The sequence below is a fragment of the Primulina huaijiensis genome, chromosome 17 (genome assembly GCF_012295235.1).
Source record: "Primulina huaijiensis isolate GDHJ02 chromosome 17, ASM1229523v2, whole genome shotgun sequence".
Taxonomy (NCBI): domain Eukaryota; kingdom Viridiplantae; phylum Streptophyta; class Magnoliopsida; order Lamiales; family Gesneriaceae; genus Primulina; species Primulina huaijiensis.
In genome coordinates, this window is record NC_133322.1 from 2,824,191 (window position 1) to 2,892,223 (window position 68,033).

General features: G+C 33.5%; 10 protein-coding genes, 2 long non-coding RNA genes and 1 pseudogene across 24 annotated transcripts; 7 read left to right on the forward strand and 6 right to left on the reverse strand.

Annotated features, from left to right (window-relative positions):
* Positions 1-191: 191 nt before the first annotated feature.
* Positions 192-4,414, reverse strand: LOC140963527 (uncharacterized). The gene is made up of 5 exons (XM_073422885.1): positions 4,089-4,414; positions 1,925-2,855; positions 1,706-1,801; positions 1,080-1,216; positions 192-756 (listed from the first exon to the last, which is right to left on the reverse strand). Exons 1-5 carry the CDS (start codon positions 4,313-4,315, stop codon positions 597-599), a joined length of 1,551 nt encoding a protein of 516 aa, XP_073278986.1. The 5' UTR covers positions 4,316-4,414; the 3' UTR covers positions 192-596.
* Positions 4,415-11,438: 7,024 nt separating this feature from the next.
* Positions 11,439-14,504, forward strand: LOC140963133 (wax ester synthase/diacylglycerol acyltransferase 11-like). The gene is made up of 6 exons (XM_073422380.1): positions 11,439-12,179; positions 13,161-13,233; positions 13,335-13,402; positions 13,499-13,711; positions 13,837-13,974; positions 14,065-14,504. The coding sequence occupies exons 1-6, from the start codon at positions 11,451-11,453 to the stop codon at positions 14,209-14,211; spliced, it is 1,368 nt and encodes a 455-aa protein (XP_073278481.1). The 5' UTR covers positions 11,439-11,450; the 3' UTR covers positions 14,212-14,504.
* A 1,002-nt stretch (positions 14,505-15,506) lies between these two features.
* On the reverse strand, positions 15,507-18,936 carry LOC140963100 (RNA pseudouridine synthase 4, mitochondrial). The gene is made up of 10 exons (XM_073422332.1): positions 18,525-18,936; positions 18,395-18,445; positions 18,025-18,171; positions 17,858-17,905; positions 17,697-17,777; positions 17,101-17,218; positions 16,916-17,010; positions 16,583-16,694; positions 16,170-16,216; positions 15,507-16,091 (listed from the first exon to the last, which is right to left on the reverse strand). Exons 1-10 carry the CDS (start codon positions 18,867-18,869, stop codon positions 15,729-15,731), a joined length of 1,407 nt encoding a protein of 468 aa, XP_073278433.1. The 5' UTR covers positions 18,870-18,936; the 3' UTR covers positions 15,507-15,728.
* A 3,860-nt stretch (positions 18,937-22,796) lies between these two features.
* On the forward strand, positions 22,797-23,288 carry LOC140963270 (zinc finger protein 4-like). Its single transcript, XM_073422556.1, has one exon. The coding sequence runs from the start codon at positions 22,797-22,799 to the stop codon at positions 23,286-23,288; it is 492 nt and encodes a 163-aa protein (XP_073278657.1).
* Positions 23,289-29,150: 5,862 nt separating this feature from the next.
* LOC140963088 (pathogenesis-related homeodomain protein) lies at positions 29,151-36,440 on the reverse strand. Of its 3 annotated transcripts, none has more exons than XM_073422317.1 (10): positions 36,086-36,440; positions 35,796-35,870; positions 34,744-35,686; positions 34,180-34,345; positions 33,045-33,168; positions 32,829-32,941; positions 32,190-32,744; positions 30,927-31,223; positions 30,062-30,151; positions 29,151-29,945 (listed from the first exon to the last, which is right to left on the reverse strand). In XM_073422317.1, exons 3-10 carry the CDS (start codon positions 35,421-35,423, stop codon positions 29,733-29,735), a joined length of 2,238 nt encoding a protein of 745 aa, XP_073278418.1. In that variant the 5' UTR covers positions 35,424-35,686; positions 35,796-35,870; positions 36,086-36,440; the 3' UTR covers positions 29,151-29,732. The 3 variants fall into 3 exon arrangements, with proteins under 3 accessions (XP_073278418.1, XP_073278419.1, XP_073278417.1); XM_073422318.1 differs by having other exon boundaries at positions 35,796-35,886; XM_073422316.1 differs by having other exon boundaries at positions 34,744-35,870.
* Positions 36,441-37,609: 1,169 nt separating this feature from the next.
* On the forward strand, positions 37,610-41,968 carry LOC140963479 (uncharacterized). The gene is made up of 6 exons (XM_073422821.1): positions 37,610-37,883; positions 38,390-38,595; positions 39,209-39,491; positions 40,647-40,754; positions 41,012-41,259; positions 41,727-41,968. The coding sequence occupies exons 1-6, from the start codon at positions 37,668-37,670 to the stop codon at positions 41,845-41,847; spliced, it is 1,182 nt and encodes a 393-aa protein (XP_073278922.1). The 5' UTR covers positions 37,610-37,667; the 3' UTR covers positions 41,848-41,968.
* A 390-nt stretch (positions 41,969-42,358) lies between these two features.
* Positions 42,359-43,464, reverse strand: LOC140962491 (uncharacterized). Its single transcript, XR_012172554.1, has 3 exons — positions 43,336-43,464; positions 42,767-42,829; positions 42,359-42,662 (listed from the first exon to the last, which is right to left on the reverse strand). It is a non-coding gene; the product is annotated as an uncharacterized lncRNA (long non-coding RNA).
* A 1,284-nt stretch (positions 43,465-44,748) lies between these two features.
* On the forward strand, positions 44,749-45,699 carry LOC140963589 (uncharacterized). The gene is made up of 2 exons (XM_073422970.1): positions 44,749-45,097; positions 45,470-45,699. The coding sequence occupies exons 1-2, from the start codon at positions 44,807-44,809 to the stop codon at positions 45,587-45,589; spliced, it is 411 nt and encodes a 136-aa protein (XP_073279071.1). The 5' UTR covers positions 44,749-44,806; the 3' UTR covers positions 45,590-45,699.
* Positions 45,700-46,319: 620 nt separating this feature from the next.
* On the reverse strand, positions 46,320-48,190 carry LOC140963588 (probable E3 ubiquitin-protein ligase RHY1A). Its single transcript, XM_073422968.1, has 3 exons — positions 47,920-48,190; positions 47,223-47,413; positions 46,320-47,026 (listed from the first exon to the last, which is right to left on the reverse strand). The coding sequence occupies exons 1-3, from the start codon at positions 48,142-48,144 to the stop codon at positions 46,528-46,530; spliced, it is 915 nt and encodes a 304-aa protein (XP_073279069.1). The 5' UTR covers positions 48,145-48,190; the 3' UTR covers positions 46,320-46,527.
* A 2,263-nt stretch (positions 48,191-50,453) lies between these two features.
* LOC140963666 (uncharacterized) lies at positions 50,454-51,548 on the reverse strand. The gene is made up of 2 exons (XR_012172721.1): positions 51,429-51,548; positions 50,454-50,810 (listed from the first exon to the last, which is right to left on the reverse strand). It is a non-coding gene; the product is annotated as an uncharacterized lncRNA (long non-coding RNA).
* A 2,407-nt stretch (positions 51,549-53,955) lies between these two features.
* Positions 53,956-55,482, forward strand: LOC140963272 (probable amino acid permease 7; annotated as a pseudogene).
* A 3,751-nt stretch (positions 55,483-59,233) lies between these two features.
* LOC140962481 (zinc finger protein ZAT6-like) lies at positions 59,234-60,254 on the forward strand. Its single transcript, XM_073421414.1, has one exon. It carries the CDS (start codon positions 59,316-59,318, stop codon positions 60,111-60,113), a length of 798 nt encoding a protein of 265 aa, XP_073277515.1. The 5' UTR covers positions 59,234-59,315; the 3' UTR covers positions 60,114-60,254.
* Positions 60,255-64,188: 3,934 nt separating this feature from the next.
* On the forward strand, positions 64,189-66,927 carry LOC140962472 (uncharacterized). Of its 11 annotated transcripts, none has more exons than XM_073421395.1 (6): positions 64,189-64,309; positions 64,414-64,537; positions 65,038-65,094; positions 65,243-65,931; positions 66,259-66,341; positions 66,419-66,927. In XM_073421395.1, the coding sequence occupies exons 4-6, from the start codon at positions 65,836-65,838 to the stop codon at positions 66,678-66,680; spliced, it is 441 nt and encodes a 146-aa protein (XP_073277496.1). In that variant the 5' UTR covers positions 64,189-64,309; positions 64,414-64,537; positions 65,038-65,094; positions 65,243-65,835; the 3' UTR covers positions 66,681-66,927. The 11 variants fall into 11 exon arrangements, with proteins under 11 accessions (XP_073277496.1, XP_073277503.1, XP_073277498.1 ...); XM_073421402.1 differs by having other exon boundaries at positions 65,844-65,931; XM_073421397.1 differs by having other exon boundaries at positions 64,446-64,537.
* The last annotated feature ends 1,106 nt before the right edge of the window (positions 66,928-68,033 follow it).

Below are 68,033 nucleotides of genomic sequence, written 5' to 3' on the forward strand. Positions count from 1 at the left end.
AAAAAAAAAAAAAACCGTGACTTTTGCGTGAAGGATGAGTTTGCCATAGCTGAGTAATACCATTGTGTTTTAATAAAACATCGAGGTATTATTCGAAATGTAAGACAGTCACGTATTATTCGAAATGTAACATAGACTGATCCGAATGATGAATGGCTGACAATTGGCATGGGAATTGCGTGAGACATATATAATGTTTGCAAATGCTTTTAAAAAATGAATATGGATTTTTTCTTTAAAAATTTGCCATAACATTAGACCAGGATATAAATTCTAGACAATTACATGATATGGCAATTATGAGTGCCAGTGATATCCTGATGACATCATCAATTTATGGCCATGTTTCTTGAACTGTCACAACAGTATTAGATTAACAGGACAACATTCAGTAAAAACCCTCAAAAGTAGAGGTGGCCTACAGGAGAAAATCAAGAATTTGCAAAGAATTAACATAATTGGTACACTCATGTTATATATATGTATGTATATTTTTTTAAAAATTCTTTATAGTTCCAAAAGAATTTGTATGAACCTTGACTTTCCGAAGCACTAAGAAACCTGCACAAATGTTTCGAAATGCTCTTTACTTGCAGTCATTCCCTCTTACCCTCTTCTTCTTCATCCACATCAGAAGAATCCCCATCTTTTCTGTCTAAGCTGACTAAACCGATACTGCCTTGAGGAGTTTCTTTGACAAGGGATTCAATTTCTTCTTCATCATTCCCTTCTTCCTTATTGCCCGAGTATGCGTAACTGGCAGAAGTCATGTTGTGTTTATGAGTAATGAGTCACATTGTTTGCCAAATATAATAAGTAGAAAGGGAGGTCCTACAACTGTACACACCCGAAATTAATCAACTAATTAATTTCTTCGCAGATAAAATCCGAAATTGCCCAACATTATCAACTGTGTAATTTAGAATTCGAAAGGAATGTTGCATGTACGTAGGGTAGATCAGTAGAAGACTTCAAAAACTCCAAAGTAAGATAAATTTGCAATGTGGGTCATATTCTCTCTTGTTATATATTCCAGTGAAAAGAAAAGGGCTGCATTAAATAAAAAATTTAAAATTTACCGCTGGGAGCTTTGTGATGGAGCCCAGAGGAAACAGATAACACAAAGCAACGCAAATGCAAGAATGTCCCAGAAAGCAGTGATAATCCAGGCACTAGCCCACTTCTCGTTGAAGGGGTCTGTTGCCTTGAAGTAAACCTGCAGGAAGTAGAGTCAATAGGTAATCAAATGTTAGTCTCCAATCTCCAGGAATATATGCAATCAAAACAAAGTTGTGAAAAAGTAAAAAATAACAAAATTTGGAAATTTTTTTCAGACGTACTAATGGACGTTTCTCAGTAAGTGATGTCTGGAAATCAAAATACAAGTTATACAACCTAATGTTCAATTTAAGTTGGAGATAAAAGAATTTTCATTTCTGTTTTAATTCTACATCCTACTCCAGTTTTCCTTGATTGTATTATCCACATCAAGGACAACAGGTCTGGAGGCAGGATAACCCCTGCTAAAGATTGCAACAACATTTTTTGTTTGATATTCATATTCAATATCCAGGTTTCTGCAAATTCCGAAGAAAAATGTTTTCCTACCAGTACATAAATTTTTATCATCACAATGATATCTAACATGAAAAAGAAACTTAATTATGAGCGGATTGGAAAAGAATAAGCTGAAATAAGAACATACCTCATATCCAATCCACACAACAGACAAAACAATTGTAACTGCTAGAGCATTTGAAAATTTCCTGTATATCTCCAATTTAATTGAACTTCTTTTAGCCTGAAAACACGGAAGTATGGTAAAAAATATGGTAGGTGCAGCATAGTAGAGAAGATAACAAAGAAATCCGGATGGCGGATACACAACTCAATCACAAAATGAAGGTGTTAAATGTAATGATACCTGCAGTTGATCTAGTGTTTTGGAAAGAGAAGTGAATATCCACAAAATTAAGAAGGCATCCAATATTGCAACAGGAAGGACAAGAAAGACTCTGGCTCGTCCTGCTTTGTCATTTATTGTACCCACATACTCAGCAATATTAAGCATTTCTGATGCCAAGAAATAAGTTATACCAAGGAGAAGCACCTTTGGTGTAAGACCGCCAAGCGTGGGCCGGACAACACCATATCCCATTGCAACAGAAAGAATCAGAAGGCGTGAAATAGTTCTTCTAATGGCTCCAATTGTCACAACCCAGGTTGTGATCCCCATAGGCCTTGTACCGGTGTTGTTGAAATATGCATAGTCAAAATACCAAAAAGTCGTCTCCAACAGTCCAAGAGCGACAACAGAAGTTATGCAATGTTGCAGCACTAAAACATCTATCCAGTATTTCACATACTGGAAAAACCAGATGATGCTGAGGATTGCATATGCGACAGCCATACATACATAGAAACCCATTAAAGGAGCCATCCGACCAGGTAAGTAGCCATCAGGGTTTTTCCACTCCGTCTTCCCAGTCACCCTCATTCCCTTCAGGTTTGAATCGCATGTAATAAAAAATAGGTTGTACATGCCAGTCTTTTTAATGTTGATTTCCTTGTTATTTTTCACATGGGCAGATAACGAGTTTCCTCTAAAATAAACATTGAACACAACCGGCCAGTTATTGTCAGTTGCTGACAGTGTCCTTATAACTTCTCCTTCTTTGCAATCTTCCAGTTTGGCAAGATCAGGGGTGCAACAAATAGATCTCTGCCCCCCGTAAGCAGATCCGCCGATTTTATCGCGGTCAGCTGCCTCAAAAATTACTATTTGAACCAACTTATTACCATCTGCCATTTGCCTGTCAGCAGTTATGTCCCTCCAGAATGTGATATTCTCAAACCTAAATCAGTTTAAAATTAAAAATGTAATCGCACAAATATCAAAACGAAGATTTAGTAAGAAAGCCATGGTTGTGGCACTTTGCTTTTGCTTTGAAAGACAAAAAAAATCAAATTATTTAACGCCTGGAACATCCTATAAAGATGGATATTTTTCACAAAAGTACCAATTAACTGTATTTTGAGTTTGGCGTGCAAGCGCAAACACACACAGACATATAACAAATGACAAAAGAAAAAAAAAGAAATATTTGAGGCATGTATTGAGGAATTTTGTATTTTCCTTTCACAATAGGAAAAAGGGAAACAGAAACTAAGTAGTGAAGTTTCAGGATTCCTTGGATGTCCATACATAGATACCTCAACAATTAATAACACGTGAACAAAGGAAAAACCAATGGAACCATGCTTGTGTGTCCATAAACAACATGCAACTACAAAAGATGAACAAAAAACCGAGTTTCGTTTCGTAACTCTTCCAGGTGAATGTTCTCAAGATATGAATCCATTAATTTCAGACAAAATGGTATGGAGTTCCCATATCCATGGCTTCATCCAACCATGACAAAGCAATAGAATCTTTAAATCTTTATTTCTATGGGTAATCGGTAAAAGGATCTCTATTTCTGAATCCAAAATCGAGACATCATAAAAGAACAGCAAGATACTGAACTGTCATTCACAGCTCTGGAATCCACTACCAGCAGGTGGCACTCAAAATCAATTGAGAGGGCAGGCAAGGGATATCAAGTCAAAAAAAAGTGGGCTATTAAGTCAGTGGGAGTCCCGAGGTCGAACACATGTCATTTTTGAACCGGCAAAACAATATTCAGTAACAAAAACGGCAATTTCAGATTCCATCATCTCCGGGAAGCATGTGACGTCTTATCAATCACAATGAAATTCAAGACAAAGAACTTTTCCTCAAGTTCCCAATTTTAAGCCCCGACTAGCAAGAACCAGACTTAAACTCCGCTTAATGACAGTAAGCATTCCGTTTCAATTGACTCCGTGGATTTAGAAAATGTATACACAGTTTACCAGTATGCATCAAGTAGTGACTGATTAGAAACTAATAGGAAAATCCACCCGCTTCCTTTCTCTAATAACATAAAAACCCCCACTAAAACTCATGCATCTCAACAATGCACACAATTTTCAAGTGGATCTAAGCAACCACCATCAGGTTCATGGTTTACACGCATGCACACACAAATGAGAGAGGAAACGTATACCTGATATAAGAGCGACCCCGCTGGTCAGTTGAAACGCGGGAGGCGGCGACGCCCTCGCTTCCGCCTGAGAGTAGATAGGCATTACCGACTTCTCGGAATGGATCTCGATCATAGATGTGAAGAGATGCTTCAGCTGATCCAGCAGCTAATACTAGCACCAACACTATAACAGGGAGCAGAGAATTGAGAATGGCGCCTTGATTTGAAAAGCTGCTCGCGGCAGCCATGCGGCCGGTGATCGGAGAATTTGGTGGCGTGGTATAGACTGTGGTACGCTATCAACCAGACGCGCTTCCCCGATTTTTGGTGAGACTTTCTATTGAATGTTTTTGCGTATTTTATCCTTATATATATTATTTATTCCCACCAAATTCGAACCCACTACAAATCTTATTCATTAATAATAACTAGTTACTATGCGTGATTCGTGTGTGTAATTTTTTTTATTATTATCGATGGACTAAAGTGAAATTTGAAAAATTATGGAGAGACTAAATTGATATTTGAATTGTTGAAATAAAAATAAAAGTGTGTGTTGAAATTAACAAAAAACAAAAAACAAAGTGTAATATTAATATCATATAACGGTAAAATAAGAAAAAAAGTTGGTGTCCTATGTAAGTAGTTATTATTATATACTCACACTTAATATAATAGTATATATGATAAAAAAAAATAAATAGAATAAACTGAAAATCAGTCGATGATAGTTTAGAAACTCAGTCCACACCAATTTACATGAATTAAAAATAGTTGACATAAATTGAAAATCAGTCAACTCAGTTTATTCAGTCAACATAAGTCGAAATGAACTAAAATTAAATCAATCTACGTAAACTAAATTTCAGATAAACAAGTTTACATAAATTAAAATTTAATCGAAGCCAAATCCACATGAACTAAAAATTAATCGAAATCAATCCACATAAATTGAAAATAAATTTATATACATGAACGGAAAATCAACCTAACCAAAATGGGTGTGGACATGATTTCATGTTGTATTCTAAACTTATTTTTAGCTTCTTCTCGTATCAGATTTGAGATCTTAGTATCATATAGTTTATAAGTTAATAACAAGATGTTAGTGTCTTAAAAGTCATCTAATGTTCATCGTTGATTTGATATTTTTTTTATACGGAGTCAAATGTTTATTTCCGATATTTAGGTCAATGTTGGTAGTTGGATAATATGTTTTTATGCATTGACAAATCACAATGAACGAAACTAATAATATTTGATTAATAATATTTTATTTTAAAATAATGTTTTTGATTAGTAGCCATATTTCTTATATAATACTATCTATATATAGGCAAAAACTTGTGTGAGGCGGTCTCACGGATTGTATTTTTGTGAGACGGATCTCTTATTTGGGTCATCCATGAAAAAGTATTATTTTTTATGCTAAAAGTATTACTTTATTTTATTGTGAATATCGATAGGGTTGACCCGTCTCACAGATAAAAATTCGTGAGACCGTCTCACAAGAGACCTACTACATGGTCCATTTGTAATGTTCTTGAAAACATGTTACTTTCAATTTATAACAACTCAAACTGACATGAAAATTCCATAACAAGATAATTATTTAAAATAATGCAAGTCTTGTTATGCAAGAACATAGATATATCAAACACATGATTCAAGCCATACATGGCCCATTTGTAATGTTGTTGAAAGCCTTTGACGAGTTTTTGTAACGAGAATATGAGATCAATACTTACTCTGACGAGCTTTTTTTTTATGACTATCATGTACAAGAAGCTTCATTGACGTCCTTTGTAGACGCATCCGGCTTAGCGACTTCCAATGGCTCTGGTTTAATGACGAATTCCTTGGAATATTCTGCAGACAATCTTAGCTCACTGAGTTCCGTTGAAGGATTTGGCAGGAGCATAGCCCCTAGGCCAATCTCGTTTTCAGGTATGAAATTGAATTTTTGGTAAATGAACATATCATCATATAAAGAGTACTTCTCTTTTTCATTTGGGAAGCTAACGCTGTTGTTCACGATCTCTAGATCTTTTTTGATATGGCATAGCTGATTGAAAAACATTTCCATTGGTGATGGTGCAAACTGGGGAAGCTTGTTTCTCTTCTTCTTCTTCTTAACACTACAAGCATTCCAAAAGGAGAGTTTTTCAATTTCCTCTCGCACTAATTTCTTGGCAGCTGTAGATCACAAAACAAAAACTTTCAGAGATCACTTGGAAAATAATTTTAAAATGCATTTTTATGATTTTTAAAAAAAATTAATATGAGCCACCTTATTTCGCCAAGATTTTCAACATTATAACTCGATTAAGCAGTTCTATGAGTGAAGCCAGAGTTTGACGAATGGAATCTTTTTATAAGTAGGACTTTTCTATGACATCTAAACGTCATAAGATTGAAATAAAAAAATATATTATTGAAATTTTTTGTTGACTGGCCATTTCTTATGATAATAGTACAGATCGAGTAATCTTATTAATTAATATTCTATAAATTGGAGCATTCAAAAATTTATTTGTGAAAGAATATTTTTTACCATTTTCATTTATTTTGTCATGGATGTCATTCTCAAAGGGTGTAGACGGAGATTTCAAGCTTAACCCAGTATGAAAATGATCTTCAATCTCAACTGAACTCTGCCCATCTCCACTAGCGACAACCTTTCCTTTTCCCTTTGATGTTGGTTCTTGTTGATCAAGTACTCTAACATGGTCCGATATATTCGCTCCGAATACAAAGAGACTACTCGGATCCACTTTCCTATCCGGATTGTTTTCTTTGATCAACAAGGACGTCGAAGGTTTTATGTCGCATGATATTGGATTTGTTGGATGATCAGTAGTTTCAGTAACCACGGCCGCTTGTTTCGAAGTATCGGTAACACCCGATTTGCTCGAATTCGATTTGCATGAGTTGCATACTACAGGTTTTGTGGGGTTCATGCTTCTCCAAGTCGAGAAACCTGTTTTCATTCATTCGTTTGCAAACTAGTTAATCTAGGCCAGAAATGTGCTTAAACAAAGAGAACGTATCCAGCTATAAGTTAACTTCAACTTGACATGCATGCATAACAACTATTCGAAACCATTACATTAACCATAAATTATCCCTAAAAATTATAAATTAAAGTCCAATTTTATACTTAAAAGACATCATGAATTTACAGATCAAACCGATAAGAGTAGACTTAATAACATGCAAATCCATACAGACAATTTTTTTCCCGCCGACGAAAAATTAACAAAACAAACTCACATGCAAATCCACATTTCGAGCAAGACCCCTGTCTTCTCATGATTTCTGATTTCTGAGGACTAAAACATTAAAAAGAAAAAAGTAAGAAATGCCACCAAAAATCTGTTTGCTAAAATCGGAAGAAATTAGGGTTTTGTATGCATGTTAAACCAGATGAAACCATAAATAAAATATTTGTTTATTTTAATTTGCAGCCATTTTGTAAAAACAAGAGCAGCAAGAAAATAAGAACAAACCTGAGAGAATACAATGTGCAGCTAGTTCTTTGAGAGTTTTGAACTGAACAGAATTAGATGGAAAATATATTAAAGTGAATTTATTTGCTTTGTTTTGTTGTGCTTAGTTGTTTAACGTTGTATTTCCCTATTAATATGTAATAATATTCATGCAATATTAGTATGAATACATTTGGATTTTTTAGTTTGGTAAGCTAAATACATGCTTAATTATATCGTTAAGAAAACGAGCGTATTCTTTTAGATTAATTAAACTCATGTGGTGTACTAAAAATGAAAATTTTCCAAATTCATGATAAATATTATATTTCATAAATTAATATATATGAAAATCCGGGTATATATGCATGATGTATATGTTAATTATAATATTTTTTTAATTAAAATCGAGAAATCAGTTTGAACAAGTGTTTTCACTCCCAAATAATTTTTTTTAATTAAGATGATTAGAACCTTATGGTTAGTATTAGCGGAAATTCACACTTTTAATATCCAAAGTTGTTTTAAGAATAAATGCGTGTCCGAACAATTATTGTATAAAAATGTATTTAGATTTGATGAGATGTTTGATTATTCTAAAAACATGAAAATTAAAAAATTAAAAAATCTCTCAATTGTTCTTTAAAAATTAAGGCAAATTAAAACTTGTGTGAGACGGTCTCACGAGTCACGGGTCGTATTTTGTGAGACGGATCTCTTATTTGGGTCATCCATGAAAAAGTATTACTTTTTATTCTAAGAGTATTACTTTTTATTGTGAATATCGGTAAGGTTGATTCGTGAGACCGTCTCACAATAGACATACTCTAAAAATTATACTTTAATAACAATTTTTTAAAAAAATATTTTTTTCAAAAACATTTTATACAAATCTTATCTAAATACATACTTTAAGTTTTTTTTACTTATAAAAAACTAAAAATGTTTTCAAAATATTCTGTCTAAACGGGACAGCTGCAAAATAATTTATTATGCTTAATTAATATGTAGGTATAAAAACATCGAACGATATATTTTGTGAAAAGAATATGCGTTACGTACGTCCCATCTTCCGCCTATTCTTTCTATACATTTGCTTTTCCTCGTGTGGTAATTTGGAATCATTTTATCCAAGTGGAACTACGGAAACTGATTTGCAAGAGAACTGGATTTGAGGCTATGTTTCTTTGAGATGTAAGCCGAGCTCCACCGAGAACGGGCTATAAAATTCGGGTCAAGATCTTCGGAAGTTTTTAATCATTTTGAATCTCGATAAAACGTCAATTTTAAAGCTCTGATGAACACAAACTTAACATACAATGTACATAACCATTAAAAAAAATCGTTTTTTAGTACATTATAAATAAATTGAAACAGTTTCTTGATTAATTCAAGCAAATCCAAAACAAAAAATAGGATATTGAATCATTGTCTCGTTAGATCTCATATAACCTTCTCAAGTTCTATCTGACATCAATTAGTATATTCCTAGTTGAATAATGTTTAGTGATTATATTTATTCACTTATAATATTTTAAGATTAAATATAAAATCATAAAAAATAATAATTTAATTTATAAAAAAAAAATCATTTGACATCAATCAGTACTCATCAAACATTTTTTCCTTCCGATAATAGGTCAAGTCATTTTCGACTACAACAGTGTGTTCTTTTAACTCTTCGGTAGCGTTTGATTTGCTTGATTAGGTGGATTTATTTTTTTTCAAACCCACCTAATCACTCGTTTGGTACGTTTTTTATTTAATCAAGTCAATCCCTCCTATGAATGATTAGGTTATATTAGGTAGGTTAAAATAATACATCCTCACCTCCTAGAATTATTTATCCCACTCTTAATCCATCATATTTTTCCAATTTTACCCTTCTCTTAAATTCAAGCTCACCACCACTTCCTTCCACCGACCGCCCGCCGACAACCTCCGTCGCCACCGCCGACAACCTCCGTCGCCACAGCCGGCCACCGCCACTGCTGCCGCCGACCACCGTCAGCCGCCGACCACCACCTACCACCACCGTCGTCGCCGACGACCGACGACCGACCACCGCTTCCGGCCGAGCACCGCCGCCGGAGTGGAAGAAAAAAAAAAGAGAAAAGGGCAATTTTATCCTTTCATCAAAAAATTCAAAATTATCCTACACTTAAAAATCTTACCAAACAAAATACTATTTTACACCATATATTACATTTCTACTACAATCATTTACTTTATCATTTACATACTAATCATTAGTTTATTTTATCCTTCAAACCAAACGCTGCCTTCTAGTTTTAGACTGGATGAGAAAAAAATAATAAACTCTCTTTTATTTTTTATAATTTTCTTCGAATTATAATTATAATATTTGTTCGTATGAAATTTTTTGTTTGGATGAATTAGTTAATATTAGTTTAAGGTCTCGTTATCTTTGAGCCAGCTATTTTAAATGTGTGAGTCAATTTCTGTATGGGCTTCGACCAAATAATATTCTATTTAAAATTATAATCTCAAACTCAAATGTGTTAATAATATTATAATATTTTTTAAAAAAAATTTATTAATATAATCGGAAATGTATTATATATCCGATCATTTTCCGTATCGGGACAGAAAATATCTCGAAAATTTGGGTCTGGATCGGGATTTTTGGATATTTGACCAGCCTTCAAATGTTCTATCCAGAATAGTCAAAATTGAAGACTGAGTTAGTTCCTTGTACGTGTTCTCTTCTCGTAACCACCACACGAGTCAAAACAACGTCTTTTTACAAATAGCTCTAAAAATAATTTCAATTTAAGATAATTTAAATTTTTTTTATTTTTTACTTATTAAAGAATTATGTTTATCGTTGAAAGGAAATTAGTCCACTGCTATTCTTCAGATTATTTTTTCTCCGAGTAAATATTCTTGATATTTATTTTTCTTTTTACTTGCAAACAAACGACACATAACACGTTCCCACGATGTAATTAATTTTTTAAATAATATTTGACATTAATTATTTTAGACAATGTATTGAACAATAGTCAATTTTCGATTATTCGTACCAACATTTTCTCAGGCGAGTCTGTCACACATGATTTGCGCAATTCAGTTTACTTGATTAATATGATTTGCAGACTATTGCGTTAGCCGAAAAATTTATCGCCCATCAAAGATAGATGTTGCGGGTTCTATCATCATTAAAAAAATATTATATATATAATATTTGTGACTATTGTATTTTTCGAGGATGTTAAGCGTATTTGTACAAAATATATTTATTTTTATTTTTTTGGGAAAAAACATAATAGGAGAAGATTTGGACAAGTAATAATAATATAATAATATCGTGTCAATGCATTTATTGGTTATCATGCTATATTTATTTTTTAAAATTAAAATACTATTTTAATAAAGTAGTTATTTAATAAGATTCTTACGGGCCCTTTTACTTTTAATAAAGTTGTTGGCTGGTTGGTTGATTGGTTAATTTAATAGATATTTGAATTATTTTCATTGACTTTGTAGTGAATATTTAATTTGCTTTATAGCTTCTAAAGTTTCAATTATTTATATATTAATGCTCATTTAATTGTTTGTCCATTAATTTTTCATCGAGCAGCTTTTCTTTGACATTATATATTCGTGCGATTAATTAATCATATAAAAAATAATGTATTTTATTGGTCAAATTGAAGATCTGTTCGATAAAATTAATGTGTGATATCGTATTATAAGTGTTTTTGTATTTATTATTTTTTAAATTTTAAATACACAAATGATTGAATAATAAATCTTAAAAATATTAATGATTGAATAATCGATTAAACAATTAGCTACCTGTGATAAAAAAATACAGTAAGGTAAATTTTATTTATTTATATATTAATTCCAAANTTCAATTCAATAAAAAATGGAGGCTTCAGAGTTGGAGAGAGATCAACCACTAACACCAGCTGGACGCCTCTTCCTCCAGCCGCTAATGGATCAAGTCATTAGCTGTGCCATCGCCGCCGTTGATCCATTGGATATCGAAGCCATTAAAAATGAGATACGAAACTCTGTCATGCTCAAACACCCACGATTCTGCAGCCTCATGGTGAGAGATTCCAGCGGTCGCGAGTACTGGCGGCGGACGGAGGTAGACATCGATCGCCACCTCATCATCCGTCACCAACCGCTAACCGATGTCCCCGAAAGTGATGCAGTCAACGATTACATGGCGGATCTCTCCTTTTCGTCGCCACTTTCCATGGATAAACCCCTGTGGGAACTCCACCTCCTCATGGCGCACAGGACCACGGTGTTTCGTGTGCACCACGCGCTCGGCGATGGGATTTCGCTCATGTCTATGTTGTTGTGTAGTTGTCGGCGTATCGACGATCCGGAGAAACTCCCGGCAATCGGCGGAGTCGGGGCTTCATCCTCGCCGAGAAGGCAGTGGGGGCTTCTGACTTTGCTTAAGGTAGTGTGGTATACTATTATATATGTCTTGGAGTTTAGCTTAAGGACGCTGTGGCTGAAGGACAAGAGAACAGTTTTGAGCGGCGGCGCCGGGGTAGAGCTATGGCCGCGGAAGTTGGCGACGGCGTCGTTTAGTCTGGAGGACATGAAGACAGTCAAACGAGCTGTTACTGACGCGGTAACTTATCATTGACCGTTAATTATTATTCCACAAAACCTCGCGGAGATAGTCTTTACTAGAGATATATTTTATTTTAGTCATTTATTAAAAAAAATATATTATTATTTATTTTAAAAATGAAAAAGTTTGATCATTTATAGACTGTTTCATAAGAAAACTTCTATGTTATTATTATTAATTTTTCGTTAATTACTCTAAATCTTATAATGATAAATTATAAAGTAATTTTCAATTTAATCACGTCTTTTTTATTCTCTATTATCTTCAAACGAAAAATATAAATATTAAATGAATTAGTAGGTCTATTGTGAGATTAATCGGTTCTGTCCATATTTACAATAACATAAAAAGTCCGATGAAACGATCTTATGGGTTAATTTTATAATACAGATATTAAAAATATTATTTTTATGAACAAGATTATATCATATGTTGATGAGTATTTTTTACAAGATTATATGTCGATGATGAGTTAGTTAGTAGCATAGATATAATTATCATTATTAACAAGTTTAGTAATGGGTCTGTCTGTCCATATATATATATATATATATATATATGTGTGTGTGTGTGTGTGTGTGTGTGTGTGTGTGTGGGTTTAGTAATTTATTAGTACTGAAAAAGTTGAGACAAGAAAAAGGTTGGGATTTTACCTTTTGTGTATCATTCAATTAAAGTGAGAACCGGAGATTTGCTGTCCTCACTGGTTCGTTTCCCCTCTGTGGTGGTTCGACACGTTACGTTTATTTCGGCGGTTAGTCAAAAAGTACTAAAACTAGATTCTTCTGCCCTCCAAAACAGAGACAAATTATCCCATGTATGTATTAAATTTTAGTATATGAAATACATGAATTAATTATAATCTAGCAATATCTATCTAATTTCGTTCTTCAGTTATCATTTTGTTGTGTTTTTTCCTATACAATCAGAGTATGTTTCTTGAATTTAACATGATGAAATCTACTTGTATATATGCAGACGATTAACGATGTTCTTTTCGGGATAATAACGTCTGGGTTTTCAAAATACTTGGACATCAGATCACCAGAAGGTATATATAGAGAGATTCACATTTCTTTTCTTTTTTTTTTTTTTTTTTTTTTTTTTTTTGGTTTCGTCCTTAACACGAATTCTTGGTTCCGGGTTAACTAGCTCTACGAGAGGGACTTCGAATCACAGGACTTGCCATGGTGAATTTAAGACCAAATTCAGGATTACAGGTGCTCTACATTACTTTTTTTTATTAACTCCCTCTCCGTCGAGCTTGCAAAATTAATATGAATTTTTCTTCAACTAGTTAACGTATTATTCATCAGGATTTGTCGAAATTGATGGAAGGTAACTCTAAGACTCGATGGGGTAACAAATTCGGGATGCTTCTGTTACCAGTTCACTATCATAGAGATTGTTCGGATCCGCTCCAGTTTGTGAAGAGAGCCAAAGCAATGATTGACAAGAAAAAGCTATCCCTCGAGGGCCCTTGCTCGTACAAAATCGGGGACATCATCATGTCTCTTTTCGGAGCAAAGGTTTAATTAAATATATGATATTTATTCTTGTCTACACCAAATCTAGTCTTGTTCCACTTTCATTAGTTTTTTTTGTTTCCCAACAGCTCTGGAACTAATTAAATGTATTTCTTGGTGGGTTTTAGCTGGCCAGTATCCTCAATTATCGAATCGTTTGTAACACAACATTTACGATGTCGAACTTAGTTGGGCCGAGTGAGAAGATTTCCATTGTCAGCAACCCTATAAAGTACATAAGGGTGACTTCAAGCAGCCTGTCTCATGTAAACTTTTTTCATTCCTGTATTGCTTTCGAAATCTATGACGCGAAAATGGTTTTTCAACTCGTTCGATCTTATCGCGTGTTTATGCAGGCCGTAACCATGCACATGATTAGTTACGCAGGCACGGCTGACATGCAAATCTTGGCGGCCAAAGATGTGATACCGGACCCTAAGGTTCTGGCCAAATGTTTGGAAGATGCCTTGGTGGAAATGAAAGCTGCTGCTGTCAAAACTTGAAGGGACTGTTTCGATATAGCAGAAATTTATTCGGAGCTTGAATATTCATCGTTTCGCTCTAACACGATGTACAACAATTCTCTTTTTCCCAAGAGGTGATATATGAAGGAAGCCACGACAATGAAATACCATGTGCCCATGGAATATCCCACTTAATCGCGTCAAAACGAACATCAACTAGAATTTTCGATCACAGGATGAGCAAGGGATAATTGTTTGCCTCGATATTATTTGCCATATATATTGATGTAATGACATATTTCAAATTGTTGGCCATCATATATATATATATATATATATATATATATATCATTTACATTGACAGAACAGGTAAGCAAATATCATGCATCATATATATAGATATAGGCTCGATGTTAAGCTGTACTTGAATTAATGAGTTTGATTTGAAAAAGAATTAGAGTTATGTATTACAAATGTCATCTATCTGGAGTGAATTTAAAATCCATTACAATTAGTCAGTTACGTCATATTGAAATGGCAAAACTTGATAGGAATTGATTTTCAAATCCACTTGAATTTTGTTAAATCAAAGAATTTGAAATTAAATTGAGTTTGGATTGAAGGATTTGAGTGGATTTGATTTGAATTAAATGTAACTCGAAATTTTCTATATTCGAAAATATATTTCAAATGTAACTCGAAATTTTCTATATTCGAAAATATATTAAATACGTAAATCACTTGTTTATTATGACCCAAATCAAACCACAAATTAAACTGCTAAATTATATATGTTCTTCTCCAATAATTAATTCCACCAACCTGCAATTGCCGCTTTTACTTTAAATTAATTTTGTTTTCTTTCCCCAAATTAACGAACAATTTAATTTTACAAATGCTCAAATTTGTTGTTTAATCAAGTCAGTTCTGATACTTTACTTTTCAAACATAAAAATGTATTTAATGAAATGAATATTAAATATCCTAATAAATCAGCCAAATCTCAACAGCTTATGTTTATTTTAGTACAACTATTTAATGTTTATATATATAAATCAGTTTTAAATTTATTGTAATAGAGGAGGATACGAATATTAGGCACGAGCCATAATTGGTAACGATAACGCTCCACTCAATCAAGAATTTAAATACCATGTTGAAAATGATTTGACTATGTTAAAATCACGTGTTCCATGCATCCGTAATATAGATTATGATCAGTTGAATATGAGCTATCTTGAAGACACATTGACATTTCATGCCCAAATATTTATGACAGCCCATGAGAATGTTTTGTCAGAATTTAGGGCTGGTATGAATCATTACAACCCATATGTTATATTCAGTTTTGAAACTTTAGAAACCTGAAAATGATTAAATTTCCGCAAACTAATGTTACATAATATCTTAATGGAAAAACAAATGCCAGTCTACCAAAAATATCATCTCACTCAAAATCAAAGTTCCTGACAGTCAATTGCTCTATCATTAAACTGATTGTCAATGATTTGTAATGAATGGTTTCCATTTAGCTTATTTTGCGTACCGGTAGAGCATCACCTGTTGATCAACAAGTCCCAATTTCTTTGCATATGAGGAGGCAAAGGAGCATCAATCTTAATACTGTCAACTCGTTCGGCATCAAAACCCGAGATCATGTTGCCATTTTCCAAAACCAGAGAGATATTGGGTAAAACCATCTCCTTGCAATGAAGATGAAGAGGCAGTGTTTTATTTGACAAGCTTCCTTTCTCCAATTTGAGGTTAAAAGGAACTTGTTTCTGCTCGGATATGTTTTCATCCCACTGGCAATCTGAAGTAGAAGCAAGAATGTGTTTCAATTTTTTATGAGCTTGCCATCCATACTTGTAATCTCCGACAATTGGTGTTCCCAATACTTCAGCACAGTGAACACGAAGCTGTTTACAGAAGAGCAAGTCACGTCAAACAGAACCACAAAAAAATTTTAGTCCTAAAAGAACCACCATTGTCCAGACCTGATGTTTTCTTCCAGTATGGGGGTACAACTCTAACCATGTGTAGCCTGTAAAGTTTGCAACTACATTCAGAACAGGTTATATAACACTCACTGAAGCAATCAAATGGTGATGACACACGTTGTGTCAAAAAAATTATGGATTCAATACCATGAATCTCCAGATTCAATCCTTATCTTCTCCCTTTATTTTATTTGGTGTGTCTTTTATTTTAGCTTGTAGCACGACAAATAGATGAGGATCTTTGCAAATAACTAAAGCATAGCAGTTCAGCATTCTAGACAATTGAATCAAAAAAAAAAAAAATTGGAGATTTTATGTATATCTAAGGCTGTCAGAAGTAAAACTAGTGCACATTTCAACACCCATCGAGTGAATAGAGAAGCAAAATCAAACAATCAATAGAAACTCACCTGAGGATGAAGATGTTACCACTTGATATTCTGTCACAGCATGCTGTGCTGACAAGGTATGGGTGTTGTCAATCACAGTAATTCTCTCAGATCTGCCATTGTCTACCACAACCTGAGTATCATGAGAAAACAAGAGACAACAAATCTGAACACCGTAATGGGACATAGAAAAAACTGAAACATAAAAAAGTACACACATCAATGAGCCTTGGAAACACCACAAATACACAATACTGTGGGCCAGCAGAATTCGTTCTTTTCTTATTCTTTTGTTTCTTGCGTTCATTTCAGGAGATGGGATTTGGGAGGTGAAATTGTACAGAGAAAATACACCTTCCCCAGAGGAGTTGAAATTAGTCCTTCTTGGCGTCGAGGAGATCCAATAACAAGAGCACAATACTTCTTCTGCAAGGTTCTTTCGCGGTTAACTACCTTAAATACACAGCATATTAGGTAAGGAGCTTAATCTCAACAAAAAGGCTGCAATTTGACAATCATGGAAAGAATTACGAAATTACATGTGTCATTTGATGCTCCAACAGTTTTCTCCCGGAAGATTGAATGCAGAACGCTAGCACTCAATTTCGTCCTTCCCATCACTAATATGCCACTGCAGTCTCTATCAAGTCTGTGCACCTAAAAGAACAAACTTATCCACAACAATATAAACAAAAACAAGCCGTTCATTGTAAGACTTTTAAGAACGATTGGAAAAAAGAGATAGAGAAGGGAAAAGATTAAAATTTCTTTTACTATCAAGAGGGAGATTGAGTCATTGGCTCACTAGTACTAATGAGACAATACAAATAAGTACACGCAATGCACATCAAAATGGAGTAGCTCCAAAATATCACCAAGACTCCGCCTACACATTAATATGTACAAAGTTGAGATCATTGCATCATCAGCAATGCTTCTTACCCACACCGATTATGCTAGAAAGAAAAAACAATAGTGTATGTTTAACATATAAGAGTTCATTGTGAAACAAATTTCACAGTTTATCGCCGAATGCATGGTGTGCAAAAGAAGCAAAGAACCATTTTTTTCCAATAGTCCCATTAAAAGCAGGCAAGAAGACTAACCCATACCAAAACAAAATATTAAATCTAACCAGGCGAGGAGACTCTTCATAGTCATATCTCAAGTACTTGGAAGCCAATACGTCTAAACTTCGGTTTATCCCAAGGCCACTCTGAATAGAGCGATATACATTGTCAACAAAGCCTCAATTAATGCAATCACAAACAATAGTAAACACCTAAAGTCTGCTACCTGCACGGGCATTCCTGGTGGTTTATTAATGATTATTATAGCACGATCCTGAAGAAAAAAGCAATGGAGTGAGGGAAGAAAGAAAGTAGCAACAGGAAGGGAAATATATAGAACCCAAGCTAAATAGTATATACACAGTAAGTACATTCCAATACATAAATTCATACCTTATACAACTCAAGGCCACGTACAAATTTCGAATCTTCCTCGTCATGAGAGCTCTGTTTTTCTTCTATCCTTGTAGGATATTTTCCATCAACAGATTTAGGAAGGAATATTCTATCACCAATTCCCATAAACTCTTTAGCTCCTATCTTTAGAAACCAGAAAATATTAACGATAATGAAACAGCGATTGATGATAATCCACACAAATTATTCAAATTCATTGTGAAATATATAATCATACAATATAAATTTGGTTCTAAGTTATATCATGTAATTGAAAACACAATTTCAAAACTTTGACAATAATATAAATGTGAATTCTGGAATTATCTGTAATTTGTCAGTGAAGCCTAGAAGTAATTAAAATTACCCTTTTTGGCCGGTTTGTTTCAATTTTATCATTAGAAGATTCTCTCCGGACCTGGGAATTAAGATATAAGAAAGAATGGATCATGAAATGGTTGTAAGATGAATAAGTATACAAAGACTGAAATAAGAACCTGTCTCAAGCGAAAGAGCTTCTGAACAAGAGACCTCGGGAGATGCGGGTAGCATATGAGGATCCATTTGAGTGCCGTCGTGGTGGGGGAGGCGTCAGACTCCTTTTTCTGGGAGATTAGTTTTCCGATTGCAGAACCATCGGCGAAGGGAGTGAACGGGGGTAGAATTAGCCATTTTCTATCACTCTCTTCTCTAGAATTTTCACCATGAGCAGCGACAGCAGTGTTACTGAAGTATTGATGCTGATAAATTACCGCTGCTAACGTTCCTCTCAAGCCAGCCGCGTCGGTGTTCGGCCTCAGGCGACGGAAGATTACGCTATGGATAACACGTACCGCCACCATTTAGGGTTCAAGAATTGGTTCTGAAGTAGTGAGATTTCTAGAGTTTGGCGCGTGAGTTCATTTTGTAAAAAAAAGTCAAATTTGAAAATTAAAAAATATAGAAATATGTTTTGTACAAAATGTTCATATAAATGTCTAATTTGAAAATATTGAAAGATATTTTGTACAAAATATTAATATAAACATCTAATTTGAAAATAAAATCATACTTCATGTCTAAAAATAAATCGAAAATAACACTTTCGGAGTTCCAGTACAACATAAAATGACACGATTTCTAGTTGGCTCGGAGGATAACCTGCCCTAAGCCTAACAAAATCAGCTATCTCTTCGATCAAGACTCCGGGCGTTTGCCCGTTCCCTTTCCATTGCCTAATGTGGTACAAAATCCCGGTGATCTCCCTTTTTCACGCTGCCTGAGTAGCCTTGGATGTACCTGTAAGTCAGCTCTACATTTTGTCATTTCATTTCAAACAATAGGCTAGTTTGTGTCAGAAATCTACTCTATCTTTCTATAAATAAAAATAGATACCTTGCGCTAACGTGAATTTCGTTATTGCAAGCGTACGCGACCCTGTCCATATCATCGATGAACAAAGCTCACTCGGGTCGCGTCTTTCTACTCTGATGAAATGTTCTCAAGATGAAATTTGTGACGTCGACCATAGTCTGCAGGCTGTATTCAGCACCGATTTTCGTGTTAAATCGAGCCCCAACAGGTGTGTTTCCGACGGTGTTAGATTTTTTTGGTTAAAAAATGGTGTCTCACTGTGTGTTGTGTGATATGATTGAGGACCATGTATTCTTTAGTAAATTTTAATTTATGTATATGTCGTTTTTCAATTGTAGAGAAATATGTAAAAAAAAAAAAATCGTGAGACTAATCGATCATGTTTTGAACTTAAAAGTTGTTTGTTCTGCGATACATTGAGATCATTAGTAGATGATACTTCCATTGAATGTCTCACAAAGATCATCTTGATGTCCAACAAAACCACTCGATGAGAGTTAATTTTCCTTCTATCCAACACTTTCTTGCACCATCATATCGTATTGTGATTTTCTAGTTTGATTTACTTAGATAACATGATTTGCATGATATTGAGTTAGTCAACAAGTTTACTCAGTGTCCATCAAAAGACATCGTTATAAAAAAATATATAAAAAAAATTGAACCCAATGCTTCGATATATATCATCAAAAAAGTATTTTTTTCTTGAAGGGATCATGGTCAAGAATTTTGTGTCTTGTTTGTTCCAATTTCGTGAGGAGAATATTTAAAGCACTATCATCACATTTGATAATGTCGTGAGTTTAACATTCTTTACACCGTCGAATACTAAGCGACTCCCATAAACATCACATTTATTTATAAAAATGCTTAATCTAACTCTTTAAAACTATAAAGTAAACATCATATTAAGGAATTTATAAAAATTTAATTAATAGCACAATATAAAAATAGTGGATAAAATGTTGTTTTATTTCATATCTCTAACGTGGCTGTCATTTTAATGCAACTTCTCGTGTTCTTAGTTACTCATATTTTTTTTCAAATTGGAGAGAAAATATCACAAATGGAATATTAAAAGTAATACAGAATAATTTATAAATTCACGAAGTTATATAATCCATTAGGTAAACTTTTTGGGATGTTTTTCTCTTGAAATTATAACCTAACATTAATGTTCTCGTTGAGAGTCGACGTAACATGAGAAATGACTTGGGAAAAAGTTATCATCGGATCAGTGTCGATAATTGTGTCAAAAAATTATATTATATGTCGAATTAAGGTGTATGATATATGTACTGAATACAAAAATATGTGTGAAAGCTGTCTTAGAGTATGTTGTCTTCTCACTATTTTTTTAAAGAGGTGCAAAAAATATGCGTGAGGGTAAAATACTAGGAAGTTAACATTCGAGAGGTTAATTTTTCTCTCTCACAGAAAAAAGACAAAAACTTGTGTGAGACGGTTTCACGAGTCATATTTTGTGAGACAGATCTCTGACTTGGGTCATCCATGAAAAAATATTATTTTTTTTTGCTAAAAATATTACTTTTGATTTATGATATATGTACTGAATACAAAAATATGTGTGAAAGCTGTATAGAGTATGTTGTCTTCTCACTATTTTTTTAAAGAGGTGCAAAAAATATGCATGAAGGTAAAATACCAGGAAGTTAACATTCGAGAGGTTAATTTTTCTCTCTCACATAATAAAGATAAAAAATTGTGTGAGACGATCTCACAGGTCGTATTTTGTGAGACAGATCTCTGACTTGGGTCATCCATGAAAAAAATATTACTTTTTTTACTAATAATATTACTTTTTATTGTGAATATCGGTAGGATTGACCCGTCTCACAGATAAAGATTCATGAGTAGACCTACTCCAAAAGAAAATGCCAAGTATCAAACTCTAGTGGTTAACATGAGAACTCGTGGCGGGCGTGTTTGCCACAAATTTATTTTAACACCAAGACACCCGACCCCATGCAGGACGCATTTGCAATTCTGTACACTACTTATCATGATACCCAAAGAAAACCGTGTTCCTACTTTTTACGAAAATTGTTATTAATTTGTTCATTTATATTAATATAAAAATAACATCGTCAAAATATAATTTATTAATGTAAATTTTGAAACGAAAATTAAAATTTATGAGATGATTACGTCCGAAGAAGCTACTCAAATTTTCAGTTTTAATTTCAAATTTTATTTAATTGAATTTATATATATATAATCGATTGGACATACACACAATCCATGCATAAAGACACTAGAATATGTAATTGCTAAGTCTCGACCCCGACCACTTTCCCCACATGTCTTTTATATGAATCCATAAACCAAATTTTACAAATACGCGATGATATATTTGTGCGACCACTCGGCCCGATAATTATGATCATCGCTTAAATTATAATATATATATACTCCACTTTTTTGAATTCTAGCATATAACATAAGACACATTATGTCAGATCTAAGTGATTCCATGTCGAATACGCATTACATTTAAATTATTCAATGATAATTAATGAACTGCAAAACATATATAGTCATCACATGTACCTGTACGAGTCACAGTTAGATTGTCGGTAACAGTATATCAATGAATATAATGTATGTATCTGTTTGAAATGGTATATTAATTTGCGTAGATCATATTCGTAAAACGAGTACGAATCAGAAGAGAATGAACTAAACACAACCCATGCTTACATTAAGATTGATTGATAAAATGAAATGGGAATCTTGGCACGATCATAATTCAGATGAGACGATAATAAAAGGTTAGCAAGTAGGAATAAATAATGGTAGGCATGCAATACAAACAAACTGGGAGGCATTGATATGACCACAAATGGAAATTGTCGTTAGATTGGCTACTTTTGATTGCTTTCTACTGCTCAAAATTTAGATGACACCCAATGGTGGGAGCTAAGATTCTTTTTCACATGTAAGTGGCAAAATTAGTTCTTTTTTTTTTGGGAAAAACTATTCCATGCCAGTCTTGGTTCCTACAATAAATTTTCTAACTAGTTAAAAGTTGAGATTCATTCAATAAATATGGAGGTGAGGGAAGAACAAGCCACAATAAAAGATGATGCGAAATTATTATCCCTTTGTCTATCAAAAATTTTTTTTATTAAAAAATATATATATTTCAATATCAAATATTATTAAATATTTTCAAGAACATGTTTTGTCCTCCCCATAACTTTTTTTAGATGTAGATCTATATTTTTATCTTGAGGGCCAATTGATCACGGGACATGCCACACAATATATTTCATCCCTCGAGTAAAAGAAGGGTTGAACTAATTAAGTCTCTTCGTCCATCGACTTGTGCTTAAAAGTCTTCCGAAGAGTTTCGATCGAAATTAGCTTCTAGGAAAAAAGAAGAAGAAGAAGAGATGCAGAGTGGAGAAAGTAGTGATCAAAGGACACAGCAACAAGATGAAGTGGAGTGGTTGAATTTGAGGTTGGGAAGGAATCCATCCCAAGAAGAACCGTCACAATCGAGGCCTAATACATCCGGGAAGTTCTACTCTTGCAACTTCTGTATACGTAAGTTCTACAGCTCACAGGCATTGGGGGGGCACCAGAATGCACACAAAAGGGAAAGAGGTGCAGTGAGGCTCCATAATTCCATAATCAGATCGCTGGGCGTGCGAGCTCACTCCCTCGTGCACAAACCAGGCAGAGATGGAACGGGAACCGGAACTGGAACTATAGCAAGATTCGAAGAGGGGGATCAGAGCCTTGGGACAGCATGGCAGATAAACCAAATGGAGGAAGCAGCAGATACGGTGTGGCCCGGAAGTTTCCGATTGGATTTGCAACAACTGCAACTGGAGGAACAGCCGTCGAGTCCAAAATCATTGGACCTGAATCTCAAACTCTAACCAGCTAGTTCATCTAGAGTCCTTTGTTGTATCATACTTCTTTTTGCTTTCGTAATCTACCAATCTGTTGAAAAATTCCAAGTCGGAGCACACGAGTACGTGACACAGTAAGTGACCTGAGAACTTTACTTTATCTGGTTGTAATCTCCAAGCACACGATTGAATTATACTGTTGCTATCGGCCAATAGAGCACCATTATAAATATATGACTTTAATTTGTAAGTTTAATTTTTTATTCTTTCATTTGTTTTGCTATCCTAAGATTTTTTAAGTCATTTTTTTATGTTAGTTTAATATAGTCATTAATAGTGTACTTAACTCAATCATATTATTTTGATTTTATTTTAAGTTTAATTTAATTTTTTAATTTTATATATTTCCGTCAAATTCATGAAAAATCCCTATCATAATGTTATACATTTTAAAAAATTGCTAATATTACTAACATATATTTTACTATTATAAATATATGATTTTTATTTGTAAACTTACTTTTTTACGATTTTGTTTGTTTTACAATTTGTCATGTTCATGAGATTCTTTAAGCTATTTTCTACGTTAGTTAAATATGATTATTGATAGAGTACTTAGCTCAATCATGCTATTTATTATTTTAATTTTACTTTTGAATTTTAAATTTAATTACTTTAATTTATACATTGACATCAAATTCATAGAAAATCACTATCACAATGTTATACATTAAAAAAATTGTTAATATTATGAACATTAAGGTAATAATGGGAAGCCGAATGGACATGAGTGTGATTGAATAAAATTAAATTATTAATAAATATCAAGGTAATATAAAACATCTTTTCCCATTTAGTATAGAGATATTTTTAGACTACTTATATATGAACATAGATATATGATTGAGAGAAAACGTTTGTATGTAAGTGATTTCAATGCAAACATTTAAGCTATTTAGTCAATTTTCGATATATGATTCTAAATAAATATTATTAAATAATATATTATCTATCAATCTATTAAATATATTACTTTCATTTGTGAGCTTACTATTTTACCATTTTTTTGTTTTAGAATTTGTCATGTTCATGATGTTATTTACGTTATTTTTTATGTTAGTTTAATAGGGTCATTAATAGTGTATTTAACTCAATCAAATTAATTATTATTTTAATTTACTTTTAAATTTAATTTAATTTATACATTGCCCTCAAATTCATGAAAAATCTTTACCATATTAATGATAGGTAATAATGGGAAGACGAAGAGAGATTAGTCGGACTAAATAAAAATAAATTATTAATGAATATTACAATCATATAAAACTTCTTTCTACCATTTAAAATAAAGATATTGTCATATCTTTATATGTCATTAGAGATATGTAATTGAAAGAAATGTTTGTATGTAAATAATTTCAAACACTGTTTTTAAACTATTTAGTCAATTTTTTATATATGCTACTAAATAAACATTACGAAATAATATGATCTATTTGATCATTTTGTGTTCTTGCAATGAGAGGAGTTCTTTACCATAGCGTTAACATGTTTAATTGTTATATGTCATTTGTATTGCTCCAAAGGTGAAATCGCTCACCTTAGGCGCCCCTCACCCCCGGCCCGACATGAATGTGAGAGAAGGTAAATCATGGTGACTCAGCCAACCAACATCAGCTAGACCTTATGCTACGCCGCACACAAGGAGCTCCCCCACATTGGAGGGAATTTAACTCCCACGTACACTGCCGCTTGCGAGACTCGATCCCTGGTTATTGCTCCAAGATTCACTGTTGCTGACCAACTGAGCTAAGTCCATGCGGGCTATATGTCATTTGTATTGATCATATTATGTTTGGATTGCTTATGTGATTTGTGATGACATTGAATTCAATATGGTAGTGCTATGTTTGAAAATTGAACATAATGCAAAAACTAATATATGAAATAGCAGAATCGCAATACCTTGTAGTCCATGTATTTTTTCCTCGATAACTGATGAGTTTCAAGATTCTGGCCGACCATGGCTTCTTCTTGGGCCACCCTGGTAAGAATTCTGCGCATAACAACACGTTAAGTTAGTGACTGAGGATTTGAAATTCTAAAATCATTGGGGGGAAAGATGCAATAATCGGACACTAACCTGAGAAACGTTTTAATCGTTGGATTACCCAACTCAAAATGTAGAAACTATAGAACATCTCTCTCCATACCCACTCTCTGTAAATAGCTTAAATTTAGATCCCTATAGTGCAACAGTTTTTACTCTAAACGAGGAATCGGAAACACACAACCAACGTCTTTTTTTGTGTATATGTTAATGTTATATAGCAAAAATCTTCATCATGTGGAGGCTGAATTCTTAAAACTTACTGCCATTTTCATGAACTGTTATAAAGAATTTGCAAGAAGCACTGCACAAAAAACATGAGTGAATTACGTGCTTACGCTGCAATAAACATGCAAGATACACCAAGAATTTGAAGTTTATTTCTGTTCATGTCAACGGAAAATCGATGTAGGCTACGGGGAGATAAAAGGGTGTCTGAAACAAATTTATATTCTTCCGCGACCTCCACCAACCAATCAATTAAAACTTCTCGCATAACTGACATAATATCCTTTTGACCTTTTCCATATAGTTCCACAAGGGCCTCTTGATCACTTTCACCTGATAAGTCATCAGGCAACAGCATTACATTTCAAGAACAAATAATTACTCATATGAAGAAGAAAAACACCTTGACATCGTATTTTTGTCTTCAATTTTATTATTAAAAAAGATGTTTCTTTCTAGATTTCAATGGTATTTCTCGGCGTAGGGAATATTTTTTTTGCGACAACCACGAATTCTGCTGGATTTCTCTCGCGGCCTCACCCCAATCATGATCATGGTAAAGTATTAAACAGACAAATTTTCCCAAAGATCGTAAATGTTGATATAAAAGTGAAGCATGGCCAATGAAAATTCCCTTTTTTTTTTTTTTTTTTTTTTTTTTTTTTTTTTTTTTTTNTTTTGATAATAATTAAAGTTTGTTTTTGAAAATATATCATTCTGTTGTATTTTCGTATACCTTTGAAACATATTTTTTTAAAAAAGTGAAATTTTGATTTGGTTTTGCTTTATGTGACACTACAAAAACACGTTCGTTTAACGACTATTTTTTAATTTGAATTTTTTCAACCACCGTGGTCAAATTACGATGGGTATTTTGACAATCGCTATTTCAAAACCATCGCTAAATTAAATTTACTTACGGTTTTCACAAAACTGTGGCGCTAAAAATAGCGACGTAATTATAAAGTTCGTCGCTGAATTAGCGACTATTTCGAAACTGTCGCCTTAAATAAATTAGCGAGGGTTTTTTTCCAAAAATTCCGTCACTAATTGCGTCAAAATTTTTGAATTTAATTTCGTTGCTAATTCATATCAGAGACGGTTTTTTCCAGTGATTTTCGCCTTTCTCTCTGGTAGGACCGATTTTTTGTATTTTTTTCTCAAATCTCTTGATTTCTAACTACTATAACATGTTTCTTTGTTTAATTTTACAGATCTGATCTTAGGATTGGGTTTTCGAAGTCACGCTTCAAACATGTTTTTATATATATATGTTCATTATTATATATATTCATATGTTTGAAAAATATACAGATCTTACATGTATTATATGTATTTGTATCTGTAGTATAATTTTTTATCATTTGTGTTAAATGTGTAGACGCGATATAAATATTTCATGTCATTTACATATTTTATTGTTAAGGTGCATGTGAAATTGTATAACTCTATGTTAGATTATCTCATCTATGTATTATTTACTTGTATGTTAGATGTTGTATATAGATAAATGAACTTCGTAAACTGGTTTTATCCCCTACTTCATGTATCAAGATAAATTACTAATCTTATGTGTATTATTATTAGTGATTTTTTTAAAAGGTAAATAATGTATGTTATAAATTTTATTTAAAATATTAACAATAAAATTTAGTTTCAAATCAACAATTCTATTATCAATTTATTGTAGGATAATTTTAACGACAGTTTTTTCGTTACACGTCAACGACGGTTGACTTAGTAACGGCGGTAAAAACCGTCCGTTGCAACTTTTTTTTTTTTTTTTTTTGTAGTGTGAAGATATTTTTAACTGATGGAATGACTATATGATACATAATTATAATTTTTTAGTTACAAAATTATAAATTTTTTGAAAACAATAAAAAAAATAAACTTTGAGTTACGAGAATGAAAAATATAAATTATATTATATAATATAGATAAATATAGAAGTGTAACTCATCGATCATCACCCTCACATAAATTACTATTACCGAAACATCTCACATATGCAAAAGCAAATTATATATATTTATGTTATAACTGTAAACTGTGAATCGGTCAAACTAACCTTTCATATATGTGTAATATATTATACATTACATTGATATTTTTGTAAATATATTTATGTATTATAGACATATATGGTAAAATATCATTGCCGCTTTAAATAGAATTATAGTTTTTTAATTGTTGACCATATCAAAGCGGTTAATACATAATGAACAATGATGATTAAAGAATTTAATAATTAATAACCATTTTTCCCGTTTTAGCCGCAAAAAAATAAGTTTGAATTTTACATATAATATAAACTTAAATAATAATAATTATTAAACGATATAAATGTATACAAACTATAAAGAAATAGAAGAGTTTGTGTAAAATATTAGACATTACTTTGATATTTTTGTAAATATATTTATATGCTAAGGAGATAGATGGTAAAACATCATTGCTCATTTAAATAAAATTATGGTTTTTCAATTATTGACTAAGTCAAACCAGCTGATACATAATGAGCAATGATGGTTAACGAATGAAAAATATCGTTATACTTAAGTAATTATATTTTATTCTAATTCAAATGTAATAATTTTTTAATGTCTAATATATATAGAATTCATCAGTAATATACATGATTTTACTTTTCAAATGATAATAAGAAAAATCTTAAAATANAGATGAATATATAATTGTTAGAAAAAAGTTAGGTATTTATAACATATATGCATAATTCAAGTCAATTAAGTTAAAATTTGTAACGTCTATCTATCATTCAACTCAACTAATTTGCATATAAGTTAGAATATGGATTCACGGTCCCACACAGTAGCGGAGCCACATGTATAGATACCCAGGCTTTAGCTCAGGTGGTCCAATTTTTTTTTAAAAAATTTATATGTAAATTTTGTANGTAAAAACGAATTCAAATTTTCTGTTAATAGCTTCAAACCTTCACAAATGTAATTCCGAAAAAATGAGATAGTGATTATGATAAGACATTAATTTAGAGTTGNACCCAGGCTTTAGCTCAGGTGGTCCAATTTTTTTTTAAAAAATTTATATGTAAATTTTGTATAATTTTGGATTAATATGATATTAGACAGGGTAGATCAATTTAAAATATTAAAAGACTATAGAGTTTAAAATTCTAACTCGGGTAGAGCCATATTCTTGGCTCCGCCACTGGACTTGCACATGCTTTCATGCTAGTATCTAAAAAATTATAAATGATTGAAAAATTTTTCAACTGTGAACGAACATAATCACCCCTCACATATTTATTTATTCTCATTATCAAATGACACATAACGCTCACATTTTGTTTATTAATTAATAATTAATATTAGTCATATTTTATTATTATGATTCCGTATTTTTTACTCTCTTTGCTTTTCTTTCATTGTAATATTTAATCATGACATAACATTCTAATTGATTTAAAAATATTTTATTTCAATCTATATTATTTTATATATGTTTTGTTATTATCATTTGCTAATAATTCAAATTTTTTAAATTAAATTTTTAATTCATATTATATATGATAAGCAATCAACCATGCACGTACTTGATGATACTTCCATAAAACACCAAATTATTGTTACATTTAGGGAATGTCCCCACAGACAAGCACACAACATCAAATTCAACAAGCACACAACTGTTTCATTTGCCAAGAAAATCAACTGGTGTACCCGGACGCCAAATAGTCACAGATTTCCTTCCACTGGAATACGAACAGGCTACATAACCAGTTGGAGATCGACTCCAATTGGCACCTCTGCCGCAAAAAAATAGTACTCAAGTATGACCAAATTGTGCTTACAGAAAACCCGTGTTCTCAGCATCAACTCTTGCCAACTTCAAAAATAGTACTCAGGTATATGACCAATTGTGCTTACGGAAAACCCGTTTTCTCAGCATCAACTCTTGCCAACTTGAATAATCGAGAGGACGGATTCTCGCAAACATCATCAAATTTTACAGTCGTGCTACAGATATGATGTCAACTGTCGAGTTCTGCTGCTATGTTCTATCAAAAACCTTGTAATTGTTCACCCTCAGATCGATCCATTATTTCAGGAAGCTTTATAGATCTCAGTATTTCATTATTTCCTTGACTGGTATCAGCTACTGAATTTTTCACTCTGGCTTGAGCAATGTGGATTTTGCGCAACGAATGCATTGGATGAGTTATTATTTGTTACGGTAGCTTTCTCAAGTTCAGGCTCGTTACCTGGAACCGAGGTGCTATTTATGGGAGCACTCTCAACACCACATGATAAAGTTTGTGGTCTATGGTTAAATCTCCAACGTGTGTTATCAAACCATTTACCAACCTGCAAAGGAAACGTTCAAATGGAATAAACGCTTGAACGTCTCGAAAATAATAATCAGGGTGAGGTGTGCTGAATCAAGAGGACAAGAACGATGGGCGAAAGAAATTTGCTCAAACCTGCTGGATTGAGAGCCCTAATTCTTTTGCCAATTTTTCCTTTACAGCTCTTTCAGGGTATTGATTTTCTTGGAAAGATTCAAAGAGTCTCTGCGAAGAAATGCATAAAACCTGGATACCATATTTGTTCTCGAGAGAACTAGAAGTTAACATTTAATGCTTTTGCAATGTAATACAGCATGGCTTTCAGGGGTATCATTACTACTAAATTGTATTTAGTTTTGCACAGCACCTACACAAGAGCGGATGATAGGTCGAGAAAGTTCACGAGGTATACGAGCTGACCTGAGAGAGCTCAAGCTAGTACTCAAAGTAGACTTCAATTTTTTTTTTAAATGCAATATGGCAGACCCGGCTTGCATAACAAATCGAGGAAGTTTCACATTAGCAAATATCATGACGGGGAATAATACTAAAGATTTACATTATCACCATTAATAAATACCATAAATATTCCCTCGTGTATTCCGTTGCTTGCTCAACTCCTCTCATCATTTTCTACCTTGACATTCAAGGTTATTGGACTCGCTAGAAACATATGCAAATTTGTGTGACAGCTTGAAACGATTAAAAACCATACCGAGCACAACTAAGATGACCATTAATGAACATCATTATCCAAAAAAATCCAAGTTTGAACTTGGCTCTTCGATTCAAGTTCAGGGTCAAGCTTTGAGACTAAAATATAGGAGTAATGATCTCGAGTAATGAGTCATAAATGTAAAGTTTTTTTTTTTTATAAGAAACATAGAGCATAAATGTAAAGTTATGTTTGAAGCAAGATAATTCTAACAAATGTAATAAATAACCCATTAGACTGTAGGATAAAACTATTTCCACAAGAAGCCCACACTGTAACAAATACCTGTGTTTGAGCTTCCCCAAGAATTTTGTACGTTGATCTTTTAGTTTTCGGACCAGCAGAGTCAACAATTGCCGATGAATTCTGTATGCCCGTTTCGTTAAGCCTTTTGTGGGTTATTTCAGGTCTATGCTGGATTTCTTCTTGGTTTTCATCCTTCATGTCCCTCTGAGTTTTTGCAACTGAAGTTTTATAAGGAGACACAACCACAGTTTTTTGACGATTCGTATTTCTTCTCTTACTACCCATAGTATCTTCAAAATCTTCGTCACTTGAATCAGAATAGTTCCCATATGTTTCCTTTGACAAGATAAGTAACATAAGCAACCCAAGGAAGTAAAAGGAAATGGGCAATTGAGCAGCTTTCAACATTAATGAGGAGACCTTTGAGCGTGATTAACAACGAAAAGCAAATAATAAAAGTTCGGTTATAGCATTATTATCAGCGTATAATATTCACTCTTCCTCCAAGGCAATGCAAGCAAAGCGACATGGTATCATTTGCCATGAAGATCACAACTTTTTTGTGCCACACAAGTATTCTTTTCTTCTAAAATAGCATATAGAAATTTTGCACACTAAGCCTCTTTTACAATTATGTACACAAGACTATAACATCAGAAGACTAAAAAGGTGGTTAAATAAAGTTTGAATGGATAGTTGTAGTTTATATTCACTGTTTAGATCCAAATATAGTGACTAATTATTATTTTATTCTACGTGATGAACAATTAGAAAACTACAAGAAGACATTAAAGCAATGAATGACAAACTAAGCCATATTTACTTCCAAACGAAAATCATATGCTCATAATGTATAAAAATATCAGACTTGGGTCCATGAGCAGTAACAATTTTCCTATATAAGATAGCTTTGATACGAGAAATGAATGTAACTGAAGGTTACAAGGAGATCAGTTTTGGAAAGAGAAAAGAAAAAGAGCCAGAAATTGAATGCACAAACATGGAGAAAGATATCACATACAAAACAAGAAACTAAAATACACCTATCATATTATTACAATTTTCACCGGCTCAACAAAAATGTAGTAATTATTACTAGCATATTACTAAATAAGTGTTAATACCTGGTATCTCATATCGAATTATGAATTTACCTATTACTCCAAAGTTTCCAATCATTATTTTATACCCTACATCATGGAATAAGTATCTCAACAAGAGTCTGGAATCCTACTTCATGATTTTATGCATCATGTGAAATTTCCTATTATGACACAAAATTATGAGAACAAAGAAACTCACATCGTGCAGTTTCTTGTAGTCCAACCGTTCCACATGTCTTTTACTAGAGGAAGGTTCATCACTATTTCCCAAAAGGTAAGACAGGTAATCTTTCTGAGATTCTCTCATCATCCCACCCACTTTAGATATTTTTCTGTCACAACCCGAGCTGGGGGAACCATAACCTGGTGGTGACAAACTATGCCCTGTATTTACACCAGGCACATCGGCATCATCAATTAGACCAACAAGATCCTCGAAGTCGGACGAAAAATCAGAACTTGAAGTATCAAGCTTCACCAGCTCATCTTTATCAGGAGCAGCAGGATCAAAATCATCATCTTCTGAATCGTCAGAAGGAAGTGCAAGAAATTTTTCATTATCAGGGGGAGCCAACAAATAATCAGATGCAGGCAAATAAGGACATTCGTTGGAACTTGATTCATCTCCTGTAACCTTTGCAAGTTTATCTGGTTTGTCAGGGTCAGAATCATTATCCTGGGAATCATCTTGTGATGATCCGTGATTATCATCCAGTTTCTTTCCTGATGCAACAACGGCCTCAGGAAATATTTTCTGTAAGATGGCACTGAGTATGATGAGCATGTGTCAATTCATAAAGATTTAAATATGAAGAATTGAAGCAGAAATAGGGTAGACCTCCCAATTATCAAGGATAGAAACTTTAGACTCCTGAAAATCCTTAAGCAGGTGAATGCAATCTAATTTACAATCACATCCAGGGCAAAGCCAACCTTCATCGCCAGGAGGAACTAGTACACCAACAAAAAAAGGGAAAAAAGATTAATAATTTATGATAAGAAGACATCCAGAACAAGAGAAACCAAAGATATAAAATGAGTGGCTTTAATTTACTCTGTTCTTTTAACAGAGGTGGTTCCAAGCAAAACTGGTGAAATCCTCTTTGACAGGCACCATCACACAGAATAATATCGTTATCAACTTGCAAGTCCTTAGAGCCACATTTTGCACAGAATATCTGCAATTAAAAAATTCTCAACCATGACTAAATCGCTATCTTCTGTAAAAAAAAAAAAAAGCAAAAATTCGGCCATGATCAAGCGACGTCGCCATAATTTGAAACTATTCTAGTTGTTGAGTCAGTATCTACACCATGAGGTGGCAGGTGTTGACAGGAATTTCTTTGCTTGGCAAGTTACAATCCATTATCACTTCATTTACTTTACTGATAAAGTTTGCTTACATAATGTCAAAATGAAGTAAAAATGTGGCAAGTAAAAGGTTTTCTAAATAAAAAGCTTATGCAATCCACGTGAAATGAACTTTTGAAGCAGTATTTATTAAGGCCCCAAAAGGTTGAAGAAACACTGATATATAGTTCCACAAGTAACATAAATGGACATAAAAAATATGGCTGCAGTTAAAGAACCAAGAATTTCTTAAATAACTATAAACTCTTGACTTTTATAGTTATCCCTATAATTACTAACACCAACGTCAAATTAGAGTCAATACTGAAATTGAAAGGTTTTGATATTAAACACCCGCAATAAATGTGAAAATAATAATGCTTCAAAGCAGCATATGTAGAAAAGGACTCTAAATAAACTATAACATATAGAATGAAAATTACCATTGCTATACCAGATTATGTATGAAGCCTACTAGCCACTTGAAATAATATGAAAAATCGAGCAATATCTTAGAATCTCTTGGGGTTAAAAAATAAAAAAATCACTCTGAAAAAGAAAACCACAGAGAAGTTTTTTTCTTGGACTATTTTTTCTGCATCACAAGCCTCTATCGTTAGATGACTGCTGAACCCTACACATCTTTTCATTCAAGAATCAAAATATTCACTGAGGCGAGTAAATTGAAAGCCGGGGCCGCCTCTTTACAAATGCTTGAATTAACAGAACAGGTCTGAGGTCGCAAAGATGGCTCCAACCAACCAACATTTGCCAGACTTTGGTTTAAATGAAAGCAATGAGCATTATAAAAATATGCACACGATCAAGTGTGTCCCTACATCTTCACTGTAGATCTCTCCTTTAGAGTCAAACAGGGATTCTGGAAGCTTTCCCGCAGCAAGTGACTGATCGATATGCTGAAACAATTCTCTTATCTTCAATTTGTAACGTAAAATATGAGATTTTGCATTTTGGAGCTCCTTCTCTGGCTTTAACTTTTCCAGGCTGAAAAATAGGAAGCAATCATCAATGTGGCTCGAACATAGTTGGCAATAGTTAGACCAAGCTCGAGAGCATAAAGAAAGATGAAAAATTTTCTTAGTCCATTAATATGCCTGGTTCAAGATGCTAAGCATTTTAACACACCCCATCTACAGAGCACATTGTTGCACTGATGCATTGAAGGATATGCGTGCATAAAATGATGGATGAAAGCAAAAGTTTTATACTAAATTTTATCAACCTAGACAAGAGGCTTTAACAAATTTCATCAACCTAGAAGTAGATGACCATATTTAGAAACACAACCATGTCACAAATCACTTCAATGACAGAAGCACTCGCCCATTAAAATGTAACACAGAAAATAGGAAACTGTACCGAATATTGAGGACAAGACAAACCTTTGTCCTTTCCAGCCTTCAGCAGAATATGCGTCAATTAAGCTTTGTTCATATTTTATCCGGTGCAATAAATATCTTAGATGGATCTTAGTTTTTAAAAATTCATTCACAGAACCTCTCTCCACCTCCTTCTTTTTTCTTCCCCTCCTTTTCTTTTCTCCACTAGCATTACCTTCTGATATCACACTCTCAGCCTCAAAAACCATGGGTTTCTCCGGTGATTGTGGATGCAATGCCCATGAACTGGTTACTGCACTTGTTTGTTTAGCTTTTCTCTTTCTCTGTTGTAATTCAATGCCTTTATATTCAGCTTCCATACGACCAAATTCATTAACCGCATCCACCTGAATTGGTTCCAATTTTCCTGAATTGGGGTTTACAGATGCATGGCCAGTTGATCCATCTGAACAGTTGACGTCTACGGGAAAATTCTGGAATGGTTCTTCTAAGTCTTCAAAAGTAGAAGAAATCTTCACTTCCCATAGCTGGCCACTTGGTTCCGCACTAAAAATCTGGGCTATATCTCTGGTATTTGGTCCTACTATTCTTTCCTTGTCAGAGATTTTTTCCATTGAAATTAAGTTGGCATCTTTAAACACCACCGACTCAGTGACAGTTCTCTTCGAATCCAATTCACTATTTTCAGGCATCAGTAGTCCACAATCAGCGCTCAGGGACATAAGATCAGAACTTACTCAACTCTTATATTCCTGAAAATCCAAATCCCTGACCCCCTTTTCAGGTTTATCAACTCTATTGGTCTATCCCACTTGTACATTTAAAAAGTTCCGGCAATATCACCCCAGATTCAATATAATTACTATGTTTAATGCCTTATAGAACAGGTCCGCGGTTGTATCTTGTATGCCCAGAATTCAATCGCCGTCCAGGTTTATCCATATTTTTCCACGCCTCCGACGACCAAAAACCATAAAACCAATTCCTAACCTCAATAACAACCAGTAAAAGATCACTAGACTATATCGTGAAGAACCTAAAAAACGCAAGCAACACCGTGCACTAGAGCTGCTATTTTAATGCACTCAATTCACCTCATCCCATCTATGAAATGACAGGCCCACAATTAGATGGTAGTTAATCGATCCCCTTTTCCAGCAGCTCCTTACCTGCAAATCAACACATCTGCAATCACGTTATCCATGCAGCTTGTCAAATTTCAGTATTTCAAGTTTTTAGAATAAAGAAACAAAAAAGTTTCAATTTTTAAACATCCGAACAAGATATCCCATAAAAAACACACCTCCCACCACACACAGACATTCACCATATACGCCATCACGCACGCATATTCATATCATATAAACAAAAGAAGTGAAGATACCTGAGGTCCAGATCAAGTTTAAAAGAGGTAAATATATAAATAATCACAACCCAATTCAGTCGATCTTCTATTTCCAGCTCGGGAAAAAGAAAGAAAGTGGAAAAAGAAAAGATAAGAAGAGCGAAGGCCTAGGAAGAAATGAGTTCCCACAATGCTTCCAGATGCAGAAATAATGCGAATCCCTGGTGAATTTAACGGGTGTAGGCCGCGATTTAATCCTCAGAATCACCACGGAAGCTCGTGAACTGTGGAGAGAAGGATGAGGCGGTATCACTTTCGGTCACACTATCGTGCGCTGCGTACTGAGGAGGATACGATGCGATGATTCCAGAATGGCAGAATCCAGTGTCCCTGTCCCCTCTTGGAAAGATGAGCATGGGCCGTCGGCTGGATCATTAGTAATACAGCCCATTCATTGTATGGGCCGAACTACTTATAATTGGGCCAGATATGTTAATTTCAAAGCCTAGATCGTTGGACTATCGATGGGCTTTGATGGATCGGGGCAACGCACTCAACAAGGTTTTAGTTCAATTTTGCTTTCGTTTTCAACCATGACCTTTTTCAGAATCATCCAACAAATTAATTCGTTTGGATTTATTTTGTAATTTGTTCGACACAAAACTATTATGATACGATCTCACGGATCAATTTCGTGAGTCGAATCTCTTATTTGGGTTATTCATGAAAAAATATTACTTTTTATACTAATAATATTACTTTTTATTGTGCACGTCTCACAAATAAAAATTCGTGAGCCCATCTTATATGAGACTTACTTTTTGTTTGATACTATCAAACTAGTATTTCAAATTCACAAATTTCAATTTTTTAAATCTTTCCATCCAATCTTTACAAATAGTTTTAAATATTATTATAAATGTATATATTTTTTAAAATTTTAGATAGCTATATTATTTATAATAGAAAAATTGTTAACATCATAGTTAAAATAATAATATTTAGAAAAAAAATAAATTATTTGATTGTATAAACACTCGATGCATACAAAGAGTGTCACAAAATTTTTTTTGTGAGATTGTCAATTTTATGCGACGGATCTTCGATCTGACAAACTCATAAAAAATTATTTTTTTTTTATATAAAAAAATATATTATTTTTATAGTGAATATTGCCAATATAAATATGTAGATAATATTAATATAATATATTAACCCAAAAGACAAAAACTTGTGTGAGAAATATGTAGATAATATTAATATAATATATTAACCCAAAAGACAAAAACTTGTGTGAGACGGTCTCACAGGTCGTATTTGTGAGACGGATATCTTATTTCGGTCATCCATGAAAAAGTATTACTTTTTATGCTAAGAGTATTAATTTTTATTGTGAATATGGATAAGATTGACTCGTCTCACAGATTAAGATCCGTGAGACGGTCTCATAACCAAAATATATATTTGTGAAAATTCATTTAATTGTATTTGTGGTTGGTGCAGCTAGCGGGAGGCCCCACACAAATACAACTCTATCGTCTCAGCTACGTATATAGACTGGGCGAGGAATAGGCTTTTTTCCGTCGAGATGTGAGAGGAACAGTGCGGTGATCGGTTGTCCATGGCAACCTTCGCCTCCTTTCTCTCCCCTCCTCTACCTTCCTTACGCCGGATCTCATCGTCACCGCCGCGTTTTTTCCCTGTTTTGTCCTCTTCTTTCTGTGGTTACTCTCGGAATTTTGGTGAATCTCCAAGTCTCAGAGCTCGGGTGTTTGCATCCCCTTCTTCTTCTCCTGATTGGGGGTTTGGTCCCGGCGACGAAAGTCCTCGGTCGAAGGTTAGGATTTATCGTTGTATTTAGTTTATTTGATTTTGTGGATCTGAATTTACCTTTTTTTAAATGCGAATTATGAAGAATACCATTGTTGTGAAGTCAAGTTAACTCTGTCATTTTTTATAAGTATGCTGATTCAATTCATGAACTTGATTAGAATTGATAATTGAACTTTTTTAGGGTGAATAAAAAGGTTGGTGCGCGATGCAATATTTAAAGCTAACTGATTTTACGGTAAAAAGTAAAAACCTTGGAATGATCGAGCTAAAATCACTGTTTTTTTTTTGGGAGCACAATGTTTGATCTGCTAGCTGAATAGATAGTATTAAACGAAATATTGGTGGTGGTTCTTTTTAATTGTCTCATTCTTTTATTTTTTGATTGATGAGAAGCTGGTCTTCGACAATATTATTCTAGTAGACGATTTTATTTTCAAGCATATATGAAAAATAAGAACTGTGGTCCAATAAGTCTCTGAAACCTGAAAATTTTTAGCTTTAACATTTCAGAAATCAGCCCTCTTTAATTTGATACAAGAGATAGAGCCCTTAGATGTGAGCATTATCCAGAAAGATGTTCCTCCTACCACTATTGATGCCATGAAAAGGACCATATCAGGCATGTTGGGTTTGCTTCCATCAGATCAATTTCAGGTGGTGATTGAAGCTTTATGGGAACCACTATTCAAGTTATTGATTTCTTCAATGATGACCGGGTATCTCCACTTTCTTTCAGTGACTCAAATGCTCTTGTTACCAAAATCTTATTAAATAAATGAAACAATAAAATGATAAATAACTGCCTGGAGTATATTTATAAAAAATTGTTACTGGTGAACACTGGCAGTTAATGATACAATGTTTGTAGCAATCCTCTGTTTTTTATCATTTGCTATGCAATGAATCAAGCATGCTTCAACCAATCGAAATGCCATTTCTAAATCTTGCATCTCTAAGATTGCAGAAATATAATTATGTGTAGCTTTTTCTAAGGCAGTAAATTTGTTTGACAATATAAGTAGCTACAAGAAATGCATTTAGTATCATAATTTCATGATCAAACATTCCATCTTATTGCATGCTTTGTTAAAGAAGCTTCTGGCGATCAACTCAGTTACACAGAATTAATTGATCTTTTTGTGCTTGGAAATGACTGGAGATGACATGTTTTTCATTTCCAAAGCATGTGTGCTGGAGCCTCAAGAAACACATAATTTCACTTTTCAGAGGACCAGATCGTGAAATGTAACCTAAATTGATTGGCTTCTTATTTACGATGCTTTTCCAACAATTCGGTAAATTTCAATATGACATCCTTTTTTTTTGCAGATATACACTACGGAATGCTGAATATAAGCTTTGCCTTGAGAGGAATGTTGAAATATATGAAGGACATGTTGATAAATTTCACACTGAAGAAAATTCTAAGCTGGAAATCGAAGAGACACTTCTGAAAAGTAATGGAACAAGCAGAACATCCAGACAAGAAAGATTGCCTACATTCAAGACAACAATAGAAATCACATCCAACATTCCGGATTTTGGTGAAATGACCCCTGAAGCTCGAGAATATATTTTGAAACTGCATTCTCATTTATCTTCTGTGAAAAAGGTATATTTTTTTCCAAATTTGTGGTGTGCCAATATTACTGTGGGATGAACTAATGTGTTTGACTTTGACTTTGACTTGATGCCTCATGTCATGACAACTTGATTAAGTAATATATGGAAACATAGGTCTTATTTTAAAACAAACTTTTATCTGGTAAAAATGATTTGCAATTGGCAGATGAAATTGGAACAACTCAACGCAGTTTTTCATTCATTTTATCTTGAGGTTCTAAAAATCGCTAGGCGGTAGGCGGGCGGCCACCCATCACCTTGCGCCAAGGTGCCTAAGCGGCCGCCTAGACGGTGTCACTGTCTGTTTTTTTTTAAAAATATATTAATTAATTATAAAAATACATAAAATATTTTATTATATAAGATGAAATTGGAACAACTCAACGCAATTTTTCACTCATTTTACCTTGAGGCTCTAAAAATCGCTAGGCGGTAGGCGGGCGGCCACCTATCGCCTAGCGCCAAGGTGCCTAAGCGGCCGCCTAGACGGTGTCTGGTTTTTTTTTAAATATATTAATTAATTATAAAAATACATAAAATATTTTATGATATAAAAATTAGTCAAAATATGCATAAATTTGTTCAACATTTTCATTATTATTTTTTCAACCATGCTTATTAAAGTGCATAAATTTGTTATGCGCTTATATTTCAACAAAATATGTATAAATTTGTTCAACCAATTTTTTTTAAAAAAATTATTAATATTTTTAAATTTACTTTTTTTAAAAAAAATTAATCGAACCACCTAGGCTGTTTGTTACCCGCCTAGGCAGTGAGGCGGCCGATTTTTTCAGCACCGCCTAGAGCCATCGATTTTCTAAAAATCGAGGAGGTGAGTGACTGCCTAGGGGCACCACCTTTTAGAACAGTGTTTTATCTACAATGTTTGGCTTGGTTTAGGTTGTTAAATAACAAGTATCAGACAATATATTGAGTGTGTTTCTCTTAGTATTTTTTCTGTATACTTTTGTTGAACTTTGTTACTCTTTATTTTCTCGTGTTCATGATCGGTAACATTCCCACTGTGACTTTCATTGTTTGTTGCCATTGCTATTTTTTCTAGAGTTTTAAAATTGGTAGTTTCTTCAAAAGTATAACTCCAATGCACTTTTATCCCTAAATTTCATTCTGCCTTTACCAGGAGCTCCATGAAGCCAAGAGGAAAACTGCTGCTCTCCAGATGCAACAATTTGTTGGGGAAGAAAAGAATGAGCTATTAGATTATTTAAGATCTTTGCAACCTGAAATGGTAAGACTTGATGTTTATTTACCAAAGATCTACATGTACAAAACTGCCATCTAATTTTCAGGAGAATTTCCATTTTTAGAATTTATTGTTTATTGTCTGATTCTTTTCTTCTAAAGATTAATGTATTGGGAAATATTTATGCTCTTGTTATCTTATATTGGTGCTAAAAAACGAGGAACCCGTACCAAAAAGTTGGACACCAACTTAAATCCTATCTTTATAGTTTGTAGTGATAATTAAGCAATTTTCGTGAGCAGGTAGCCGAGTTATCGGAACCAACATGTCCAGATTTAAAGGATACAATTCATTCAGTAGTTCATGGTCTCTTAGCCACCCTTTCTCCTAAGATGCACTCGAAGGGCTCTGATCTTGGTGGCAGCAACTCCACGGGACCTATAAATGTTGAAACTGAAGGAGATTGTGTTGATCTTGTTGAAAACAGTTCACTTCAATTCCAGCCCCTAATTTCATTACCACGCGATTATCTGGCACGCCTGCTGTTTTGGTTAGTATATCTACTCCCTAGATACATACCATATTAGAACCGTCAGATATAGAAGTTGTCGTTTATGCCAACTTGCTCTATTCATAAAAAGACAAGTTACTTGTGTAAAGCATACGTGGTCCAGGTTTAGCAGTGTGTTGCAGTAAGCCAAACTAGCTCAAATCTATTGAAGGAAGTCTCTCTGTTTATTATTTCACACCACCTGATCAACAACTGAGAGTTTTCCGAATTTATCTTTCACTGTTTGCCTTCCCTGGAGATGTACTCATGTATATGGTTTTCGTGGCTTGCATCAAATAGTTTACCCTCAGATAGCATTTTCACTCCATTGCAATTTCTCAAGTATATTTTAGTTGTTTTCGGATGCCAACCATAATTGTCGTACAGTGCTGTGATGTCACCATGCGATGTGAGATTGTTCTGAGTTTTCTCATTATTATAATTTTTTTTCATTCGATTTCAATTAGGTGTATGCTACTGGGGCACTACCTTAGAGGCCTAGAGTACAGATTGGAGCTCATGGAGCTTCTGTCATTGTCTTACATTGCAGACTGTGATGATTCAAATGGTGAAGTACAAGCTGTTTGAAATGAGTTTGCATAATGGGTTTCATGTGTAAATATATGCAAATATTATTTGTTCTATTAATCAATTGAGTATTTATTACAACTTTAAAACACGAGTGATACATGTAATCTATTTGGTTTTAGGATTGCACTTTTCGTCTTTCAAATTTAATTTTCATGGCATAAATAAATCGATTAATTATCAATATTTGATATGTCCATCCAGTAAGTTATATTGTATATATCATCCGACATAGTGAACCTGGCCATTAAGTATGACCAAAGTTTGGAATATAATATAAAACATATAAATAAACTCATATTCATCGTTAAATGTCAAAATCCATCGCTCGAACAAAATAGATCGATGGACAAAAATTTCCACCCACCAAGATTGGAAATCGAAAAACCATTGAACATAAATAAGATGGACTAAGTAGACACTATTTCTGTACATCCAGATCAACAATGGAGCTTTCCTTGGATTGATGTTACAACTCTACATCTCTAAAGAAGAAACATCAGTAGGGCAATCCACCATTTGATTTCGATAAATACTTACGATTTCCCTCGATTTTTCCATTAAAATAAATAAATATACAAACAGCTTAAACTAAAATTGAAATAAATATACATGAAAGAAGAATTAGGCAGTGTTTTGGTTAGTTGAGCTTCCATCTACATTATTCACTCTATCTTTAAATACAGAACCTAGTATGCTTACATCCATCGCTGTGGCACTGGAGCACAACGTCAACCGCCCATTCTGTTCATTGAGTGAGATCGCTGAGTGTAAGAGTGTGTTTTGTCATGGTCGCTGGGTGCTAGAAGACTAACCTACATGCATGCTGAAGCATGTCAGTTTCTGGAGAACAAATTGGACCTTAATTCGCCCGCGTTTGTAACAAGTAACAGATGAGAAAACAACAGACAAAATTGACCTTGAAGATTTCTGAATTTGAGCTGGGACGTATATAAGCAGCCAAAATACTCATGTTAAAATCCTGCAATCAACAGCGAGAAACGGACGTTGAGTATATGAGATGAAGCCTTTTAAACCATGAAGTGCTGCATCAAGAAGGAAAACCTTGTTGCAAATTCCTACGAACTGACTGACAGTATCATAAAAAAGGTAAGTGTAGTAATCTTAGTAGTTTTGGATGATTACCATAAGCTAGGTAAACACAAAACCATCTTGTTGTTAGACAGAAAAAACAAATGTCCTGCTAACTGAGACTTTTGCCATACAATACCCATAAATTCGCAGTACACAAGCACAAAGGAAATTGTTGTGCTTACCTAAATTATCTTGATACCTAGTTGGAACTATCACGAGGAGAAACATGCTTCAGGTATTAAATTTGAGTGTTCACGTTGCATTTCAAACTTTATGAAGTTAAAGAATCCAGAGTATTGAACTTGAGAATATATGACCTCACTTTGATGAAGTGAGGAGACAGCCTAAAAAGACACACACACAGAGGGTCGGAACAAGAGAGAGTTAAATTACCCTGAAAGGATCGCCTCTCAATGATTGCACAAACATCGATGTCCCTGCCCCTTTACCCTGACGAAGATAACAAATAATTTTTATCAGATTATTCATGATGGAAGTGGTGGTGTAATGCAATAAAACCTTAGGGGTACTATAGAAATTATAATAAAACCATCGGATAGTAAATATGCCACACTCCATGTCAGTGAAGTACGAAGCATGCAAGTACACCTTTTTCTTGAAAATCCCACTTTTTATGTAAAATATCGTGTTACACTGTCTACCATATATAATTACATACATGAAATGCGAAACCAAACATACAGGTAAAGAATTGAAAGTCCTGATGTCACGTAATTTTTAATTACATACGTCTCTGAATATTCCACATTTTTTCCCTTTTCAATTGCGATTTCTTTATTTCTTTCCTCCTGATGTCACGTAATTTTGGGTGGGTGCACATTGAATTACAAACATCTTACTGTTCATTTTGTTGCCACCACTCTTGCATATTGTTCACTGTACAGAAGGGTCATCATATAATATGACAAAAACTTGTGTGAGACGATCTCAAGAGTCGTATTTGTGAGACGGATCTCTTATTTGGGTCATCCATGAAAATTATTACTTAATATGCAAAGAGTATTACTTTTTATTGTTAATATGGGTAGGGTTGACCCGTCTCACAGATTAAAATTCGTGAGACGGTCTCACATGAGACCCACTCTAACATCAAATATCCAAATTGAAAACATTTAAAACACAGTGGTGCATCAATAAGGGTAAAAATAATGAACCGCAATTGTATAAGACCTTGAATAACGCTGCCACGACTGACTTAGTCGGGGGAATTTCTAGCCTCTTGCAAGCATCAAAGTACCTGAAAATGGTGCCAAGATACGAACTTTAATATAAATTTATTATAAAATAATTAGGTTTTTCTATTTTTTTTAATATAATGTCAACATGTTTCATACTAACATAATTTTACATATTGGAAGATGGAAAATACATTATCAATTGTTGGGATAACAATTAAGGTTATTAAATTGCACTTTAATCATTCGAAAGAACCGTAAATATGTAATATGTGAATTAAATATTATGTTTTTTGATTAAATATAAAACTTATATATTTTTAAATATTTTGTTTTTTGGAAGGAATTTGAAAAATATTTAGGCATCGTTTGAAATTAAAAATATGATAATAATATTGAGATAAATAATTTAATATAATAAAATAAATAATATAGATAATATAATATTTGATTTGATTTGATTAATAAATAATAATTTATTTAAGATTAAATTTAAGATAAGATGATAAATTATTATTATTTTTAATAATTATTATAATATTAATTAATAAATTATATGTTGCCTTAGTTTTTTTAATAAATTATATGTTGCCTTAGTTTTTTCACCACTATTTCTTATTCAGGTCTTATCTGCTTCCTCTTCATATTACATCTCCAGTGTTGGAAAAATGGCGATTCCGTTTGGTGCCATCTCGAGTTTCATCGCCGGAGAAACGGTGTCGTTTGTGAAGTCTTCATCTTCTGCGGTTGTTAGAACTTTTCCCGTCCACATGCGCTTGATGACTATTTCGTCGGCATCGAAGCCGGCAATGGAACCTAAGAATCGCGAGCCCGGGGGGATAATGAAGCCTCGCCGAGTGTCTCCGGAAATGCAGGCTTTCCTCGGAGGGGCCCCTGAGATTCCTCGTACGCAAGCTCTTAAAGAGATTTGGGCTTACATCAAACAGCACAGCCTTCAGGTATATACGTTTGTTTTCTCAAAAAAGGTTGCAAAAACTTCCTTTGTCTTTTGCAAGGGAGCAAGATTGGCTTTGGGTTTTCTTTCTGCTACCAAGGAGTTGAGACTTTACTTGAACACAAATATTTATCACGACTTTAGTGATTTTGGATCATCGAGGTTTTGATTTCATACAACATGAAATGAGCATAAAAATCCACGCAGTCAATTCCATTTCCAACTAGTTTGGAATTGAAAGTTATATGATGATAATTACATCATCGAGGAATTCTTGATTCGACCTGTATTCAGCCTTTATTTCCAGTAAACAATGTGATTTCACTTGACATATATAATTGAATAAGAAATGACTTGATATCTCACTTCATTCTAGGACGCAGCAGATAAGAAGGTCATCGTCTGTGATGAGAAGCTAAAAAAAAATTTTGGAGGAAGGGATCGTGTTGGGTTCCTCGAGATTGCTGGTTTGATCAGTCCTCACTTTCTTAAGTGAACTACAGACGATGGAGAATGGCTCTGTATCTTGGTATGAAATCAATATTTTTTGTACATGAGGTAACTGGTTGGTTGATGAATCATGCACTCTTGGGCTAAAATGGCAAAGCACGAGCAGATATTTCCTTTTATAGACTAATTTTGTAGTACCTTTGTCTCAATACTGGCTAGGTCAGCACATGGATCTATGTGCTGTTTTTGCCATCCCGGTCGACTTAGATAATTCATAATAGCATATTTTGATCCGTTGTAAAGAAATATCCACATATCTGGATATTCATTTTTCGGTCCATGTCCACATATTTGGATACTTTTTTTCTGTACACTCGATTCTACAAATATTTTATGCTATTATTAAACAAAAAATTAAAAAAGAAAAAGAAAAAAACTATGGAGTACAAGTTGGGTTGTATCAAGTTTCTATCAATAAGGTCCCTAGCGTAACTGTTTTCTTGAAAACCTCAAACAACAGCACCATCAGACATAGTGAGGATTTCAATTTCTAATATCCAATCCATGATTTTGCTATATTTTGGCATAATTTGGGGTGTTTGCAATTTATAAAAACAATTATATTTTTCGTAGGTAGTGTGTCCGTTTGGAAAGTATGAATAGTTGACATACCAAATTGATTTTCATTTAGAACTCGAGTGAATATGCTTCAACTCGTAATTTTCGATAGTTTATGTATCCCTTTTTTTTAACAATAAATCGATACTGCACGGACCTAAAGGAATTTTGCTTCTTTCAAGAAAAATATCACTGTTATGTCCAACAAAGAGAGTACTTCTGAGTTCCGATCGTTCCATCAAATAATCCTATACAAGAAAATACAATAACATTCCAGACCGTGGATTGAAGTGCAAAAAAGAAAACTTTGACGCTAACTTACAATATTCCAGTTAGATGTATGTCTGAAGATTGAAGAAACACCACCTAATGCTCAGGAACAAACACGGAGGTATTAGGACCCAACACACCTTCAACCAGCTGGACCTGAGGACTTTTTGATGCTCCATCCATGTTCACAGCAATACCCTGGCGACAATATGGGCAGTCCCCGCAGCTCCTCACCCAAGGATCCAAGCAACAAACATGATACCTATGTCCACATGGTAACCACGTCAGCTCGTCTCCCTCCATGAAACGTTCTAGGCATATGCTACATTCCCTTGATGCCTTTGATGTGTCGTCTTCCTCTTCACCTTCTTGCGGCATACAGTACATCTCCACGTGCAAACAGTTCAGTACATCTTGAGCCAGTCCTGGAGGTCTCGTCCTTATTTCTTGGCTGATCACATTGTTTGCAGAGTCGATTGTGGTTGTCCATTCTCTAGATATCTCTGTTTCCCAATCTCCAGCATCAACATGCCTAAGTTCATCTCCGATGAGCAAGTCATTAAGGAGGGTGCTTGGTGAACTCCGATCACTCTGCCTATTAAGAAAGATGACTTAGTGATGTTAACAAATGAAGAGGTGAAATTTGAGATGAAGTAAGGAATGTTAAAACAACAGCATTCTCAGTACGAGCCCCAACTGATGGGAAAAAATAATTCAAACGAAGAGCTCGAGCACAGATAAGGCATTTCATGGTAAGGCTTCCTGTCGTGTTTGGATCATATATAACCAACCTGCCACTGGATAGAGTGACGGCACTCAACCTATGTAAAAGCCTTTCTCTAGCAAGAAGCACAGCTCCCGGAAGTCGATCATTCCCATTAAATCTCAATCTATCCCAAGCATTGTTTTGATTTTCAACATGGGTAGCATCCCCTGAAGAAAATTGAGTGACATTAAGTTCAGGCCGAATCAATTCCCGTTCCTGCGCATGTTAAAAAAGAGCAAATTAGATTATCAGAACACGCAAAACAACAGTCCCTCAGACAAGAAGACCCTTGATTGCTTGAATGTACATCTTGAAATGTAGCATGTCGTATCATTAAGATTTCAGACTCCAAAGTTCAACAAGATCAATTATTGGCAAATCAAAATTTGCCCTGAAAGCATGTTCAGTGTCTCCGATATGTTGGCAGAAGAGCTACTGGAGCAAAGATACTTTAAGTTCGAGATTACAACTTAAGTTTGATTACGTTAAAATTGAGTATTGACAACTCAAGTTTCATGATAATAATTTTGGATAGTCAAACTGTGAAATTGTTTCTAGCGCTAATTCTGGTTAAGAGCCGGTGATCACAACCATGGACAGCGAAGGACGTCAAATTTTAGGAATTTTCAGCTTTCTGGCTATAATTTAAAAACAAATTACAGTCAACATAAGGTTCAGCTGTCGAATTCAAAACGAAACTAATATCAAAGAGAGAATCTTACACGAAGCTGATGAGAAGAGCGAAGTTGAGGTGGTTGCCGGCGCGGATCGCAGACGTTGGGATCAAGTCGACCACGGCCCGTGTCGCTGCTGTGAGGGCGGCGCTGGAGGCGGTTGCGCCTCTCGAATAGTCGCGAAGAACCGGAATCCGAACCGGCGTCAGACGGATCCGAATTCCGACTGATTCGAGACCTCCTAGTGTAGAATAACTCTAAAGCCCTCGGCATACAAAATCGAACGACCAAAACTGAAATTTGCTCAACAATTTCAAAGGATGAATTTTAAAATTTACGATCGGATTAAATAGATTTTATTTGTTGAATCTTCGTAGGTGTCATATCTTGATGTATACTGTATAGTTTTTTTATAATAATACATATGATTTTTTTTTTTTAAATCTCAATTTAATATAATAAAATAAATTAACCAACTTCAATAAAATAATATTATTTTTAAACAATATCGTTATCATATAAAAATAATTTTTTTTATGAGTGGAGACAATCTTCCGTGCTATGTTTTCACGCTCGATTCAAAACATTATTGAATAACATATATAATGTCGTAAAATATTTATAAGAAAATTTTATCCCGTATAGTTTTATTATTAAGTGTAAGTAATTAAAATCTTTATAACAAAATACTTTCATATATCTAAACCCAACATATCACGAATTCAATACTAAAATAAATAATTTGGTTAAAAATAAAGTATATGTTAAAAAAAATATCGTAAGTTGTTACTACAACAAAATAATTATTTTTCAAAATAAAAAATATTTTAACATAATCATTCAATTAAACTAAAAGCTTTTGAGTCAATTGTTGTAGTTTTTAATAACTAGAATAGATTTGAATCTCTAATACAACTTCTTATGGAAATAACCTTTTCATGTCATATGTCATGATTTTTTGATGTCTCATACTTGGGTTCCGACCCTCGAAAGGGGGTTCGTGTGTTGAAATGACATGTAGCACATGTGGTTCGACTCTAGATGCTCGAGAGGAAATATCAGGAAGTATCATAGTTCTTTGAGAGTAAGCTAGTCATATATAGGTACTCTGTAGTGGTATCGTCTCTCATATAATATATGTATATATTACGTAGTTGTACTTTTATCGGAGTATGTCCCGAGTAGTTGTATAAATATTTTGAGGATTTGTATTATGTTATTATTGAGTCTTGTCGGCTCTATGATATTTTTGGTTTATCTATGTCACACACTTGTTTAAGTTAGTTGTGTTTATTATTGAATATTTGGTTTTTCTGGTATGTATTATATACGGAAATGTCATCTTGAAATTTTTAGAGGTAAAAAAAAAAATTAACTCACTTTTCTAATATATATTAATTAATCATAATTGCATTTTAATAACTCATGTTCAGAATAACAACCCTCACAAAATGATCAATTGCAATTGATTATTTCCAACCACTTAGTTATAATCAGACCAAGCTCTAATTAATTATTGATACCTATGGATGGGTCCATTATCTTTGGCTCCTCTCTAGTTCAAATGGAAGACAGGCCCTCAAAGACCCAGATATTCTCCTATAAATATCAGATTTGAGTCTTTAGTTGATTTATTCACTATATTGTTTTTCAGCAGCACCTTTAGCTGCTCTCCACCTATATACTCAGTCTCTGACTTGAGCGTCGGATGGACTACGCCGAGACACCCTCCAGGCCCCTTCTAACGGTCTTCTTCGTGACTTCAGGCTTAGGACACATATTCAAAGCCTGCGTCTGGATTAGTGACACTTGTTGGAATCGAACCCTAAATTTTCAGTGAGCATCAATTATGCTTTAAAAAAGTTGGTAAAAACTTATGTAAGACGGTCTCACGGGTCGTATTTTATGAGAAGAATCTCTTATTTGAGTCCTCCATGAAAAAAATATTACTTTTTATGCTAAGAGTATTACTTTTTAATGTGAATATCAGTAGAGCTGACCCGTCTCACAAATAAAAATTCGTGAAACCGTCTCACAAAAGAGTCGTCCTCAAAAAAGTTTTCCCATATAATTAGAATCGATCTCCGACAAAAATCCCGACCAAATGTCACGTAAGATTTGTACGGATATATTAACTCATGCACAAAATAGATTTTATGACAAAATAGTTTACATAATTAACACGTGCACAGTTCCCGAAAAAGAAAAAACAATATTTATACAGTTTTTTTTATAGCAAATTTAAGATAACACATTATTATTTAAAATTTTAGACTGCAATGATCTACATTATCAAAGCAGAAAAAGTCCTTGATACTTAATTATTTTTGGTGAATCATTTTTCTTAATTTCAAAACCACCCTCTCACACATTTATTTAGCTCAAATTATATAATTGTTTTTTTTTTTGAATTTGAATTTGAATATTCATGTTTATTTATATTTTTATTCAGTACAATATAATTGAATATACTTAAATTTGTATATTTCATAATTGTAAAAAAAATTATTTTATAAAATTTCATGTCACATTTAATTTTATAAAATATTGAAATTAAATCAAAAAAAATTGAGAAATAAAATATACAACGTGGTTAGTTATTATTTAAGATAAAATAAAAGCAATACAAGTAAATGTTGATTTCAATTGTGGGATGTGAAGTCGTCGGTGTGTGCTTTATGATCAACTCCCTCATCCGCACTCCTCAACCAGAGAATCTGATGGACTGAAGCTGCGTCGTTTGGGATATCTTCCATCAACCGATCCTGCCCTTTCGGAAAATAAATACCGGACTGCGGGTGGGGTAACGAATATAGCTCGGTGGCATCCACCGCCCCTCGTCCGCCGCAGCGCTTTCAGTGACTTCTTCAGATTGGGGGTTTCGCCTGTCGTTTTTCCCTGCAAGCTTGCTCGCGTAATGTCGGATTGAAACTGCGTTCCTGCCGCACAAATAATTTGGCTGAATAAGTAAAATAGGTGCGAATGTTAATGGGCTGCGGCTGATCGATTGGGGATAAAACGAGTACATTCTTGTAATATAAAAAAATGGAAAAGTTATTTTGGGTCGATGAGTTTTTTTTTTTTTTTTTTTTTTTTTTTTTTTTTTTTTTTTTNTATCAAATTTCAATTTAATTAATGTTTATAAATATGCACACGGCAACTTCACTTATAAAAAAATAATTAAATCGTCAAAAAAGACAAAAATATATGATCAAGACTTAAATTTAATAATATAAAAGACAAAAATTGCAAAAAAATAAAAATAAAAATACAAGACCAAAAATGCAGTTTTCTAAAAAAAAAAAAAAAAATTCAACCATCAAAGTCTAAAATTTACCAACTATTTCTGGTCTAAGGCTGCTAGTCTCATGCATAAATTTTTATTTATTGGATGGTTGTCGGATTGAATTCTGTCATGTGAAAAACTTTTATAATATTTGTTCATAAAACTCGAACTCGAAATCGAAATCTATATTTGGTTTTCGAAATCAAATTATATGCATCAATGAAGAGAAGAGTAATTGACAAATGAATTTAATGCAGATTTAGAAGCATACATTGAGAATTGGTTCATGGGAAGCAACATCTTGGTGCTCTTGAGCCCCCTTGTCGCCATAGCTCTTTGTATAACTAAATTCAACAGAAAATCTTTGTATTTATATTATTCAAATGCACTCACTCCTCCAATTTTTAAAGAATCGATTCTCACCCTTGATTTCAAGCTTCGTCCATTGGGGAAATTATTGGAAAATCCAGTTGGAAAATTTTCATATCCTAAAATTCTTTTAGTTTTTCCGAAACCTGGTTTTAAGATTCTGCGCACCAATAACCTCAAAAAATTAAAATACAATATTATGTTACCAAACTCAATGTTTTAAAAGACGTCGTCTATGATCATTTAGGCGCTAGGCGATCATTCACCGTCCCCATTTTTTGTAAAAGTGACTCCTCTAGGGTTTTTGCATTAATAATTTGCCTAGGTGGACCAAAAAACGTCTAAAATTCATAGCAAGGGGGTTTCCTTGACATGTCGCATACAATCGCGGTTTTTTTTTACTCCGAATATTAATTTATATGATTATCTTCCCAAAATACTGCATATCAACTTAGTATTAAAAAAATAACTAAAATATTACCAAAATGTTTGGAAAATATTTCTTTAAATTTATCGGAATATATGGAACTAATACATAAGAAACATTTTCGAACTAAAACTCTTAATTTTTAAAATTACTATTTTGGGGTAGTGATAGAAAATTAATCTTGAAAAAACGAAAAAAAAATAATTTAACTTTATTTAAATTTTTTTGATAAACAAATAATAAAATAAAAATACAGAGGTTCATATTAACTGATGCAACGTTGACAAGTAATATATAAAGCAAAATAAAGTACCTTTAAGTAATGTGGTTCCAGCAATGAAAACCAACGGTTCCAAAAGAAGATTTCGAGTATACGTACCACTTCCTTTACTTTGTTTTATTCTTGTTTAATCTTGTTCATACATAAATACGCATTTGGTCCATTTGAAATTGACATGGAATTTTTGTATGGGATTGGAAAGAAACTTGAAACCTTTTATTAATTTCAAAGTGGGAATATATCTATATATATATATATATATAATTATTATAAAATAAATCAGAGTTTAATTATTACATCCGAAATTAGACTAGAAGGAGGTAAAGACAAGTCTATCTGATCAGATCAGATATAGAAACAATGGTCCTAACTTGAACATTGAGGTTTGATTTGTCTTTGCATCTAATTCAATAAACACTTGCTGAATTTGTAAAATGGGAATATATTTATTCTCACACAATACTTCATACAAAGTTAAAATCTATGTTCATTGTCGTTTATAATTTTTGTCTTTTTTTTTTTTTTGTTTCAATGAATTCAAACTTTACATTAATTTTGTATTTTACTTAATTATTTAGGTTTGGTTTGCGAAAGATTATAAGTTAGTTGATTAGATATTTTTGTTTCATCCAACGTTTAACTCATGTTTTATAAAATGATTAGAACTGATTTATCATCTCTATACTATGATCATTAATCATTTCATTATACGAGCAGTCAAATCTAACGTCACCGTCTTTTCGGATGTGAATTTTACTTTTTAACTCTTTTTTAAATTATTTGTTTAAAGATTCTTTGAAGTTAACAAATACTCTTCAAACATTTTCCTCGATCATCATCCCATTAACATGATCAAATTTGTGTTAACGACTAATTTTTGTCATTGTCGCGTTATAGAGAACAAAGAACCTTGTTTGGCTCCATTTTGAGTTTACCTCTTAACTTCTTCTAGCCGAAATTTAATTTTTAGTTCGGATCGATTCTTTACTGAAATGGAGTAATTTCTGAACCGAACAAAAAAATTATCTCGATAATATTATTTTCCTAAACTACTGCTGCAACAACGGAGAAAATGGGACATTCCAACGTGTGGAATTCTCACCCCAAAACATACGGCCCAGGATCCCGCACTTGGTACTAATTTATTGCCTTTTCTTTATCTGAACTCGGCCTTTTTTCAACAAATTCCCGTTTCTTCATGCTTCGGTACGTTCATGATTGTAATCGCCAACGTTTGTATTTAATTTGTCTGTCTATCTGATTGTTAGTAGAAGTAATATGTTCTTTGTTTCAGTTTAGTTTAGTTCTTTATGCTGCTAAAATCATAAGTTAATAAAAATTTCTTTGTTTTTTGAATATGTACATTGTGCACTTCATGTCAGGTAAGAAGAATGCTTGGGTGTGCGGTATCGTAGTGAGAATAAATTTCATCAAGCTAGCTAGGTATTGTTTATACTATTACATCCGCCATTAGTATGAGGTATGTTGATAAGCTTATGTTGCCTTCTTTCCCGAGTCGGAACATGTAGCCCATCTTGTTATGAATTGACTTCGAATGTTACAGAGCCATTCAGAGATCGAATGTCTTTCATGTACTCTACCATTGGAGCTGCACTTGGCTTGGCCAAAGTTATAGTTACGAATGTTTGGAGAGTTGTGAACTGAGGAGAGTTGAATCCATTTAAAGTTTTGTGGCTGCCATTTAGTTTGTCCTGGATATTTACAGAGAATGGAGAAATCAAAGGTAGAATTGCTGGAAATCCAGCTTCTACCCCTGCCAGCTGTTTCTCAAGCACTTGGGGACATTGCCTTCGCTTTCCCATTTTCCCTGATATTTCTAGAAATAATGGTAGGGAGAAATATAAAATCTACATCTTTTCCTCGAAAACACGAGTTCCCAAGAAGCAAAACGGAGTCGAAAATTATATTCATATTTTACTTGTGCTGTGGAGGATTTGGTTACGCAGCATTTGGGGATTTTACTCCTCGGAATCTCTTGACGGTTGGCTCATCGATTTTTCTAATGCATGCATGCGTTGTTCTTCATCTTGTAGGAGGATATCAGGTATTAAATTTCATCAACAACGTACGCTTCTTTTCATGTAACGATTCCACGTTCTTTAAAAACTATTCGTACATGATTAGGTGTTCAGTCAGTCACTCTTCTCAAGTACTGTAGAGAAATGTTTTAGAGAAAAGTATCCAAACAGCAGATTCGTGACCCGTGATTTGAAACAAATATCGGCATTCAGATTGAATCCTTTGAACCTGTGTTTCCAGACCGCTTACGTTGTATTCACCGTGGGATCTAGTATACTTTTTCCGTATTTCAACCAAGTCGTGCGTTTAGCGGGGGCAATCAACTTCTGGCCTATCGTCGTGTATTTCCCTGTGGAGATGTACTTGGCGCAGAAGCATACATGGCGCTGGACGAAAACGTCGGTTTTTGTGTTTTGTGTATTAGATGATTAGAATTTTGGATGTGAGCCTGGATCAACGCAGAGCCAGAAATCAGCAAGCATGTGGTCCCCAGGGACAGGCCAAGATAAAACCTTGCTACTCACGAGACTTCTTTACATGCATAGATCCAACATTTTCAATTCGGTGTGTGTGTGTATATATATATATATGTGTGTGTGCGGTGATACCCCATAAAGATCCGGGTCATGGATGACCCGAGAAGATAGTTGGATGACCCAGATCAAGCCGGATATATGCCGGTACTTTCTTAATTAGCCGGGCACTACTTCTCTTCCCGGACAGTCAAGAATCAGGGCCTTCATACAAGTACTCGGGTATCTTACCACCCGGGCTACCTCGAGAATTGAACCACACTCGAGTATGATTGATACGGGCTGTCTAATTTGTAAGAGCAACATAGATGTGAAGTGTCCTAGAAGTCATCAGAGGTAGGGTGGCTTGACAGGAAGTCAATATCAAAGGCTATAAGTGGTAGGTGTGCACACAAATCGAGATAATCCTAGATTTTCCTTTCTATAAATTAGCAGGTATAAATGTCATTTACAGGTTCTGAAATTCCTCACATATATTGCTTGTGATCTTACTCTACAAACCTGCTGACTTTAGCATCGGAGTAACTACGCCGGACACCTCTCCGGCGCCCATTCACGAGTTCTTTTCTGATTTGCAGGTGTTATTGAAGGCATTATCTTCACTCAAATTTCCTAAACACTAAAATATTCTCTATATTCGGTGGATTGTCCACACTAGTTGTACCCGATTCATACGGATAACATTAATAGCTTATAAATTGACGAATTTGGTATATCAAGCTGCTAATTACTTTGTGTCTTGCTTCTTGGAACATTTATGTGAAATACATAGGAAAGTTACAAATTTAATCTTAAGATTAGCATAATTTTGATTTTGATAATCCAATTAATCGGATTTTTTTAGTATTAATGCAATAATTTTTTTTTCTGCCATGAGTCGATTTCTTACTTTATTGTTATTGTGAGACTAAACATATAAATAACGAGTAATTTCATTGATGACTATTAATATATGGGGTATGTATGCTTCCATAGTATCGTACTTGAGATTTTAAAGATCTGAGTTGAACTTAAAAAATTGAACTTCTCAAAGTATAGTTCACTTTTTCCCAAATATTTTTTATTTGTTTTATTTTTAACTAATAAGTTTGTCATATTTTATATGAATAATCAACAATCAAGTAAAACAATTTTTTATTATTAATATTTACATGTTAATCACCTTCAATAATATTAATACCATAATTTTTTATTGAATTTGTACATAACGAAAAGCTCGAATAATCATTTTTTTTTATTACCATTATCATCCATAAATTAATTAATTTACTCAACATTATTGTTATCTTGATTTTTTTTTTTCATTTCATATCCGTCAAATTATCAATTGTTCATTCTCTCATTGTTTTATTATTTAATGTCTTTTCTTTTTGTTCCTTTTTTTTTTCTTTTTTGACACCTACAAAATTTTCGACATCATGCTATTTATATCTTAACAATAACATTAATATTATTTTCTATCATAACTATAAATTATATGAAGTATGTCTCTTGTGAGACGATCTCACGAATCTTTATCTGTGAGACGGGTCAACCCTACCGATATTAACAATAAAAAGTAATACTTTTAGTTTAAAAAATAATATTTTTTCATGGATGACTCAAATAAGAGATCCGTCTCACAAAATACGACCCGTGAGACCGTCTTACACAAGTTTTTACCAATTATATGACCTAAAAATTAAGAAATCATTTGCAAATTAATATTTAGATATGCATATCACAATTGTATGATTTTAGCATTTATTTAATTGAACAAAATATCATACTAGTACATGATAAAATAAAATAAAATTTGAAGTCCCTTGTGCGTGTCTCACCTCCTATACCGATGATGTTTCAATGCTTCAATTTTTTTTTTACATAAAATAAAAAGATAGGTGTAATATACAATCTTATCTTATATAATAATATAATTGTGATTATTATATCTGAATAAAATGATTCAGCATAAACTCATCATCCACCTAAGTATAGGAATGCAACTCATTCTCCAAATATTCGGGACATTACAAGATTCAGCTAATCCCTCCACGTAACCCTCCGCGTGTCCGGTCCGTACGCAAGGCCGCGTTTGCGTGTAATCTATCTCTACGACCCACCGAATTGCTTTGCTTTGCTAGCCAGCCCACTTATGTACTGCCGCGTGTTTGCTTCTCTCACTCACTCTCTCCATTCACTCTCCTTGCTTACGTGTGCGTGGTACCAATTTCAAATTAATTAATTTGTCATTTATTAAAATAAACACGATTTTAATTTCCTTGATAACGATTTTAAGTTTAAGACGCAAAAACGATATTTATAAATAAATATTTTTTTTAAAGCTCTATTTTGATCTCTGTGTGTATATATATATATATTAAAAAAAACGAGGATTTGAGGGTATTTTCGGCAATTTCACATTGACTTTGCTACTTAGGTATGGCTATACTCTTCAGGTCGGCCTAGGAGAAGAGTTCCACAATGTTCTGGAACATAGAGCGAAATGACAAGAAAGTCCACACACGTGTCCAGATCAGGTTCATGACTAGTTAGGTTGCTTAGTGTAGTGTATCCCTCTTGCTTGTTCCACAAAACTTGAAGAAAGTCGTACGGAATCTCATCCAAAGGGTAGTCACTTTTTTCATTGTTCTTTAATTTTTGAGGAGAAATCCGATGGCTCGGCTGCTGCGAAATTACACGTGAAAAATGGAATATGTGAGGAATATATTGTACATACGTAATTCGAAGTGAACTTAAAAGTTAGCACATATGCATATTCTTTTTTACTTGCTTCGCTTTACAACTTCTGTACTTGACCATAAAAAAAATTATTCACCACGTGTAACATACCTCGTGCAATAAAATAAAGTCTAGTGCTCTCTAATCTACTTGAGTCGGTTTACGAGTTTTTCGAGACGAACTCAAGGGAAAATTATTTTGTTTGATAATCCGCGAATCTTGATATTTTATTAATATGATATTATTATATATTAAATATATATGCATTTCGAGCTTTTCAGATGTTGTGAATTTTTGAACTTTCATTCTCAAACATTAATATTCGAGCAATAATTCGAAAAACTCACGAATATGTTCGAATTTATCGAGCCGAACGTGAACTCGAGTCAAAAAATTAAAAATTTTCGAACTTCGAATCGAGCTCAAACTTGAATTTACTTATTCGATTCGAATTTGAACTTTGAATTTTTACTGATATTTGAATTGATTCGGTTATATACCCGATACTAAAGTATGCGAGATATTTTAGTGGGACGGAGCAAAATTAATTAAATTTTATGTATTAAATCAATCGATTTTAAATCAAAGGACTTCAATGCAAAAATTATAACTATCGGCATGCAAAAGATTTGATTACGTTGTACAAAGATGTTATTTTCAAATATTATTGTTGTGAAAAGAAAATCCAGATATTAAATTAAATATTACAAAATCATAAATATAAATGCGAATTTTCTTGATTATAAAGTTAATTATGAACAAAGTATCGATGCGTAGCCTTGTGTCCCACGCGTTTGATATACGGATAGTTAATCTTCTATATATTAATTGACTGCGTGAATAACAATTATATCTGTTAAGACTTCGACAAAATACTATTTTTTATTGAATAATCAAACAAAATATATGTATTATAAAATTGATTCGTGAGATCGTTTCACAAATATTTTTATAAAAAAAGACGGTGTATAAGCTGACCTATATGTGAGTAGGTTATTTTGTTCATCCTACTTTAAAACTCTTTCAAATTGATCTTTTAAAGATCACGACTCTTTAATATATAGATATATTATTAAGATAATCATGAAAAAACTTGCTTTTATTTTTTGAATGAGAAAAACATTTTCGAACTCATGTTTTCTATCTCCTTCAACTTTTGGAGTCGACAGTTTTGACAAAGTTTTACATATTCAGTAAATGCGTGAAGTATATATATTTTCGAGATTACTATTGATATTTTGAAATTTGAAATACGCGGATCGGATGTAAATAAGAGTAGGTTTCTTGTGAGACGGTATCACGAATTTTTATCTGTGAGACGGATCAACCTTACCGATATTCACAATAAAAAGTAATACTCTTAGCATAAAAAGTAATATTTTTTTATGAATGAACCAAATAAAATATCTGTATCATAAAATACTATCCGTGAAATCGTCTCACACAAGTTTTTGTCTGATATGTATTCATATTTGAGTGGTGACGTGTTCTTCCTTCACATAAAAACCCAGACTCCTCACTTCACTTTTCCTGTTGGGTGCGTGTGAACCACTGACTTTTTCTTTTATAATATTAATAAAATAAATAGAATTTGTAAAGTAATATTATTTAGTAATGACTTATACCTATCTACATATGAAATCCACCGCCATTCCAATCCCCACGCAACTTCCCAACACCCCCAGACACTTTAAATACTCAACTTCCCTAAACTTTCTTCCACAACTCACTTTCTTTCACTCCAAGTCTTTCAAAATTCCACTATCTGTTCTATCACACGCTACGGTTATGGCTCTTGAAGCTCTCAATTCTTCAGCCGCTCCGTTGCCGCCTGTTTTGACTCGGCGGTTTGATGATGGAAGCGGTGTTGAGACACCCTTCAGAAAAGGGAAGCGGACGAAGCGAGAAACGTCGACGGATGATTCTTGCCAATCAGAGGAAGAATACTTGGCGGCTTGCCTTGTTATGCTTGCCCGCAGCGGCGACGCTTCCACAACCTCCGCCGTCCGTCCCTTGAACCCAGACGTCAAAGGCGGGAACTCGCTTGCCGGATTGACGGACAGAACTGACGCCACCGCCTCAGCCTCGAAACGGACAAAACAGTTTTCTGCTAAGGCGGCGGCGCCTGACCAGAACCAGTTTTACAAGTGCAGTGTTTGCAGTAAATCTTTCTCATCCTACCAAGCCCTGGGCGGCCACAAAGCCAGCCACCGCGTCAAGCCACCGATCGCCGCTACGTCCTCGGAAGAAAGCAATCTATCAACCTCGGCTTCCACACACGCGTCGAACATATACCCTCTGAACCCAAATGGAAGGCTTCACGCGTGCTCCATATGTCACAAGACCTTCCCCACCGGCCAGGCTCTAGGCGGCCACAAACGCAGACATTACGAAGGAAAAATCGGCAGTGCCACCACCAAAACTGCACGCTCGAAAAGCGTCAGCGCCTCAAGTGACGTGACTACTTCTCATGGCGACGGAGACAGCACCGCACCCCATCGGAATTTCGACTTAAACCTCCCGCCATCACCGGAACTCGAGCTGAATTTGATGATCGGTCTTCGAGAAGTAGAAAGTTCCGTATAATTAATATTTGGTTATTGTAATATAACACACACTATAAAACTTGAATTCATTTGAGCTTAGTTTTAATAATACTTGCAATTTTTTCATGGATTGGTATATAAGAATTACATTTACATGTAAATGAAAATTGCTTCTTTTTTACATTTTGCTGCTAATTTATGCCGATAACTTTTATTTAATAATTTTTGTCATGGAAGTTTAATTTAATTATAGAAACACGAACAAAATCTTGGGGCCGACACGAAGATGTGTATGTGGTACATACCCGATGTTGCACTTGGCAAACTCATTGTTATATAACATTAGCTATATTGTAAAAATGATTATATTTTATTTTGATAAAAGTTCTATAATTTTTAGTTCGGTTCAAGTTTTGAGGTATTTATTTATGTTTTGACTGTTAAACTCAAAATTCCAATATTTCAAATTAATTCAAACTTGTATTTATTTTTCAATGACAAATTTGCTCCCGTCTATAAAATTGTCCTTCCTCTTTGTCAAATACGCGATAGATGACAAGTTAAATCACTTAGACGTATTTAAGTTCAAAAATTACTTAAAATTAATTTATCTGAGTCTTATTAGTTATTACACAACATAGACTTTTCGTATGTGGTCGGTCGGTCGACCCAATTAATGATCCAACAAGTGCTTAAATGGATTGATGTTGCGGACTCTTGTAACAATGTCCTAAGATCGATCCAAAAACCATCAACAACAGCTGATTTTTACGCAAGACTATGTATCAAACAACGTGAAATATCAAAGATAGCCATCCTACGTCGAGGATAGCTTGAATAATAGAATATGGTAGACTCATACCAAGAGATTAAATGGTTCAATCTTCTCATATTGTTTTTGTTATATTAGTTTTGAGCATGTCAAACATAGTTTGTCCATTGTGATTTATCGTCAATATGATTCGCAAACTACTGAATTATTCATTTAAATTTATCCAGAACAACCTAAATATAATGGCGAGTTCCAAAGTTTTAAAAAAATAACAGAACAAGTGCAAATGTTGCATTGCTTCGATTCCTAAAATTTTCTTAATATTATAAAATTCATGTAATTATTACATATCCATTTTGAAAAGAATTAGAGACTGCTGCTAGAACTACTTTACAATGTCATTTCTTGGTTGCTTATCTAGTTCGGCGCCGCGTAGGAAATAAATCCAACATATGTATATATTTGTTTATTTATATTATATTATATTATTATATATACTTGCCTAACTGCGTATTAGAGCGTAAACGTTTCCAGGAGATGAAGGAACAACGTGGTCATTAAGTTATATATTTGGATAGCTCCAAATTAATTGTTTGTCAAATGTTAATACCAGAATGTTGAGGTGACCAAGGATTGGACATGTGACAGGTCTACTCATAATCCGAATTTATTTATTCTATACTAGATGGATTAAAGAATAATGAAAATTCCACTACATATGTAATAAAAGATCGAGAGAAAAATATTGTTTTTATAAAATCATTTACCCTTTACATGGATTTTAGCCAATTTAATATTGACCACAAAAAAAATAATAAGATAATTCATGGATTTTACAGAACTTTGGCAAATATTATTACATCATTGTTCTCTCGTTTTGGTCAGGTTTCATAAATTTTTTTGTCTTCTAGATTTATTGATTGAGAAGACAGACAAAGTCAAATAATTAGAAATCGAGATCCCAATACTAGTTCAATGTCACACACTGTTTGGTGGTGACGTGTGTAATGTCAAGTTAATCATTTCAATGAAAAAACAATGAAACTATTAAAATTTGGAAAATAAGAGAATATGTCTGAAATTTGGTTGCAAGAACCACATCAGGGACCAAGCTGGTTGTCTGCTGAATTGTTTTGCCTGGAAGTAATGCAAATCCATAATCATTGACGCCAATCTACCCGACAATGAAGAGTGAGTTTTTAAGCAATTCTGTGCAATCTATGGAAGAAGAAAGAAAATAACTCAGTAAATAACCATTCCACCATTTTTAATTAATACAAAAAAATAAAATTCAATTAATTAAATAAATATCATGGAATTAATTAAAGAGGAGAAAGAGTGGATTACCTTTGGTGGCAAATAGAATTGAAGTGGGCAAACATCGAATCAAGTTGTACGTCGAGAGAGGTTGATGTAACTGGAGATGAAATGTTCTAGCCTTTCAAAAATTGTACAGGCAGAGCGGTGGCTCCGGCTGTAGCAAAGTTGTTTCCCTTTCTGAAGTCTGCATTTCTATCTTGGTACGAATGGCGAACCAGATGCTATGGATACAAATATATTGCAAATCTCTCTTATCTTCTGCTGCTGATATGTCCAATGTCACATCAACGTTCTGATGACAAATATCTAAGACTAGGGAAAAAATGTAAATAGATTAAGACCGTATAATCGTAGATTGATCAATAATAAATAAAAAATAAAAAGAAACGTATAAATTATATGACAAAAACGTAATTTCTCTCGTTGATGTATTTGTCTGTCGGACTTAGGAAGTAACATAAAATATGAAGACCAATATAAAAAAAATAACTCTAGAATTAATTAAATCAAAACTCAAACGTACGATGTAATCGATTATATATAAGAGCATAGGCCGGTTGGCTTCTTCCCAAGGAAATCTTGGCCATAAGGAAGCCTTGCTCATGCTCTCACCAATGTAGTTCCCAGTATCCGACGAAGAATCCCCCGATTGGTATATCTTATCGATGTTACCATTTCTTCAAATCAAGTGCATTAATTCAATGCAAAAACACAAACAAACCAGAAATGAGACCAATAAATTCAATCTTCGGCATTTTGTCCAATGAAAAATCAAGAATTTGATGTGTTTCTGTAGTGGTGACATATCTTAGCTTGCCCAAAACTTGCATGGATTTATACCAAAATTAAGGCGACAAGCTGGCTAATTAGGGTAATTGAATTAATTATTACAATCATTTGGTCCATATTCAAATAATTCATCATCAAATTTTATTTATGTGGTTTTTCTATTCTTTCAAAATTTCAAATGAAGCTAAACAATTACAATTTGGATGCATTTTACAGAGATTTAAATATATTATTAGATTTGTGTTGTGTGTGTATTATTCAAATAAAGGACCAAAAACAATCTTTATTATATATATCCACGTATCAATTTAAAAATGCTTTATGAATTTCCAAGTTATATAATGTATAGTTTTTTTTTTTAAAGGATATAATGTATAGTTAATCGACAGATAGTTATATATATTTTTTCTAATTATGATAAAAGTTAATATGACACGAAAATAGTTGTCCAAGTATAAAAAAATAGCTAGCAAAGAAAAGAAGGATAATCGAGAGTTAGATTAATTATGTTGACGAATATTTTAGTGACAACAATAAATAACAAAAAATCGACCGTTGGTGATTTGATGGATATTGTACAAGAAAATCAAAATTACAATAATGTTGAAGAACTATATTTCTTTATGGATGATAATAATAATAATAAAAAATTTTATTTTTTGAGCTTATGGAGTTCTGTCATGGACAAACTGAATGAAAAAATAGTATTAATATCATGGAAGATTATTAATATGTAATATATGTATTAAGAAATGAGATAAATATGATAAAAAAAATTTAAGGGTTTATTAGCTGAAAACTATACAAATAAATATTATGCTGATATATTTTGACAAACTTTTATTAATAAAAAATGATGGTCTATTATTTGAGGGATCCAATTTTCAAGCTCGTCTCAATCTTTTAAATCAAATTACGCTAGCTAAATAAATCGTATTGAATAAATTCTGTTTCAATGCTCGCTCGAGAAAATGTTGATAAAAAATCAAACTCATGATAATTGTCAAAAGCTCAATTACTATACTAATCGAAATACTTTTAAGAGACTATATATCTAATTCGAACTTAATATAAACTTAAAATACTTGTATTTTTGAATCACGTTCAAATTTAAATATATTTGGTTTTAATTAGTTAGGTTTTATTCTTTTTTTAAAAAATTTCGTTCTTATGTTGTCCAAAAGTTTTCTTCTTAGTTATGCTGATTTTATCATATTTAATTTAATAGTTAAATATATAAACCCTAGTATTTGGGTTTTTCTTGAAGGACTGATTTTGACCCTAGCCTCAATTTTTGAACTTTTGTTGTCCGAACAGATTTGGCTATTTCTCAAGTTAGTGTGTATCTTTATCAGGTATTGTTTAGATTGGTCTACTATCTGAAAAGTGAAAGATGTAATTTTTTTATTATCAGGAATTCATTCTTTTGCTTGGTTTTTGTTTATGTGATCGATCCAAGGTTCTTGAACTTTTCCCCTATGGACTGTGTAGGGAGACAGGGTTCTTGAACTTTATTTTTGGTGTAGTGCATGTTTCTGGAGCCATCAAGGGTTAGAGACGGAGAATTCGCGTGAATTTCCGAGGTTTGATTTCTTTTGCATCGATGAATGTCTCTTGTTTTCCCTTTATATGAGTAACTCAAGCCACAATCTACAAATCAAGTACGTCCAATTTTTGTTTGCAGTATGATACGTGTCCCATTAGTTCTGTGATAAAAAAAAAAAAAAGAGAAACTTTTTAGCTTTCTTCGTATTCAATTTTATGACTCAACCAGTCGGATATCAAGTATGCCTTGATTTGTATCTAGGTTTTCGGAAGTGTCAAATGCCCTTTTAGCTTTATTTGTATTCAATCAACTCATTTCGATAATGCACGAGTTTACAAGAAAGCAATTGGTGTCAAATTTTTGGTGTATTCATGCTACATTGCTACTGATTGTGGAACTAATTTCTTTGCTGTTGAGCGTATTGTTGTGGAAAATAAATGGTCTGCTTTATCGGAAGCGATGAAGGAATTTTTTAAATAAGGGGGTAGTTGTGTATTTGAGGAAAAAGAATTGAACTTTATGTGGAATTTTGTACAGCTGACCCATCCACTCTGCTGTTTCCGCTGGCTCTGTCCTTCTTCCGGATTGAGAAAAGTTGTATATGCGATTCTACTTTACTCGTTGTCTTACGTGTGAACATTTTTTTTGTTTGAATTTTGTAGTTATTGTATAACAACTGTTTAAATAAGTGAATCGTATTAGACCACAAACCTAATAGAAGTGCGTGAATCCAAATTACCAGCCTTCTAGGTGGAAGAATTCTTCAACTTTATATCTCACTTCACAGTTCATTGTGGAGCCAACATGGGATGTAGCCATTGCCAAATCCTCGAGAAGCCGATGCTTGCTGTAGCCCACTATAAATGGCTTTCATTCACCTATCAATGTTTGGTGCAGATACGATACTCCAGCCTATAATGTGAACATGGGCCACATCATCAGCTCTCGATAGTATTTAGTAGCTCTTTTCTAGGTTGTCGCTTTCACTGTATCGATTTCTAGAAGACTACCAAATTTAGACCATATGTTCAAGAGGAGAGTATAAATTGAAATGACTAGCTTTCTAGGTGTGAGACATTAAGCTAATCAGCCATTCTACATTTTGTTGTTGAGCCAATACAAGGCATGTAACAAACCATGTGGTAATATTGTGAAAAAGGATTGAATGAGAGGCATGTCTTGTGTTTTTGGATTGAGAATTGCCATATTTAGTGAAATAATGTTTACACACTTGAGAATATATTGCATACATACGACTTGGTGTGATCTTAAGAAAGGAACAAAAAACTTGGTGTTAGCTTACCTGTTTATAATCTATCTGCTCTTGCTTGGTTGATGATTAGGTGTGAGGCAATGGCAACGAATGCATTAGAGGATTCAAAAAAAAAATCTGAACCTAAATTGGTGAAGCTGGACAGATCATTCAAATTGGTACGCTTCTTGCTATGTAACTGAGGGGTCTTGTACATGGCAGAGATAAGAAATCAGTTGTGGAAATGATTTTCTTAGGAAAATGCTCTCTGAAAGTTGCCAAAATTGAGATGTTTATAGATTTGTATTTTCAATTGAAACATTGGTCTCCTAAGAACCTTTCATTTGATATTCCGATGTTTTAATTCATTTCTTTCCTGCATACTCGATTCTCGTCATAATCCAATGGGCACCATGGTTTACGTCAATGGTTTCTTTGTGCTATTGGCCTGTAGTATATGCAACATTCTAAAAGATGTTCACAATGAACCGTCGTATTAAATACAGGCTGAGCAATGGGTCAATAACATGAGTGCATCCTCAATAAATGATAAATCAGCAGTGGTGGAATTGGAAGGGCGGCCTGCTAGGTAAGTACATATCTTCGCAGTCGAACTTATAGCAGAGTGATTTATCAGCGTAGAACAACATCTTTAAGATTTTGTAGGCTTGGTATCGGTGCGACAGTTCCCAGAGAGTCCAAAGTTACGCTATCAAATGATCCTATTGAAAGAAAATTGCTTGCCAAGTTAAATGCCTACAAAAGAAAAGTTGTTGAGAGAGCTGATGATTCGGAGCCATCTGCGAGAAACAGGCATGTGGATGAAGATAGTGAGGAAGATGAGTCCGAGAGTAAAACAAAAGTCTTTGGGAAGAAGAGACCCATGAGTTTAACGCCTACTGTCGTTGCGAAAAGGAAGCATAAGTAGACTTAGTTGATATCTTGTGTAAGGTAGCGATGGTCAGCTGGGAACAGAAACTTGGGGCAGTTTAAATTATAGGCCTATTAATAAAAACATACGGCCTATTTTTCAAAATCCCCTCGAAACTGAAGTCCGAGTGACCACAACTCACACCACACGCTTACCATATTTATATCCTGCAAGGAAACCTTCCCAAGGGCTTTATGTACTTCGTGTGTCATTATTTTACGATTGGTGATATAAATTAGTATCATGGGACAGACACACACTCTCTCTCTCTATACATATATATAGATGAGTGACACCTCTTTTTTTTTTTTTTTTTTTTTTTTTTTTGTTTTTTTTTTTTTTTTTTTTTTTTGATATATTGATAACTTATCGTGTTCATCTCCGTGCTTATCAATGAGGTGTCACTCATCTATTGGATCTGATGAAACGTATTTAAATTGTACTTGATTGTCATCTCACCAACAGACACGAAGATTATATATATAAATACATACAATAAAGCAACAGGGCATGAGAGAAACTAATTTTTAGTATTTTTAACTTAACTCCAAAATTAGCACTTACTAAAAGGAAAAAAGTTAGATAAATGAATAACAAGCATTTCATACGCCTTTCTATTAAGTTTAATCATGATCAATAACTAAAAGTAATAATAAAATTACTTTATTAGTTAGATTAGATTGAAAAGTTTAATGGCCATGACTAATTCTCATCTGACACCTATGTTTCAATTTGGGACAAGATATTGGGTTGAAGATCCCATATGCTATATATATATACATTAATTTAATTTTTATTAAATTGGTGAAGTCAAATGTGGCGAATCATATTAATTGAATCAATAAATAAGTACATTATTATTTTGGTAGTCCAAATTTATTGACTATTACCACCCTGGTAGTATTATTCAAAATTATCGCCTTATTAGTACTTATGATCATCCAAACGTTATTGTAAAATGACAAAAATTTGTATAAAATATCTTATAAAAAAATAATCTATATAGCTTTTAATTTTAATACTGCATTCGTCCCAAATATAAAGGTTGTATTTACATTTTCTGTTTCCCAAATATATTGTCCAGTTTCTGTATTTAGAACTATTTTGTATACTAATGTGCACATATTAACTCATGCTTGAAAAATGAGGGAAATTGGTTAAATAACATCGATCAACTCTTTTTTTTTTAAAAAAAATGACCTCCTCAAGTGTATTTGAAATATACTTGAGGAGGTCATTTTCTTAAAAAAAGAGTTGACCGAGGTTAAAAAAAAAATACCCTTTTCAAAAATGTAGAACCATCTTCGAATGATTTTCTAAAACGTATGGGGCAAAAAAAAAAAAAAAAAA

What these genes read in the sequence shown, in the direction of transcription:
- LOC140963589 (XM_073422970.1), top strand. Translation starts at nt 44,807, where the DNA reads ATGGCGATTCCGTTTGGTGCCATCTCGAGTTTCATCGCCGGAGAAACG. An exon ending in TCAAACAGCACAGCCTTCAG is followed by an intron (nt 45,098 to 45,469) that starts GTATATACGTTT and finishes ACTTCATTCTAG; the next exon opens with GACGCAGCAGATAAGAAGGT.
- LOC140963527 (XM_073422885.1), bottom strand. Translation starts at nt 4,315, where the DNA reads ATGGCTGCCGCGAGCAGCTTTTCAAATCAAGGCGCCATTCTCAATTCT. An exon ending in TTGTGTGGATTGGATATGAG is followed by an intron (nt 1,217 to 1,705) that starts GTATGTTCTTAT and finishes TACTTCCTGCAG; the next exon opens with GTTTACTTCAAGGCAACAGA. An exon ending in CCATCACAAAGCTCCCAGCG is followed by an intron (nt 757 to 1,079) that starts GTAAATTTTAAA and finishes GACTTCTGCCAG; the next exon opens with TTACGCATACTCGGGCAATA.
- LOC140963270 (XM_073422556.1), top strand. Translation starts at nt 22,797, where the DNA reads ATGCAGAGTGGAGAAAGTAGTGATCAAAGGACACAGCAACAAGATGAA.
- LOC140963133 (XM_073422380.1), top strand. Translation starts at nt 11,451, where the DNA reads ATGGAGGCTTCAGAGTTGGAGAGAGATCAACCACTAACACCAGCTGGA. An exon ending in GGACATCAGATCACCAGAAG is followed by an intron (nt 13,234 to 13,334) that starts GTATATATAGAG and finishes CGGGTTAACTAG; the next exon opens with CTCTACGAGAGGGACTTCGA. An exon ending in CTTCAAGCAGCCTGTCTCAT is followed by an intron (nt 13,975 to 14,064) that starts GTAAACTTTTTT and finishes GTGTTTATGCAG; the next exon opens with GCCGTAACCATGCACATGAT.
- LOC140963100 (XM_073422332.1), bottom strand. Translation starts at nt 18,869, where the DNA reads ATGGTGGCGGTACGTGTTATCCATAGCGTAATCTTCCGTCGCCTGAGG. An exon ending in CACCAGGAATGCCCGTGCAG is followed by an intron (nt 17,778 to 17,857) that starts GTAGCAGACTTT and finishes CGCTCTATTCAG; the next exon opens with AGTGGCCTTGGGATAAACCG. An exon ending in ATACTGGAAGAAAACATCAG is followed by an intron (nt 16,092 to 16,169) that starts GTCTGGACAATG and finishes TTCTGTAAACAG; the next exon opens with CTTCGTGTTCACTGTGCTGA.
- LOC140962472 (XM_073421394.1), top strand. Translation starts at nt 65,836, where the DNA reads ATGATTAGGTGTGAGGCAATGGCAACGAATGCATTAGAGGATTCAAAA. An exon ending in TGGACAGATCATTCAAATTG is followed by an intron (nt 65,932 to 66,258) that starts GTACGCTTCTTG and finishes TATTAAATACAG; the next exon opens with GCTGAGCAATGGGTCAATAA. An exon ending in TTGGAAGGGCGGCCTGCTAG is followed by an intron (nt 66,342 to 66,418) that starts GTAAGTACATAT and finishes AAGATTTTGTAG; the next exon opens with GCTTGGTATCGGTGCGACAG.
- LOC140962481 (XM_073421414.1), top strand. Translation starts at nt 59,316, where the DNA reads ATGGCTCTTGAAGCTCTCAATTCTTCAGCCGCTCCGTTGCCGCCTGTT.
- LOC140963588 (XM_073422968.1), bottom strand. Translation starts at nt 48,144, where the DNA reads ATGCCGAGGGCTTTAGAGTTATTCTACACTAGGAGGTCTCGAATCAGT. An exon ending in GCTCTTCTCATCAGCTTCGT is followed by an intron (nt 47,414 to 47,919) that starts GTAAGATTCTCT and finishes TAACATGCGCAG; the next exon opens with GAACGGGAATTGATTCGGCC. An exon ending in GTCACTCTATCCAGTGGCAG is followed by an intron (nt 47,027 to 47,222) that starts GTTGGTTATATA and finishes CTTTCTTAATAG; the next exon opens with GCAGAGTGATCGGAGTTCAC.
- LOC140963088 (XM_073422317.1), bottom strand. Translation starts at nt 35,423, where the DNA reads ATGTCCCTGAGCGCTGATTGTGGACTACTGATGCCTGAAAATAGTGAA. An exon ending in ACCTCTGTTAAAAGAACAGA is followed by an intron (nt 32,942 to 33,044) that starts GTAAATTAAAGC and finishes TTGGTGTACTAG; the next exon opens with TTCCTCCTGGCGATGAAGGT. An exon ending in TTGGGGAAGCTCAAACACAG is followed by an intron (nt 30,152 to 30,926) that starts GTATTTGTTACA and finishes ATTTCTTCGCAG; the next exon opens with AGACTCTTTGAATCTTTCCA.
- LOC140963479 (XM_073422821.1), top strand. Translation starts at nt 37,668, where the DNA reads ATGGCAACCTTCGCCTCCTTTCTCTCCCCTCCTCTACCTTCCTTACGC. An exon ending in ATTTCTTCAATGATGACCGG is followed by an intron (nt 38,596 to 39,208) that starts GTATCTCCACTT and finishes TTTTTTTTGCAG; the next exon opens with ATATACACTACGGAATGCTG. An exon ending in CTGGCACGCCTGCTGTTTTG is followed by an intron (nt 41,260 to 41,726) that starts GTTAGTATATCT and finishes GATTTCAATTAG; the next exon opens with GTGTATGCTACTGGGGCACT.